This window comes from Ranitomeya imitator, chromosome 2 (genome assembly GCF_032444005.1).
Source record: "Ranitomeya imitator isolate aRanImi1 chromosome 2, aRanImi1.pri, whole genome shotgun sequence".
NCBI lineage: Eukaryota > Metazoa > Chordata > Amphibia > Anura > Dendrobatidae > Ranitomeya > Ranitomeya imitator.
Genome location: NC_091283.1, coordinates 70125692 through 70197780, shown reverse-complemented (window position 1 = coordinate 70197780; position 72089 = coordinate 70125692).

The following is a 72089-nucleotide window of genomic DNA, read 5'->3' as shown; positions in this document are numbered from 1 at the left end:
GAGCGCCATTTGACTTTTTGAATGAAAAATTATTTCCATCGTTAGCGGACACCATGTCGCGTTTGGATAGCTCCTGTGTGCCTAAACATTGGCGCTCCCCCACAAGTGACCCCATTTTGGAAACTAGACCCCCCAAGGAACTTATTTAGATGCCTAGTGAGCACTTTAAACCCTCAGGTGCTTCACAAATTGATCTGTAAAAATGAAAAAGTAATTTTTTTTCACAAAAAAATTATTTTCGCCTCAATTTTTTCATTTTCACATGGGCAGTAGGATAAAATGGATCATAAAATTTGTTGGGCAATTTCTCCCGAGTACGCCGATACCTCATATGTGGGGGTAAACCACTGTTTGGGCACTCGGCAGGGCTCGGAAGGGAAGGCGCGCCATTTGACTTTTTGAATGGAAAATTAGCTCCAATTGTTAGCGGACACCATGTCGCGTTTGGAGAGCCCCTGTGTGCCTAAACATTGGAGCTCCCCCACAAGTGACCCCATTTTGGAAACTAGACCCCCCAAGGAACTTATCTAGATGCATATTGAGCACTTTAAACCCCCAGGTGCTTCACAGAAGTTTATAACGCAGAGCCATGAAAATAAAAAATAATTTTTCTTTCCTCAAAAATGATTTTTTAGCCTGGAATTTCCTATTTTGCCAAGGATAATAGGAGAAATTGGACCCCAAATATTGTTGTCCAGTTTGTCCTGAGTATGATGATACCCCATATGTGGGGGTAAACCACTGTTTGGGCGCACGGCAGGGCTCGGAAGGGATGGCACGCCATTTGGCTTTTTAAATGGAAAATTAGCTCCAATCATTAGCGGACACCATGTCACGTTTGGAGAGCCCCTGTGTGCCTAAACATTGAAGATCCCCCAGAAATAACACCATTTTAGAAACTAGACCCTCAAAGGAACTAATCTAGATGTGTGGTGAGGACTTTGAACCCCCAAGTGCTTCACAGAAGTTTATAACGCAGAGCTATGAAAATAAAAAAAAAAAAATTATTTTCTCAAAAATGATCTTTTAGCCTGCAATTTTTTATTTTCCCAAGGGTAACAGGAGAAATTTGACCCCAAAAGTTGTTGTCCAGTTTCTCCTGAGTACGCTGATGCCCCATATGTGGGGGTAAATCACTGTTTGGGCACATGCCGGGGCTCGGAAGTGAAGTAGTGATGTTTTGAAATGCAGACTTTGATGGAATGCTCTGTGGGCGTCACGTTGCGTTTGCAGAGCCCCTGATGTGGCTTAACAGTAGAAACCCCCCACAAGTGACCCCATTTTGGAAACTAGACCCCCAAAGGAACTTATCTAGATGTGTGGTGAGCACTTTGAACCCCCAAGTGCTTCATAGAAGTTTATAATGCAGAGCCGTGAAAATAATAAATACGTTTTCTTTCCTCAAAAATAATTATTTAGCCCAGAATTTTTTAATTTTCCCAAGGGTAACAGAAGAAATTTGACCCCAATATTTGTTGTCCAGTTTCTCCTGAGTACGGTGATACCCCATATGTGGGGGTAAACTACTGTTTGGGCACATGCCGGGGCTTGGAATTGAAGTAGTGACGTTTTGAAATGCAGACTTTGATGGAATGCTCTGTGGGCGTCACGTTGCGTTTGCAGAGCCCCTGATGTGCCCAAACAGTAGAAACCCCCCACAAGTGACCCCATTTTGGAAACTAGACCCCCAAAGGAACTTATCTAGATGTGTGGTGAGCACTTTGAACCCCCAAGTGCTTCATAGAAGTTTATATTGCAGAGCCGTGAAAATAATAAATACGTTTTCTTTCCTCAAAAATAATTATTTAGCCCAGAATGTTTTATTTTCCCAAGGGTTACAGGAGAAATTGGACCCCAAAAGTTGTTGTCCAGTTTCTCCTGAGTACGCTGATACCCCATATGTGGGGGTAAACCACTGTTTGAGCACACGTCGGGGCTCAGAAGGGAAGTAGTGACTTTTGAAATGCAGACTTTGATGGAATGGTCTGCGGGTGTCACGTTGCGTTTGCAGAGCCCCTGATGTGCCTAAACAGTAGAAACCCCCCACAAGTGACCCCATTTTAGAAACTAGACCCCCCAAGGAACTTATCTAGATATGTGGTGAGCACTTTGAACCCCCAAGTGCTTCACAGACGTTTACAACGCAGAGCCGTGAAAATAAAAAATCATTTTTCTTTCCTCAAAAATTATGTTTTAGCAAGCATTTTTTTAGATTCACAAGGGTAACAGGAGAAATTGGACCCCAGTAATTGTTGCGCAGTTTGTCCTGAGTATGCTGGTACCCCATATGTGGGGGTAAACCACTGTTTGGGCACACGTCAGGGCTCGGAAGTGAGGGAGCACCATTTGACTTTTTGAATACGAGATTGGCTGGAATCAATGGTGGCGCCATGTTGCGTTTGGAGACCCCTGATGTGCCTAAACAGTGGAAACCCCTCAATTCTACCTCCAACACTAACCCCAACACACCCCTAACCCTAATCCCAACTGTAGCCATAACCCTAATCACAACCCTAACCCCAACACACCCCTAACCACAACACTAACCCCAACACACCCCTAACCCTAACCACAACCCTAATTCCAACCCTAACCCTAAGGCTATGTGCCCACGTTGCGGATTCGTGTGAGATATTTCCGCACCATTTTTGAAAAATCTGCGGGTAAAAGGCACTGCGTTTAACCTGCGGATTTTCCGCGGATTTCCAGTGTTTTTTGTGCGGATTTCACCTGCTGATTCCTATTGAGGAACAGGTGTAAAACGCTGGGGAATCCACACAAAGAATTGACATGCTGCGGAAAATACAACGCAGCGTTTCCGCGCGGTATTTTCCGCACCATGGGCACAGCGGATTTGGTTTTTCATATGTTTACATGGTACTGTAAACCTGATGAAACACTGCTGCGAATCCGCAGCGGCCAATCCGCAGCCAAATCCGCACCGTGTGCACATAGCCTAATTCTAAAGGTATGTGCACACGCTGCAGAAAACGCTGCGGATCCGCAGCAGTTTCCCATGAGTTTACAGTTCAATGTAAACCTACGGGAAACAAAAATCGCTGTACACATGCTGCGGAAAAACTGCACGGAAACGCAGCGGTTTACATTCCGCAGCATGTCACTTCTTTGTGCGGATTCCGCAGCGGTTTTACAACTGCTCCAATAGAAAATCGCAATTGTAAAACCGCAGTGAAATGCGCAGAAAAAAACGCGGTAAATCCGCCATAAATCCGCAGCGGTTTAGCACTGCGGATTTATCAAATCCGCAGCGGAAAAATCCGCAGAGGACCAGAATACGTGTGCACATACCGAAACCCTAACCCTACCCCTACCCCTAACCCTAACCCTACCCCTACCCCTAACCCTAACCCTACCCCTAACCCTACCCCTAACCCTACCCCTAACCCTACCCCTAACCCTAACCCTATTCTAACATTAGTGGAAAAAAAAAATTTCTTTATTTTTTTATTGTCCCTACCTATGGGGGTGACAAAGGGGGGGATCATTTATTATTTTTTTTATTTTGATCACTGAGATAGATTACATCTCAGTGATCAAAATGCACTTTGGAACGAATCTGCCGGCCGGCAGATTCGGCGGGCGCACTGCGCATGCGCCCGCCATTTTGGAAGATGGCGGCGCCCGGGAGAAGACGGACGGGACCACGGCTGGATCGGTAAGTATAATAGGGGGGGGGGATCGGAGCACGGGGGGGGAATCGGAGCGCGTGAGGGGTGGAACGGAGCACGGGGGGCGTGGAACGGAGCACGGGGGCGTGGAACGGAGCACGGGGGGGCTGGAATGGAGCACGGGGGGGTGGAACGGAGCACGGGGGGGTGGATCGGAGTTCAGGGGGGGTGATTGGAGCACGGGGGGGTGATTGGAGCACGGGGGGAGCGGACACGAGCACGGGGGGGAGCGGAGCACAGGACGGAGGGGAGCCGGAGCAGTGTACCGGCCAGATCGGGGGGCTGGGGGGGCGATCGGTGGGGTGGGGTGGGGGCACACTAGTATTTCCAGCCATGGCCGATGATATTTCAGCATCGGCCATGGCTGGATTGTAATATTTCACCCGTTATAATGGGTGAAATATTACAAATCGCTCTGATTGGCAGTTTCACTTTCAACAGCCAATCAGAGCGATCGTAGCCACGAGGGGGTGAAGCCACCCCCCCTGGGCTAAACTACCACTCCCCCTGTCCCTGCAGATCGGGTGAAATGGGAGTTAACCCTTTCACCCGATCTGCAGGGACGCGATCTTTCCATGACGCCGCATAGGCGTCATGGGTCGGAATGGCACCGACTTTCATGACGCCTACGTGGCGTCATGGGTCGGGAAGGGGTTAATGAGTGGTACCACGTGACCACTGAATAACACAGGAAGAGCTACTGGAGACCATCTGAGAAGCAGGGGCGTGCAGAGACCGCGCCAGGAGAGAGTGAGTATGATGTGACAGCCGCCACACCTGCCGCTCCCCCTCCCCTGCCGAGAGGGGCACTTTCAGCCTAAAAAGGGCTGGAAGTCTCGGCTTATACTCGAGTATAGGAAAAAGGTTTTGGCGTGCACTCAGCCTGACTAGAGCGAGGTGCCGGTGTAATGGACCAAAGGCCCTAATATACTGAAATATTCAAATTCACCGCACTCTCTTTAGAAAATTATGCAAAAGTTGTGCCAATTTATTAGAATGTACTGGGAGCATAACAGAATATTACAGTATAAGCGATTAACAACGTTTCGGATCAACCAGAGCCTTTGTCACGTATTCGCTGTGAAAAAAAGAAATATGCAAAACAAAAAATAAAATAAATAACATGAATAAAATAACAACAAAATAACATATAGTACATGTGATCGGTTGTCCTAAACGTCAAGCAGGAGGAGGGAGAAGCCCACCAACAAACATACAAGGACGTCCGCAGAATTGATGACCAAGGGATCATGTGTCTGGGTAAAGTATAGAAGGTCTTGTGTATCCTGTGGGTAGGGATGATACAATAAGTGCCAACATAGAAGGATGTAGACATAACTGGAGGACGTAAGTTGCAGGATACCACTTATAAGAAGAATATAAGAATAACATTGCATGAGGTTACGTCCATATAACAGTGGCACCAGAAATTACCTTTATCCAGGTATAAGACAGTGTATAAATGAGGAAGAAATCCCAGCGGTAAGATGTAAATTCTGTAGAAAACAGTGATAGAGAATTAGCTGGTGTAAAGTAAGGAAACAGTGCCCCTCTGAACTAATTAGGTACCTTAGATAATGCACTCAGAATACTAAGTGAGGCTCCCTTCAAGTAGTGTGGACCTAAAACCTAGTTAATGATAAACTTACCTGGAGCAGCCAGTGCCAGGCAGCAGCTGCCAAGGCAAACAGGATCATGGGGTGCATTAAAAGAGGTCTGGATACACATGATGAGAGCATTATACTGCCTCTGTACAAATCCCTAGTTAGACCGCACATGGAGTACTGTGTCCAGTTTTGGGCACCGGTGCTCAGGAAGGATATAATGGAACTAGAGAGAGTACAAAGGAGGGCAACAAAATTAATAAAGGGGATGGGAGAACTACAATACCCAGATAGATTAGCGAAATTAGGATTATTTAGTCTAGAAAAAAGACGACTGAGGGGCGATCTAATAACCATGTATAAGTATATAAGGGGACAATACAAATATCTCGCTGAGGATCTGTTTATACCAAGGAAGGTGACGGGCACAAGGGGGCATTCTTTGCGTCTGGAGGAGAGAAGGTTTTTCCACCAACATAGAAGAGGATTCTTTACTGTTAGGGCAGTGAGAATCTGGAATTGCTTGCCTGAGGAGGTGGTGATGGCGAACTCAGTCGAGGGGTTCAAGAGAGGCCTGGATGTCTTCCTGGAGCAGAACAATATTGTATCATACAATTATTAGGTTCTGTAGAAGGACGTAGATCTGGGTATTTATTATGATGGAATATAGGCTGAACTGGATGGACAAATGTCTTTTTTCGGCCTTACTAACTATGTTACTATGTTACTATGTTAATAAAAGCAAACAGCATCCATGTAATATATCTATGGGTGTCTTTTAAGCGCCGGGAGAAGAGGTAAGGAACTGTTGTCAGATGTTTACCTGCAGTGTCGGGGTCAAGAGCGGCGCTCCCGCGCTGTGCTCAGTAGCAGCGTGTGTCAGGTCTGTGGCAGGGACGGCGTGTGTCTGTTAAGACACCGCCGTACCGGAAGTGGATGGCGCAGACCGGAAGTGACGTGTCGCTACTATGTGGGGCCTCAGTGCGCATATGCAGCCACTGTTGTGGCAACCCTGTAACTAAGTGCTGCTTGTAGCTCAGGAGAAAGGGACTGTAGGATGCAATTACAAGCAATATGGGGATGTATAGTGATCCGGAGGCTGAGTAGTAGTATTATGGAACTCGGTAACAGACACCACTTGGGGATATTAAGGACTAAATATAGTATATAATATATATAACAAATAAAAACGGATAAAGGCAGCAATGATTGATAATATGGGGCAAAAACAAGATGAGGTGGGGGGCTGAGCATAACTCACCTATACTAGATCTAATAGATGCTGTGTAGTCATGTATTAACGGGTCTGAAAAGAAAGGTACAATCATTAGAAATTATGGTGTATCAGAGAATCTACTTCCTGATCTACCAGAGAAATAAACGTTTCTGTAGCATGATAGGTCCTAGGAGGGCAGAAGTTGCTACGATTACGGAGACCAAGGGTAGTGATAGATAACGCCGATGGCGTATCATCACTCCTTGAAGGCATTGGAGTACGCATATTGTCCATATTAAGTCCAAAGTGGGTCTTCAACCTAATTGTCCGGTAGAAATTCTCTAAGTCTTTCTTCAGCTGCAGAGCGTCCCAATTACTTGTGACTCTAATTTTGTCATATATTTAATCAAATGCCCATGTGGCCTCCTGTACATAGGAGAAACCACACAACACATTAGGGATAGAATTGCCAGCCACAAATCTACCATTAGATGTGAAAAGAATTGGCTACCGCTACCAGAGCATTTCTCCAAATCCAGACATACTGTGGCACAGCTCAAATTCCAAGTAATTGAGCATGTCCCTCGCCCCAGAAGAGGGGGCGATCATATTAGACTTCTCAAAGCACGTGAAACCCACTGGATATATAAACTTGACACATTGGCCCCCAAAGGGCTCAATAGGGAGATTGATTGGTTAATATGAGACTTGTTATAATTTCTAATGATTGTACCTTTCTTTTCAGACCCGTTAATACATGACTACACAGCATCTATTAGATCTAGTATAGGTGAGTTATGCTCAGCCCCCCACCTCATCTTGTTTTTGCCCCATATTATCAATCATTGCTGCCTTTATCCGTTTTTATTTGTTATATATATTATATACTATATTTAGTCCTTAATATCCCCAAGTGGTGTCTGTTACCGAGTTCCATAATACTACTACTCAGCCTCCGGATCACTATACATCCCCATATTGCTTGTAATTGCATCCTACAGTCCCTTTCTCCTGAGCTACAAGCAGCACTTAGTTACAGGGTTGCCACAACAGTGGCTGCATATGCGCACTGAGGCCCCACATAGTAGCGACACGTCACTTCCGGTCTGCGCCATCCACTTCCGGTACGGCGGTGTCTTAACAGACACACGCCGTCCCTGCCACAGACCTGACACACGCTGCTACTGAGCACAGCGCGGGAGCGCCGCTCTTGACCCCGACACTGCAGGTAAACATCTGACAACAGTTCCTTACCTCTTCTCCCGGCGCTTAATAGACACCCATAGATATATTACATGGATGCTGTTTGCTTTTATTAGGTCCACACTACTTGAAGGGAGCCTCACTTAGTATTCTGAGTGCATTATCTAAGGTACCTAATTAGTTCAGAGGGGCACTGTTTCCTTACTTTACACCAGCTAATTCTCTATCACTGTTTTCTACAGAATTTACATCTTACCGCTGGGATTTCTTCCTCATTTATACACTGTCTTATACCTGGATAAAGGTAATTTCTGGTGCCACTGTTATATGGACGTAACCTCATGCAATGTTATTCTTATATTCTTCTTATATGTGGTATCCTGCAACTTACTTCCTCCAGTTATGTCTACATCCTTCTATGTTGGCACTTATTGTATCATCCCTACCCACAGGATACACAAGACCTTCTATACTTTACCCAGACACATGATCCCTTGGTCATCAATTCTGCGGACGTCCTTGTATGTTTGTTGGTGGGCTTCTCTTTCCTCCTGCTTGACGTTTAGGACAACCGATCACATGTACTATATGTTATTTTGTTGTTATTTTATACTCGAGTATATACGGTACTGACAACTGTTGCACTGTTGCACTATATTTATTACTTGCCACCGGTGCGCTAGGTTCTTTGTCATCCTATTGTTTTCTTGTATGTTTTTTATTGTTGTTAATTTATAAAATATGTTTAATTTTTTCCATTACACTCCGTTGTCCTGATATTATTCCAAGATGTATTATTAAATTGTACTTTATTTATGGCGCAATCCCTTTAATAATGAATGTAGAGGCAGTGCCCATGATCAACCTATACTCCATTCAAGAGCTCCTTTTCTTGGGATCGGTGGTGGCCCCAGCTGCGGACCTCAACAATTGGTAAGTTTTTCCTTATCCAACGGGTATAGCTTTCAAGCTTGAAAACAGCCCTTCAAAGCAGCATAATAATGTAGATATTACAATCACTTTATAAAATCATTGTTTTGATTGTTATATTGGTTTTATTATTAGTTACATATATTTGTGAGATTAAAGCCGATATTTTACATGAGATTAAAGGCTGTAATGAACAAAGCATTATAACATAGTCTTTATTTGGATGGTAAAACAAAAGTTAAAAACCTAAATGTTTCTAAGCATGAGACTTGGATTATTTCACACGCAAGAACATAAAAACAGTCAGCAGGGTTGCCAGTGATGCATAATAAGGAATAATGAATAATAAGTCATTAGCGGGTCATGTGTTCATATCATGGGAATGTAACAATACTGCACATTGTGCAAACTGGATAACGAGAAAGAACACAGGTCTTGCATAACTTTTCAGAGCAAGAAGCCACATCAACCACCCTTCATCTTAACTTAATTTACAAGATATGAATTTAAAGAGAGATTAACATATTCTCCACGGCAGTAAAATGACTCACAATAACCTATTCCACAAGAAAAAGGATGATGCTTAGTATAATTGTTCTATAGCAGATGTCCTTAGGCTACGATTACATGCAGTGGAAATGCTGTTGATTTTTTCTCTGTCTGGAAGAGAGTTCAGTAGCACCAAAGTATATGATCTTTACACAAATCTCATCCAAGCAGTGCAAAAAAAAAATCTTCTCATAAATTCAAATCATATGTAGATTTTAAATCAGCAGCATAATAATCATTTATTGGTTATGTATTTAATGCAGATTTTTTTCCCCTGAAAAGTAAAAATCCACAATCGATCTGTTACTCACCTGTCCTGGCTCCAGCACCGGTCCATGAGTCTCTCCATTACATTAGCTGTCTCTCTCTCCTCTCATGCACTTTGCTAATATTTTATTTTTACTTCATTTAAACACAGTTCTACTGGAAGATCTTCAATTTTTCTTGCTTTACAAGAAAACATCTTTTTGTCATATCTAAAGATAAAACAAATGGACTTCTTCATGCGAGAAGATATGACAGAGAAAAGAACAAGAAGGCAGGAAAAGAACATCTAAAGTACTCAATTTTAACTCTTTCAATCTTTCAATCATGTATTGGTTCCTTTGCTGTTAGGCACGTACACTGAACAAAGAGTTCTTATAATTAGGAGTGTTCCATCCAAGAGGCAAGGTTTTAAGGCTTGTTCACTTGCTGCATCAACCCCCTCCCCCCCCAGAAGCGTTTTACAGTATCAGCAAAGTGAAAGACATTTTTTAAATCTCATACATACTCTTAAGTAAAAAGGCATAAAAAATGCAAGCAAAAATGTGTAACAAAATGCACTTTTTATGCAGCATTTGTGGATATTCCCTTAGGTAGTAATATACAGTGCCTTGCGAAAGTATTCAGCCCCCCTTGAATTTTCAATCTTTTCCCATATATCATGCTTCAAACATAAAGATACCAAATGTAAATTTTTGGTGAAGAATCAACAACAAGTGGAACACAATTGTGAAGGTGAATGAAATTTATTGGTTATTTTAAATTATTTTGGAAATTCAAAAACTGAAAAGTAGTGTGTGCAATATTATTCGGCCCTTTTAACTTAATACTTTGTTGCGCCACCTTTTGCTGCGATTACAGATGCAAGTCGCTTGGGGTATGTCTCTATCAGTTTTGCACATCGAGAGACTGAAATTCTTGCCCATTCTTCCTTGGCAAACAGCTCGAGCTCAGTGAGGTTTGATGGAAATCGTTTGTGAATAGCAGTTTTCAGCTCTTTCCACAGATTCTCGATTGGATTGAGGTCTGGACTGTGACTTGGCCATTCTTACACCTGGATACGTTTATTTGTGAACCATTCCAATGTAGATTTTGCTTTATGTTTGGGATCATTGTCTTATTGGAAGATAAATCTCATTCCCAGTCTCAGGTCTTTTGCAGACTCCAACAGGTTTTCTTCAAGAATGGTCCTGTATTTGGCTCCATCCTTCCCATCAATTTTATCCATCTTCCCTGTCCCTGCTGAAGAAAAGCAGGCCCAAACCAGGATGCTGCCACCACCATGTTTGACAGTGGGGATGGTGTGTTCAGGGTGATGAGCTGTGTTGCCTTTACGCCAAGCATATCGTTTGGCATTGTTGCCAAAAAGTTTGATTTTGGTTTCATCTGACCAGTGCTCCTTCTTCCACATGTTTGGTGTGTCTTGTTTGTGGCTTGTTGCAAACTTTAAACAACACTTTTTATGGATATCTTTGAGAAATGGTTTTCTTCTTGCCACTCTTCCATGAAGCCAGATTTTTGAAGTGTACGACTGATTGTTGTCCTATGGACAGACAGCTCCACCTCAGGTGTAGATCTCTGCAGTTCATCCAGAGTGATCATGGGCCTCTTGGCTGCATCTCTGATCAGTCTTCTCCTTGTTTGAGATGAAAGTTTATTTGGTACTCGCATGAATAGTACGGTATTCAGGCCATTCATTACTCGGCGAGTAATTAGGTATTCACCTCAGTATATTTGAGTGAGCCGCCCAACATGTTTGGCGCTTTATTTGCAGCCAATGAACATGCTGGGCAGGCTTGACAATCACAATAATGTCGGCGCCATCTTTGGTGTGGTATTACTGTGATTGGCTGGCTTTGCAGTGTCATAAGGACTATTCAAAGGCTGCTGGTGCCATCATGCGCACATTGCAGCCAGAAGCAGCATAGAGAGAGTGTAGTTTCAGCATAAAGATAGAGTGAAAGGATCATAGGGAGAGTGATAGGAGGTTATAGTGAGCATTGTTTATTCCAAATAGCTCTTTTAAGAGCTGAAGATTATGAAGAGATTATTACTTGTTTGTTAGGTGGGGATTTAAGTAGGGAGAGATTTATAGGAGGGAGGGTGAAAGGCATTCGCCTGGGTGTTCTTATCATTGCAAGTACATGCTGCAGATCTCTGCTATTTTACACTGTGTTGTTCAATAGTTAGTATTAGGAACGGACTGTGGGATTAGGGTGAAATAGGGAGGGTTTCATCCACTACCAAAATATAAAAATAAGCTATTTGTAGAGGGACCAGCATATACAAAACCATTTTTTGGGACCTACATAATATTCCTGTGTAGCAGTGTATAATTTATTTATTTTTACAGCAAAATAACATTCCTCAGTGGCAGCATATAGTAACATCCATTTCAAAATCTAATTACTAAATAATATTCCTCGTCTATTGCTTAAAATACCTAATGTTTGACTAGCAGTTGTGCGAATGGAGCAATCTGGGTAGAGATAATCATATGTGACAATTTAGCAGGGGCAATAATCTTCATTACTCTGCATTTGGAGTGTGTCAGCAAGACAATTGAAAAAAAAATCATAATTTTCAATTGGTTTAAAAAATAGCGTTTCTTTATCTAGCAATTGTGTGACTGGCGCAAAGCCTGCAGAGATACACAAATGTTACTATTTACCTGTAATTTACGTCAATTTGCTGTTGCTAGGTATAATCAAGCTCCGATCTCCAAAAAAACAGCCATACTGGAGTACTGTGTCCAGTTTTGGGCACCGGTGCTCAGGAAGGATATAATGGAACTAGAGAGAGTACAAAGGAGGGCAACAAAATTAATAAAGGGGATGGGAGAACTACAATACCCAGATAGATTAGCGAAATTAGGATTATTTAGTCTAGAAAAAAGACGACTGAGGGGCGATCTAATAACCATGTATAAGTATATAAGGGGACAATACAAATATCTCGCTGAGGATCTGTTTATACCAAGGAAGGTGACGGGCACAAGGGGGCATTCTTTGCGTCTGGAGGAGAGAAGGTTTTTCCACCAACATAGAAGAGGATTCTTTACTGTTAGGGCAGTGAGAATCTGGAATTGCTTGCCTGAGGAGGTGGTGATGGCGAACTCAGTCGAGGGGTTCAAGAGAGGCCTGGATGTCTTCCTGGAGCAGAACAATATTGTATCATACAATTAGGTTCTGTAGAAGGACGTAGATCTGGGGATTTATTATGATGGAATATAGGCTGAACTGGATGGACAAATGTCTTTTTTCGGCCTTACTAACTATGTTACTATGTTACTATGTTACTGTGAATTTGTACATAAGACATTTGTAAGGGTACTCGAGAAAAACAGCCAGTATTTTTTCGTTTTATAAGCATAACGCATTCAAGATGAGAAAGGGTGACCTTAAGGGTCATGTATAAGGTTGTACCCGCCAACACCATGTGACCGATCCAAAGGTAACTGTATCTTGTTTTAGGTTCCTGTCAAAATTTGGTCAGCATGCTACACCACTAACGACCCAGACAAGTGCGAGGATGTTGTGGGTTGAATGATAGACAAAGGCTCCAGTGTGTTGAAAAGCAGCACCACAAAGTCTTCCACACGGTCCAGTTTCAGTAGCCAATAGGCTGGGCCTCTGAATTGCTCAACCTGGTCGTTCTTCCTCCCACCATCAAGAGTCCCAAGAGTCATATGACCCCAATGCTGACCACTCTGTGGAACTGTTTACTTTCCCTTGTAATTTGTCAGGCCTCTCAACGTGCACTATTAAAAAGGGTCATGAGGAGGTGGAGTGCAGTGATGCCCAAATATTTGAACCAGGAGAAAGGCACATTGGAGAAGGTCAATTGATGTCTTAAGAGGTGGAGGATAATCATGAGGCACAGTTGACATCAGGTCAGCCTCAAATTGCATCTCAGAAGGAGGATCAGATTGAGGAATTGGAAGCCGGCATGGTCGATAATGAGGCCACTGATCCAACATGGCACAGTGGCACAGCAGTGCAGAGAGGATAGATCCGTAGCAAGAAAACAGGCAAGAAGAGGTAGTGGTTTCCCCAAAGGTAGAACTCGGTCATATGCCGCAAAAGACATGGATGTGCTACTAAGAGAAGAAACCAGTATAGTTATCTGTTTTAAGTTGAACGTGAACTCTGTCTCTATTTGTGCAACAACACCCGCAGCAGAACTTCGGCCACTCAGATGGGTGTTAAGATCAGGTGGCCTTGGAGCAGCATGAAATGACCTTCGCTGGAGCAGTGGTAACTTTACTGACCGCAAACCCTGATCCTATCACCGCAACTAGAAGTAGCCGTGGGGTGTGCCTAACCAGACCTAGACACCTCGACACAGCCGAAGAACTAAATATCCCTAAAGATGGAAATAGGAAAACTCTCTTGCCTCAGAGTAGACCCCCAAAGGATAGGTAGCCCCCCACAAATAATGACTGTGAGTAGGAGAGGAAAAGACACACACAGACAGAAAACAGGGATAAGCAAAGGAGGCCACTTCTACCTAGATAGGAAAGGATAGTCCAGGATACTATGTGGTCAGCATAAAACACTACAAAATATCCACAGCAGAAAAATACAAAAACTCCACCACCTAACTAAAGATGTGGAGAGTATATATGCGACTCCAGCGAATCCAACTAGACTGAGAAAAACATCAGGCACAGTCTAGCAGGAACAAAATAGAAACAAAATCAGCACAGAAAATAAACACACAGCAGTGTGCCTAAAAAATGAAGCCAAACACTTATCTTTGCTGAATTGGCAGCAAGCAGGAGAGGCCAGGCAGAGGACCAACACTTCCAAAGGAACATTGACTACTGGCAAGGACTAATGAGTCCTGCACAGCTAAATACCCCAGTCAGAATTGCAATTAGCAGAAACACCTGTCCAAGACTGCTGCTCAGGAATAACTGCATTACCATCAACAACCACCGGAGGGAGCTCAAGAGCAGAATTCACAACAGTACCCCCCATGAGGAGGGGTCACCGAACGCTCACCAGAGCCCCCAGGCCGGTCAGGATGAGCAAGATGAAAGGCACGAACCAAATCAGCGGCATGGCCATCAGAGGCCAAAACCCAAGAATTATCCTCCTGGCCATAACCCTTCCATTTGACAAGGTACTGAAGCTTCCGCCTCGAAAAACGAGAATCCAAAATCTTCTCAACCACATATTCCAACTCCCCATCGACCAACACAGGGGCCGGAGGATCAACAGAGGGAACAACTGGCTCCACATATTTCCGCAACAAAGATCTATGGAAGACATTATGGATAGCAAAAGAGGCCGGAAGTGCCAGACGAAAAGACACCGGATTAATAATCTCAGAAATCCTATAAGGACCAATAAACCAAGGCTTAAACTTAGGAGAAGAAACCTTCATAGGAACATGACGGGAAGATAACCAAACCAGATCCCCAACCCAAAGCCAGGAACCAACACAGCGACGTCGGTTAGCAAAACGTTGAGCCTCCTCCTGAGACAACACCAAATTGTCCACCACCTGAACCCAAATCTGCTGCAACCTGTCAACCACAGAATCCACACCAGGAAAGTCAGAAGATTCAACCTGCCCAGAAGAAAAACGAGGATGAAAACCAAAATTACAAAAAAAAGGCAAAACCAAAGTAGCCGAACTAGCCCGATTATTAAGGGCAAACTCGGCCAATGGCAAAAAAGCCACCCAATCATCCTGATCAGCAGACACAAAGCATCTCAAATAAGTCTCCAAAGTCTGATTAGTACGCTCGGTCTGGCCATTTGTCTGAGGATGAAATGCAGAAGAAAAAGACAAATCAATGCCCAGCCTAGCACAAAAGGCCCACCAAAACCTAGAAACAAACTGGGAACCTCTGTCGGACACAATATTCTCAGGAATACCATGCAAACGGACCACATGCTGAAAAAACAACGGAACCAAATCAGAAGAAGAAGGCAATTTAGGCAAAGGCACCAAATGAACCATTTTAGAGAATCGGTCACAAACAACCCAGATAACCGACATCCTCTGGGAAACAGGAAGATCGGAAATAAAATCCATAGAAATATGCGTCCAGGGCCTCTCAGGGACCGGCAATGGTAAAAGCAACCCACTAGCACGGGAGCAACAAGGCTTGGCCCGCGCATAAGTCCCACAGGACTGCACAAAAGACCGCACATCACGCGATAAAGAAGGCCACCAAAATGACCTACCAACCAAGTCTCTGGTACCAAAAATGCCAGGATGACCAGCCAACACAGAACAGTGAACCTCAGAAATCACTCTACTAGTCCATTTGTCAGGAACAAACAGCTTCCCCACAGGACAACGATCAGGTTTGTCAGCCTGAAATTTCTGAAGAACCCGTCGTAAATCAGGAGAAACGGCAGAAAGGACCACCCCTTCCTTCAAAATACCAACTGGTTCCAAGACCTCAGGAGAATCAGGCAAAAAACTCCTAGAGAGGGCATCAGCCTTAATATTCTTAGAACCCGGAAGGTACGAGACCACAAAATCACAATGAGAAAAAAACAAGGACCATCGAGCCTGTCTAGGATTCAACCGTTTGGCAGACTCGAGGTAAATCAGATTCTTATGATCGGTCAAGACCACAATACGATGCTTAGCTCCCTCAAGCCAATGTCACCACTCCTCAAACGCCCACTTCATAGCCAACAACTCCCAATTGCCGACATCATAATTGCGTTCAGCAGGCGAAAACTTACGGGAAAAGAAGGCACACGGTTTCATTAAGGAACCAACAGGATCCCTCTGAGACAAAACAGCCCCTGTTCCAATCTCAGAAGTGTCAACCTCAACCTGAAACGGAAGAGAAACATCCGGTTGACGCAACACAGGAGCAGAAGTAAAACGATGCTTAAGTTCCTGAAAGGCAGAGACAGCCGCAGAGGACCAATTTGCCACATCAGCGCCCTTCTTTGTCAAATCAGTCAAGGGTTTAACCACGCTAGAAAAATTAGCAATGAAACGGCGATAAAAATTAGCAAAACCTTAAAATTTCGGAAGGCTCTTCACGGATGTGGGCTGAATCCAATCATGAATGGCCTGAACCTTAACCGGATCCATCTCTATAGACGAGGGAGAAAAAATAAAGCTCAAAAAGGAAACCTTCTGCACCCCAAAAAGACACTTAGACCCTTTCACAAACAAGGCATTGTCACGAAGGATCTGAAATACCATCCTGACCTGCTGCACATGAGACTCCCGATCATCGGAAAAAATCAAAATATAGTCCAAATATACAATCAGGAATTTATCAAGATAATCCCGGAAGATATCATGCATGAAGGACTGAAAAACAGATGGAGCATTAGAGAGTCCGAATGGCATCACTAGGTATTCAAAATGGCCCTCGGGCGTGTTAAACGCGGTTTTCCATTCATCACCCTGCTTAATACAAACAAGATTATAAGCCCCCCGAAGGTCAATCGCAGTAAACAAACTAGCTCCCTTAATCCTAGCAAACAAATCGGAAAGCAAAGGTAAAGGATATTGAAACTTGACCGTGATCTTATTCAAGAGGCGATAATCAATACAGGGTCTTAAGGAACCATCTTTTTTAGCAACAAAAAAAACCCCGCTCCCAACGGTGAAGAAGATGGCCGAATATGCCCTTTCTCCAAAGACTCCTTAATATAGCTCCGCATGGCGGTATGTTCAGGTACAGACAGGTTGAAAAGTCGGCCCTTAGGAAACTTACAGCCTGGAATCAAGTCAATAGCACAATCGCAGTCCCTGTGTGGTGGAAGGAAACTGGACTTGGGCTCATCGAATACATCCTGAAAATCAGACAAAAACTCCGTAATTTCAGAAGAGGGAGAAGGGGCGATAGACATCAGAGGAACCTCATTATGAACCCCCTGACAACCCCAACTAGTCACAGACATGGACTTCCAATCCAAAACAGGATTATGTACCTGCAACCACGGAAAACCTAGCACGATAGCATCATGCAAGTTATGCAACACCAGAAATCGACAAACTTCCTGATGGGCTGGCGCCATGCGCATGGTCACCTGTGTCCAAAACTGGGGCGTATTTTTAGCCAAGGGTGTAGCATCAATGCCCCTTTAAGGAATAGGGTTCTGCAAAGGCTGCAAGGGAAAACCACAACGCCTGGCAAAGTCAAAGTCCATTAAGTTCAAGGCGGCGCCTGAATCCACAAACGCCATGACAGAAAATGATGACAATGAACAGATCAAGGTCACAGATAACAGAAATTTAGGTTGTACAGTACAGATTGTAAATGAACTGGCGATCCTCTTGGTCCGCTTAGGGCAGACAGAAATGACATGGGAAGCGTCGCCACAATTATAACAAAACCTTTTGAGACGTCTGAAACCTTGTTGTTCTGCTTTAGACAGAATCCTATCACACTGCGTAGGCTCAGGAATTTGCTCTGAGGATAACGCCATAGCGCGCACAGTTCTGAGCTCCCGCAAGCGCCGATCAATCTGAATGGCCAGAGACATAGAATCACTCAGATTGGAGGGTGTGGGAAACCCCACCATAACATCTTTAACGGATTCAGAAAGATCCTTTCTGAAAACTGCCGCCAAAGCATCATTATTCCATTTAGTCAATACAGACCATTTTCTGAATTTATGACAATACAATTCTGCCGCCTCTTGACCCTGAGACAGGGCCAACAAGGTCTTCTCAGCTTGATCCACCAAATTAGGTTCATCATACAGTAATCCTAACGCCTGAAAGAAGGAGTCTATATTGAGCAAAGCAGGATCCCCAGATTTCAGGGAAAATGCCCAATCCTGTGGATCACCACGCAGCAGGGAAATGATGATTTTAACTTCTTGAATGGAATCACCGGAGGATCGAGGTTTCAATGCAAAAAACAGTTTACAGTTGTTTTTAAAACTCAAAAATTTGGACCTGTCACCAAAAAACAAATCAGGAGTAGGTATCTTCGGTTCTAAAGCAGGAGTCTGAACAATGTAATCAGAAATACTCTGTACTCTAGCAGCAAGCTGGTCTACACGAGAAACTAATTCCTGAACATTCATGCTAGCACAAGGCTCTTCAGCCACCCAGAGATAAAGAGGGAGGAGAAGACAAAACAGACTGGAGAAAAAAAATGGCTCAAGATCTTTCCTCCCTTCTTCTGAGATGCAATTAACTCATTGTCGGCCAGTAGTACTGTTATGATCAGGTGGCCTTGGAGCAGCATGAAATGACCTTCGCTGGAGCAGTGGTAACTTTACTGACCGCAAACCCTGATCCTATCACCGCAACTAGAAGTAGCCGTGGGGTGTGCCTAACCAGACCTAGACTGTTATGACCAGGTGGTTAGGAGCACCCGGAATGACCTGATAGTTAAAACTCACACAGGACAAGCTCTGGGATGTGGGAGCTCTGCTGACCGCAATTCCTAATCCTATCACACACACTAGAAATAGCCGTGGAGCGCTCCTGATGCTCCCTAGGTGCCTCGTCACAGCCTAAGAGCTAGCTAGCCCTAGAGATAGGAAATAAAGCCTACCTTGCCTCAGAGAAATTCCCCAAAGGAAAAGGCAGCCCCCCACATATATTGACTGTGAGTAAAGATGAAAGTCACAAACGCAGAAATGAAACAGGTTTCAGCAAAGGGAGGCCAGACTTACTAAATAGACAGAGGATAGGAAAGGTAGCTTTGCGATCAGCACAAAAAACTACAAAAGACCACGCAGAGTGTGCAAAAAGACCTCCGCACCGACTAACGGTGCGGAGATGCCACTCTGCATCCCAGAGCTACCAGCTAGCAAGACAAAATCATGATATCCAGCTGGACAAGAAAACAATGAACGAATTAGATACTATCAGGAACTTAGCTTCTGCTGGAGTAGACAGGTCACCAGAAAGATCCAAGAGCGAACTGAACCAATGCAGAAACATTGACAGCATGCATGGAGTAACGATCTAAGTGGAGTTAAATAGAGCAGCCAACCAAAGGATAAACCACGTCACCTGTGTAAGGAACCTCAGAAGCAGCAGCTCCACTCACAGCCAGCAGAGGGAGCCCACGGACAGAACTCACCGAAGTACCATTCACGACCACAGGAGGGAGCTCGACAACAGAATTCACAACACTAGACACCTCGACACAGCCGGAGAACTAAATATCCCTAAAGATGGAAATAGGAAAACTCTCTTGCCTCAGATTAGACCCCCAAAGGATAGGTAGCCCCCCACAAATAATGACTGTGAGTAGGAGAGGAAAAGACACACGCAGACAGAAAACAGGGATAAGCAAAGGAGGCCACTTCTACCTAGATAGGAAAAGATAGTACAGGATACTATGCGGTCAGCATAAAACACTACAAAATATCCACAGCAGAAAAATACAAAAACTCCACCACCTAACTAAAGATGTGGAGAGTATATCTGCGACTCCAGCGAATCCAACTAGACTGAGAAAAACATCAGGCACAGTCTAGCAGGAACAAAATAGAAACAAAATCAGCACAGAAAATAAACACACAGCAGTGTGTCTAAAAAATGAAGCCAAACACTTATCTTTGCTGAATTGGCAGCAAGCAGGAGAGGCCAGGCAGAGGACCAACACTTCCAAAGGAACATTGACTACTGGCAAGGACTAATGAGTCCTGCACAGCTAAATACCCCAGTCAGAATTGCAATTAGCAGAAACACCTGTCCAAGACTGCTGCTCAGGAATAACTGCATTACCATCAACAACCACCGGAGGGAGCCCAAGAGCAGAATTCACAACAGATGGGACCCTAACTGTGCAGATGATGTAACTGAAGGTACGCTAAAAAGGGGACACTGTTTTCATGTGGTGGTAGGACAGGGCGCGGATATGCAGATATTCTCAGCCACGACTACAGCCCTTGCCCTCCCTCACAGACACATGGACAAGTTCTTGTGGACAGGGACAATACTTTTCCATGATGGCACACTGGGTTAACCTGGTGCAGTCGGTGACACATTCAGAGGCTGGGACATACACATCTTACCCACACCAAGAATACTAGGCCCAACGTCCATCGGGGTTTCAGTCTCCTTGTATTCCAATGTCTCTCCTCCTCCTCATCCTCAGTGAAATTAGTCTCCCTATTATTTCCCAGCTGGGAAATCTGCAGCACTGCATTGGTGAAGTGGCAGCATGCTCTACTGAAGCTCATCTGTTTAGGTGATAAAGCTAACAACACAGGCGAGCTGTTGAAAGCGATAAAAGAACAGACAGATCAGTGGCTCTCCCATTTGAACCTATAACCAGGGCTTGTTGTGCGCGATAATGGGAGTAACTTGGTGGCAGCTTTAAAGCTCGTCAAGCTGGTACACGTTCCATGCATTGCCCAGGTGCTGAACATTCTGTATTCTATAGTCTTTAGCCTTTTTATAATGATTAGTATCCAAGAAGTATAATTTCTCCTTGTGGAGATTGACATGCAAAGCATGCCGAGATGAGGAGACTTAAAGCCGCAATGCTCCTCTGGGTAATATGCTAATTATGCTAATAATATGGAGCATATTAATGCATTTAAGTTCCAAAATGTCCAAGTTCACACCCAAAAAATGACATCAGGCTACCAGATACACGCTTAAAGAGACTGTGAGGACAACACAATAAAAGAAAATTATAATAATATAATATATAGAGATTGAAAGTAGAAATGTGACCATTGCACAATGTACTAAGGTTTCCAAAAATTACTCCAAGGGGTCTGTATCATACACGCTAAAAGAAGCCGTGATGGGTACCTTAAACTACATTTAGCAGTTGTTACAAGAGGTAGAGATATACAGTAGAGTACAAGTTTCACCATTGCACAAAGTACAAAACAATACCCATGTGGGATATACATAGATTAACACTGAGTACTTGTTGTAGAAGCAGGAGGATGAGGATTTGATTTCCTGAACAAAATGGTTTTGGATGGTAAGGGATGGACGTTAAGACAACATCCAAAAAAAACAATTGGTCTGCAGTTACATATTGTTGCTGTCATCCATAGGGCTTACAAAGTCAGAGGAAATCCAGCCCTTGCTCAATTTTAGAAGAGTCAGCCTGTCTGCATTTTCCATTGACAGCCATGTGCGCCTATCCATTATGATTGCACCTGCCGAACTAAAACCCGCTCAGACAACATACTCATGGCAGGGCATGGCAGCACCCCCAAGGCGTACAAGGAGAGGTCGGTTTAAGTGTGCAGTTGCGCCCTTGGAGTAATTTTTGGAAACCTTAGTACATTGTGCAATGGTCACATTTCTACTTTCAATCTCTATATATTATATTATTATAATTTTCTTTTATTGTGTTGTCCTCACAGTCTCTTTAAGCGTGTATCTGGTAGCCTGATGTCATTTTTTGGGTGTGAACTTGGACATTTTGGAACTTAAATGCATTAATATGCTCCATATTATTAGCATAATTAGCATATTACCCAGAGGAGCATTGCGGCTTTAAGTCTCCTCATCTCGGCATGCTTTGCATGTCAATCTCCACAAGGAGAAATTATACTTCTTGGATACTAATCATTATAAAAAGGCTAAAGACTATAGAATACAGAATGTACCCTGTAAGGGGAACTACGGTGCTATCCTGATCAGTAAATAGAATAATGACAAATATTACAGATATATTGTCTGTGACCCAGTCCTACATCAGAAACTCAAGTGCTCTGCTATCAAATCCCAATAATAATTATGTAACATAAATCTAATAAAGCTTGATAGCCTATAAAGAGCCCATAGTAAGGACTTGGGTACTGCAAGAAATGGAAGATGCAGAAAAAAGAGGGTGACCCAATGGTAACTGATATACAAAGTACGTATTATAACTTCAAAATGTAAAAATAACTGCTGAATTACAAAGTATCTGGATCATATTACCTCATACCACAGGGACCACACATGGAGCAGGATAGTCCAGACGTTACCCCTAACCCTCATTTGCCAGGGAGACAAATGGAAGATGGCTTTTAAGACCCGCAATGGCCATTACGAGTATCGCATTATGCTGTTTGGACTCTGTAATGCCCCAACAGTCTTCCAAGAATTTTTAAATGACATCTTCCAGGACCTCCTCTTCATGTGTGTGGTAGTTTACCTAGATGACATCTCTCAATCTGCCAACACACAGGAGGGACGTTCACCAGGTTCTGCAGGGGTGAAGGAGGAACTGTCTGGATGCCAAATATGAAAAATGTGTCTTCGAGCAGACCTCTCTTCCACTTCTGGGGTACATCGTCTCCAAGACCAGCCTGAAAATGGATCCTGTGAAGGTATCCACCATCTTGACGGTCTAAAAGCTATCTAGCAGTTTCTTGGGTTTGCGAATTACGACTGCAAATTCATTCCGCATTTCTCCTCTTGAACGGCTCCTATTTCTGACCTGACCAGCAAGGGAGCCAATCCTAAAGTGTGGTCTCCAGAAGCATAAAACTCTTTGTGTCTCTGAAACAGGCCTTCTCTTCTGCTCCTGTGTTGCATCATCCAAACAATAACAAGCAGCTCTTTCTGGAGATGGATGCTTCCTTCTCAAGGGCTAGGGTCGTTCTGACTCAGAGGTCTTCATCCGGTCGCATGGTGACCTGCTGCTTCTTTTCCAAGATTTTCTCGGCTCTTGAACACAATTACTCGATAGCGGATCGAGAACTGCTAGTGATTAAACTGGCTCTGGAGGAGTGGCGGTACTTGCTTGAAGGAGTGATGCTGCCTGTGGTTATATTATTATTATTTATTATTATAGCGCCATTTATTCCATGGAGCTTTACATGTGAGGAGGGGTATACATAATAAAAACAGGTACAATAATCTTAAACAATAAAGTCACGACTAGTACAGTAGGAGAGAGGATACTACCAGCGAGGGGCTCACAATCTACAAGGGATGGGTGAGAATACGCCACAAGAACCTTGCCTATCTGCAATCCACACAGTGATTTAACCCTCGACAAGCAATGTGGTCTTTGTTCTTCACCCGCTTTAAATGTAACTCTCCTTTTTGGCCAGCTGGTAAAAACATCAAGGAGGACGCTCTCTCCTGGGTCTTCCTGGCATACGACCAGGAGGAGGAGCTTCAACATATCGTTGAAGTCTCCAAAATTATTAAGGTCGCTCATTTGGATTTGTCTTGGCTCCCTTCCAGAAATACTTACGTTACTGAGTCTGATAGGAAGCGAGTTCTTCTGTGGGGTCACTCATCTAAGTTGGGTGGACATTCCGGCACAAGAAAGCGGCTCTTCTCATTTCCTGATATTATTGGTGGCCGACCCTGTGTAAGGATAGTGCTGATTTCATCTCTGCTTGTACCTCTTCCCCTGTAAGAAACGCAGACTCACACACCGCCACTGCCCCTGCCCCTGTAGCGCACTTCCTGATCCAGCTGCTGATGCCTGTGGTCCGCACACTGTGCTTAGACGTGTGCATGGTCCCGTCCTTGTAAAGGGACAGCACACGCAATTCTAAAGTTTTTTCAGCCAATGGCTTATATAAAGCACCTCCACCTAATGGGAGGTGCCTATACAACGTTGTACTTTTGTTCATAACACTCTTGTTAGTTCTCTGGTCCCAGTGCTCGTATTCCTGTATCCCTGTGTATCAGTGTTGACCGGCTGCCTGTCTATCAGCCGTGTCTACCTGCCTTAAAAATCATGGAGGTCATACAAAATACTAGATGTAGTAGTTTTTTTTATGTGAGGTGTACTCATTTTTGTATCAACTAATTGAGTATAACTGAAGATTTGTTAATGAAAGTTATATTATAAACCTTACTTTATGTTATGGGGTAAAAAATGTTTTAGGAAACTCAGTCTTGGATATTGTTTTTGTGTTCAGTGACATATTGATTGGAGTATAGTCATTTATGGAGACATGTAAGAAGACTGTCCTCTGGATTTCAAATTTTGTTTGTCCAGCTCTGTGTCTCCTATATTTCTCTTTAGAGTATTCAACCAGTTTACTTTAACAAATCATCCCATCTAAAATGTTTTCTCAAGATGTACATAACATATTGGCAAAATATGGCTTAAGCTTAGTTTGATGCCATCATTCTGTCTCATTTTGCTGTTTTTATATTTTAATAAAATGAAGTAGAGATGGGAACTGTGCGATTATCCTGAATTGTAGCGTCCCTAATCCCTCATTAAATGTATCAGGACAATGTCACTTTACATAGAACTTCTCTTCTACTTCATAATTATCTAAGATTAGCATCACATTATGACATTTCTATGCAGCTCTATTGAGGAGTAACATCCAAAAAGTATTTAATGTTTTTATAGCCTAGAGATTACATTACCTTTACGGGAAGTGTATTGAGATGTCTATTGTTCATTTTCTCAGTTAGGCTACGTTCACATGACTGTATTTTCAATCTCAGTACTGTCCGTGAAAAAAAAACTTGACAGCACCAGGACCAGTGTTATTCTACAGGGCTGCTCAAATGACCTTTTTGTCCATTTGAAAAAAATTGAAGCATGCACTAGTGCATTTTGATTAGTTTTGCATATACAAGCTTTTATGGATACATTGAAATTCTTTAACATAGGAAACTGTTTTTGGTCTTATAAATTTTAATAACTGATAACTTATAAAAACTAATGCTGTACAGATTGCATACTGTGAAGAATATGGGGGGATTTAAGTCATGCCCATCAACTGTGTCATATAATACTACAATCCTCCATCAACATGTGTAGCTGTAACAGGACAGGTGGCCCAGCCTTTTCAGTTTCAAATAAGAAAGCTGGGCTCTGGCTCAGCTGATGGTCAAGCCTCAACAGGCTGTGTGTGACAGATCTCACACCCTGAGCCAGCTAAGCTCAGCTCAAGGGTTTGCTTGCAATATAGAGTCATGCTGAATCAAAGCTGCCAAGTAAAGCTTCTGGAACGCTATAGAAACATACTTCATAAGGAGAATATGGACTTATTGTATGTCCTAGCCACACACCGGTTACATTTTCAAAATTTCTGAAACAGGCAGAACGCCTTCCACGGTCTCAATCCATTCTAGCACCCCAGGGTGGGGAGAAATGTGGAATAGGTAGTAGAAGCCAGGTAGAAAAGGTGTGTTTAGACTCACTGCATAGCAGGGGCCCGGCCAGATCTGATAGCGTAAAAATCGCTTCCCTAGGACTGTCCATGAAGGAGTTATGACCCATCTTAGGTTTTGGAGTTTTAAGATACAAGAGACAAGGGGAGAGTGACTCCAAAGAGTTCAATGATCATATAAAGCATGGCCTAGTGCTTTTTTCTCTGGGGACGTTGCAACGATATATTGTGTGAGGAAAATTCAAAGAACTAACTCTTATATTCTGCATACTCTACCTTCCACTATTGTATTTTCATATCTGACAAAATGGGGTTTGCTCTGCACGTCCTATACTAAGGTTGGTTTTTCATGGATGTTTCTATTTTTACCACTTTAAAGGGAACCTGTCACCTGATTTTGGCGGGCCCTGTGTTTGGTCCGATGGGCGGTGTTCTCTGTTGTTTCATTGACCCCTTCCTTTCCCGCTGGCCGCACTATTTTCTTGAATGTGAGTTGTTTTCCTCCGTAATACACGCATGCGCAAGGCAATCTTGCCTTGCGCACGCGCAGTATGCTTTGCCCAACTGCGGGCAAAGCCGAAAAGCATTAGTGCGCATGCGCCGTTGCACTATGTCCCGGAACACAGCAAAATACTTCCGGGAGATTCATCTTTAATGGGCAGTTAACAATTTCCCATTCTAACCCAGGCACGGTATGTGTAAAGAGCTCCATGGAGTAACCTGTAGTGTCGCCTGACGCATCCTTCACTTTTGGTTTGGGTGAAGGACACAAGGAAACGTCTTGTTCCTGACCGGGAGCATCCACTGATGATTCGCGCTTATATATTTGGAACTTTCTGAAGAGGAGGCAAAAGAGCTAGAGGCTGAGTCAGCAATGAAAGCCAAAAGTTTTTCCTGCTGCTCCGGCTTTAAAAGCCGTTTTCCTACTCCCAGAAAAGGGAGCCTTCGAGGCCCTGTGTAGCCAGACGATGACGCTGGCTCAACACCTCCAGCCTTAGGTGCTATTGTGCTTTTGCCACTACCACCAGATGCACCACCACCACCATCAGTACCAGCTGGCAACCACCGCCCACGGCCTCTTCCACGAGACTTCCTCATTTTTTGGAAAATCTAACCAAAATAACAACCGTTATATGGTACTGTAAAACAAGGTAGAAGGTGTATATAAACTTGTTGAGAATTTGAAACTCCCTTTTTTGGGGGGGAGACTGACCCAAAACTCAGGCCCAGTGTATAAAACAACGCAGTCTAAGTGGCAGAAAGTGGCTGGCTGACATGCACCAAACTAACAGGACTGCAGTAGATCCACTTTCTGAGAATTTGAAACTCCCTTTTTTGGGTGGAGACTGACCCAAAACTCAGGCCCAGTGTATAAAACAACGCAATCTAAGTGGCGGAAAGTGGCTGGCTGACATACACCAAACTAACAGGACTGCAGTAGATCCACTTTGTGATAATCAGAAACTCCCCTTTTTTGGGGGGAGACTGAGCCAAAAATCAGGCCCAGTGTATAAAACAATGCAATCTAAGTGGCAGAAAGTGGCTGGCTGACATACACCAAACTAACAGGACTGCAGTAGATCCACTATGTGAGAATTTGAAACTCCCTTTTTTGGCGGGAGACTGAACCAAAACTCAGGCACAGTGTATAAAACAACACAATCTAAGTGGCAGAAAGTGGCTGGAAGATATATGAAACAATACAAGGACTGTAGTACAATTTCAATCTCCCTACAATGATCTCAGGACAAGTATGGCAGCAATAAAAAGGACTGCTGCACACAAAAGTGTGGACAAATAAACAAGATAACTGTGCAGAAAGGAGCAACAGGATTTTTGCTTTTAAAAAAGCAGTTGGTTTGCACAGTGGCGTGCAAACAGCAATGCAGCTATCAGGGAGCCTTATAAGGCAGCCTAATAAGCTACAGAGCTGATGCACAAAAATATAAACTCCACTGTCCCTGCAAACAAAAGGTGGTGTTGGACAGTGGAAATCGCTACAGAACAAGCAGTGTCGGGGTTAATCTTCCCTCCCTAACTATATCCCTTCTTCTGATGAAGCTGCAGCAACCTCTCCCTATGCTACGATCTGCAGAAGGAAGATGGCGGTCGGTGTGCACGCCCCTTTATAGCCCCTGTGACGCCACAGAAAGCAAGCCAATCACTGTCATGCTCTTCTCTAAGATGGTGGGGACTGAGACCTATGTCATCACGCTGCCCACACTCTGCGTCCTCCTTCATTGGCTGAAAAATGGCGCTGAAAGCGCCATATGAAACGCGACCTAGGCGCGAAGATTGCCGACCTCATGGCCGATCCCACACCAGGATCGGGTCGGGTTTCATGAAACCCGACTTTGACGAAAGTCGGCGATTTTTTTATTTGTCCGATCCGTTTCGCTCAACCCTACAGAGGACCTTTGAGTTCACATCAATAAATCATACCATTGCAATACAATAATCTCAGTGGCCAGGGAAATATAAAGTTAAAAAAGCAGAGTATATGTCTGGCCACTGAGCTCCTTGCACTTCACTGGTATGATTTATTCAGGTGAGCTCAAAGGTCCTTTGATATAAAACATTTTGACCGAGAACAGCCCCTGCCAGCAGCATCCATAGAGGAATTTTAGGAAAAGAAAATGTTATGTGTCTCACTGTCAGTGTTTCTGCCTTTGATATTGCAGGTCTTGAGTTTGGCTCCTTGTAGTGACAAGCTACAAAAATAGTTTGAAAAGTAATTAAATCCACGGAGCAGAGCAGTGTTCCCAGGGAAAACTTATCTGCTGGGTGAATGCTGCGGCTGTGTGGGTTCATCTGGATTGTGTCCTTGCAGGAAAATATGACACGTGCCAACTGTGGTATGTATTCATATGGTTCATGCTCAATATCACAGTTTATACATTCAGTATATTACAATGCCAACTGAATTATTAGGTATTAATCATAATTTATGTATGATATACTATATTCCATATCAGTGTACAGAAAGAATACTCTTAATTGGTGTCTCTATAGGGATCATAATTAGATTTTTTTTATTCTTTACAGTGTGCCTACCTCTAGATTTCACAATATACTGTAAGCTGTATACAAGAACAATAATACTAGAGCAGAAAACATAGTAATGCAGCCATATAATTGGGAACGCCTCTAAGGTATAATGTCTAGACTGGTCCAATAAATTCAGGACACTCCATACATGCAATGAAACAACAGGAAAAACTGGAGTAATAGTCCAAACAATGTCACAGTTTATTAATACAAAAATGCATAAGTCAATACAATTACTATAAAATCCACTGCAAAAGTACAGACTAGGTGACAAAAGAGGGCATAGTAAGAGCTAAAACACCAGCTCATCAATTTAATGTGAAGTGAATATGGTAAGCATATACGGTACTAGAAAGTACGTTCATATAATATTAAACAGTTTACCTATAATAAAGTGCCCATATATCTAGCAGTCCCAAAAATTACGGCTTAATGTTGTGGGCTTCTTTGGGGGGCTGCCATAATGTGATTTATACAATGTGATTTATACAATGTGATTTATACAATGTGATTTTCTGGATTTTATTTTTGATATTCTATCTCTTAATGTTAAAATTAAAAAACCTTTAAAATGATAGACTGTTAATGTCTTTGTCAGTTCAAACTCAGCAAGGAATCAAATACTAATTTCCCCCACAGCATTTATGTATAAATATATATTGTTTCATCGTTTACCGTAAAAAAAATTGGGAAAATGGGCTGATGCAAAAGTTTGGACACTCTGCATAGTTAATACCCAGTAGAACCCCCTTTCGATTGTATCACACCTTGTTAAAGCTTTTTGTAGCCAGACAAGAGTCTTTCAATTTTCATCCATTCTTCCTTGGAAAATTCTTCCAGGTCTGTGAGATTCCTGTGTTATACTGTATACACTGCTATTTTGAGGTCTAAACACAGATTTTCAATGATGTTCAGATTAGTGGACTGTGAGATCCATTGTAAAACCTTCAGCTTGCACCTTTTGAGGTTGTCTATTGTGGATTTTGATGTGTGTTTAGGATCATTATCCAATTGTAGAAGCCATCCTCTTTTCATCTTCATATTTTTTTACAGATGTTGTTGTTTGCATAAATAATTTGTTGAAATTTCATTCAATCCATTCTTCCCTCTAACTGTAAAATGTTCCCCATGCCATTGAGTGCAAAACAACCCCAAAGCCTGATTGATCCACCCCTATGCTTAATAGTTGGCAAGATGTTCTTTTCCTGAAATTCTGTGCTCTTTTTTCTCCACACATACTTTTGATTATTGTGGCCAAAGAGTTCTATTTGCACCTCATTGGTCCACAGGACTTGTTTCCAAAATTCATCAGGATTGTTTAGATGTTCTTTTGCGTACGTCTGATGCTGAATTTTATGATGAGGATGCAGGAGAGGTTTTCTTCTGATGACTTTTCCATGAAGACCGTATTTCTGCAGGTGCCTATGAAAAATAGAAAAATGTACCACAAATCAAGAGTCTGCTTAATCTTTCTGAAGGTCTTTTGCAGTCATGCAGGGGTTCTGATTTGCCTCTCTAGCAAGCCTACTAGAAGCTCGCACTCAAATTTTGCCTGGTCTTCCAGACCTTATCTTGATCTCCAGTTTTCCTGATAACTGCAATTTCTTAATTACATTTCTAATTGAGGAAAGGGCAACATGAAAATGCTCTGCTATCTTCTTATAGCTTTCTCCTGCTTTGTGGGCCTCCTGCATTTTCATTTTCAGAGTGAAGGCAGCTACCTAGAAGAACCCATGGCTGCTGTTTTTTGGCACAAGGATAGAGGAGACTTTCATAAAGCTGGGAAATTTCCATCACCTGGCCCTTCCTAATGATGATAGAGAACACGCCAAAATCACAACAGGCTAATTAAGGTCTGAATCCTTACTCAAAGTTATTTGAGCACCTCCACATCGGACATGGGAAAGTTGCTTTTCAATTGGAGGAGACTGATGGACTCTGCCGCAATTAGATTTTTAAATCTCCCCAATAGTATATAGTCACACACCTTTCCAGAATATTCTCTCATTGAGAAAACCAATTAAGCAATTAACCACATGTCACACTGCCAATGTAGTAGTGTACAGCATAAAAATTATTATCCATATATTAACATATAAATCGTATTAGTATGCTAGAAAAGTAATTTAATTGAAAACCATTCATGAGTTAAACCTAAATTGCATTTCATAGCGTGCCCAGATATCGACAGTATTATCATAAACAGCAGCCACCATAGATCCTTAGAAATGTGTACGGGCTGTACAAAAGCTTCCTAGTAATATAATCCCAATACCATGCTGGGTTAATTACTGTACAACAGTAATAATTACTGCCTATACTAACATTTTACCCTAATACACTGTCATAGCTGTACAGGTTGTATTGATAACAATAACAACCGGCCGCAACACAGCAGTAGCCGATAGGAAGCCTTCAATATAAAATGGCAGTATACAGAGTTTATATAGTTTTACATAGTTTATATACTTTTTAAGAGAGCACTAAGGGGGCATTAATCATTACTAAAGGAGCACTATTTGCTTTAGGGGTGTACTGCAGGTGCATTATTTGTTTTACAGAGGCATTCATTACTTTTTAAGGGTCCATTAACCCCTTAACGACAAGAGGTATTTTTGGTTTTGCATTTTGATTTTTTGCTCCTATTCTTCCCAGAGCCATAACTTTTTAATTTTTTAGTCAAAATGGCCATGTTAGGGCTTGTTTTTTGCAGGACGAGTTGTACTTTTGAACGGCACCATTGGTTTTACCATGCCATGTACTAGAAAACGGGAAAAAAAAATTCCAAGTGCGGTGAAATTGCAAAAAAGTGCAATCCCACACTTGATTTATTTTTTTGGCTTTTCTGCTAGGTTCGTGCTAAAAGAGACTGGCCATTATGATTCTGCAGGTCATTACAAGTACATAGATACCAAACATGTCTAGGTTCTTTTTTATCTAAGTGGTAAAAAAAAATTCCAAACTTTGCTAAAAAAAATGTGCGCCATTTTCCAATACCCGCAGCGTCTCCATTTTCCGTGCTGAGCTGTTGTATTTAATACCATTTTGGTGAAGATACGATCTTTTGATCGCCCGTTATTGCATTTTAATGCAATGTGGCGGCGATCAAAAAAACTTAATTCTGGTGTTTTTACTTTTTTTCTCACTACGTCGTTTAGCGATCAGGTTAATCCATTTTTTATATTGATAGATCAGGCAATTCTGAATGCGACGATACCTATGTTTATGTTTGATTTTTTATTGTCTTATTTTGAATAGGGCAAAAGGGGGGTGATTTGAACTTTTATATTTTTTTCATTTTTTTAATATTTTTAAAAACTTTTTAAAAACTTTTGGCATGCTTCAATAACCTCCATGGGAGACTAGAAGCTGCCACAACCCGATCGGCTTTGCTACATAGAGGCGATGTTCAGATCGCCTCTATATAGCAGAATTTCTGACTTGCTATGAGAGCCACCCAGGAGACCTCTGGTTATCATGCCAATGAACTGATGACCCACGATCACATGACGGGGGTCACCGGTGGGTAGATTTCCAGCCCCATGGGCGGAAGCGCGAGTTAAATGCTGCTGACAGCACCATTGAAAGGGTTAATAGCCGCAGGTGGATCGCGATTCCACACGCAGCTATTCCGGGAACATGTCAGCTGTTCAAAACAGCTGATATGTAGCGGGAAAGATGTTGGCTCACCCCCGGAGCCGCATCAAAGGGAGGGAGTCCGACTATTATGCCCAATGTTGGAAAGGGGTTAATACTCTCCAAAGTCGTTCATGGGGGAATTATTACTGGGGAAATGGGGTCACTCATTGCCTTGCCTGGTAGCTAGCAAATCACACTCCTTACAGACTCCATTTACTTAGCCTATAGCTTTTCCTCTTGATCCATCCCCTCTGTGAGACCCCTCTGGCCACCCCTCCACCCCTCCGTCCTTGAAAAAATTAAAAATGTGATGGCTACAATACAATAGGCAAAAGCCGCTGCAGAAGATATCAAAATTACATTTTTATTCATAAATAAAAAAAAAACAAGAAAACCCCAGCTACTATCTCATCTTAGTGAATGCAAATAGAAAATTCTTATGTTGACTGCATATGAAAGAAATTCAAGAGTGCCGTGCTATTTATCTAAGGATTACGTGACAGCTTCGGCTTTTTTATTTACTTTATGAGCTTGAGATAAATATCTTCACTTTGCCATTAACCAAGTGCAAAACCTTCACGCTCCATGCTTCAAAACTCCCCAACGTACCAGTAATAAATACTTCATATTACTAAAATGATATTCATCTGAAAGCAAAACAGGCAGAAAAGCTCTAAGTGCCTGAATATGCTACGTTGCTGGATGAGTCACTTATCAGTAACAGCGAGTTTAATATTCACGCAAAGTTCAAAGTGACTTGTTGCTACAGTTGTCCTCTAAGTAGCAGAACAGTCTAATAACATAATTAGAATATAGCCTTTTGTATTATTACAGATTTTGTTTTGTATGTTTTATGGCTTATTTGTATTTTTGTGATTTTGTTGGTTTAAAAGTTTTTTTTTTTACTAATGGGGGAGGGGATTCTCATATTTATAAATTATGAACTAGATGCAACGGTATTACATTTTTAAACAAACTAACATATACTAATACCTAAAACTTTAATCTTTATTAAATAATATATAAAAGATAAAAATACACAAAGGCCCAAGGCCTGCAAATACGTTGATTTTATGCTCTTCAATGTACAGTATACCCCTACATGGCACTAGCGGACCCTTTTGAACCCTTCCTGTCAGCTCAGCGGAGGTTGGCACCCTAGCTTGTACGCAAAATGGCGCCCCGGCTCACCGACGGCTAACCCTAGATGCACCCTGGTATTCCCTATGTAGGTATGGAGTGCAGCCAGTCATTAACAGATAACCCCAAAAAAACCAAGAAAATAGTGCCGTGGTGATTGGAAAGAAAAAAGGGGGTAAATAAGGTGAACCTGATGAGGATGTGTTCTCCGAAAAGGAGGCTGAGGTTTTACCACACCGCCCATTCGATTGTGCCATTGATCTTGTTCCTGGTGCCAAATTGGCCAAAGCACGTCTGTACAATCTCTCCGGCCCTGAGCGGGCTGCCCTGAAGGAGTACCGTATTTTCCGACCATAAGACGCACTTTTTTCCTTCAAATTTGGGAGGAAAGTGTGGGTGCGTCTTACGGTCAGAATGTAGCATGAGGGGAGGGGGGCAGTGGCTAGTGGGATTGCATTGTTATCCCACTTGCAGGAGGCAGAAAAATGTCCCAGCTGCCCTGAATCCAGCACTGGGGAAACCAGTGGTGCCGATGATTAAAGTGCAGTGAATATTCATTAGCTGCTGCCCCACCCACCTGTCAGCTGAGCAGTGAGGGGGAGCAGCCATTGAATACTCCTTCACTGAACCACACATGGTTTCCCCAGCGCTGGATTCCTGCAGCAGCTGGGGATATCTGTGTGACCTGTGGAGAAGGGGGCAGCAGCAGGGGCCAGGGGAGACAAGATCGCTGCTCACCTGCCCGCTGTGCTGGATGCTGAGGTATAAGGACCTGTGTGATGTCATGAAGTGGGCGAGCTGGAGCATCACATGGCAGCACTGAGCCCTCCCTCTTCTTATGTCATCTCATCACAGGTCCTTCAGACACCGCACTAGAATCTGCAGGCTTCCTCTTATGACCTGTGGAGAGGCAACAAGAGGGAGGACTCTGTGTGTGCAGTCATGGGATGCTCCAGCTTTTCACCTCACCACAGTGGCTGGCTGGCACAATTAAAAGGTTAGTCTTTACAACACACAATAAAGCACTCTGCCACTCCTGTGTTGAACTATAACTCCCAGCATGCCATAGGATCTGCAGGACATGCTGGGAGATAAAGTTCTCCCAATTGGATCTTAAAGCAGCACTCCAGTGTCAATTTTTCAGTTCTGGAGTGGTGCTTTAAATGTAAGCCCTGTGCCCCCATTCTTATACTCACCCCTGCAGCGTCTTCCTATAGTACTTTACAGACACCACACTGGTCCCCCAGCGCCATCTTCTACCCGCAGCTTCCAATATAATAACATACTATTATATATAATAACACCACATATAATAGTATGTTATTCAAATTTACCACATTTCTTTTTTTTGGTTCAAATATTTTTTTCCCGATTTTCCATTTCTAAAACCTGGGTGCATGTTATAGTCCGAAAAATACAGTATATCTCTTAAAGCCTCCATAAAGGGCATATTTGGCCATGTGTCTCTCAAGTTGCGGCAGGGTTCTTTTTTGTAAAAAAATAGATTGTGGTTTACGCCCATGCCTCGATTTTTGAGAACTGAATAAGATCACTGTAAGAAACACTTCTCCTCTCCCACTTATACCTGATTTGTACAATCAATTGTCGGGGACCAGGTGGTTTTCTAAGTTGGACCTCAAGGGAGCATACAATCTCCGTATGCGGGAGGGGGATAAGTGGAAAACTGCGTTTCTCACCTCTGAGGGTCTGTTTGTGAATTTGGTCATGCCGTTTGGTTTGACTAATGCACCAGCGGTATTCCAGAATATCATTAACCATGTTTTTTCTGACTTTATTGGACGCTTTGTGGTAGTTTATCTTGATGATATACTCATATATTCTTCTGATAGACTAAGTCATATGGGTCATCTTCGTGCGATTCTTCAGAGGCTCAAGGAGAACTCACTCTTTTCCAAACTGGAGAAGTGTTCATGTTTTACTCAAGAATTTTCCTTTCTAGGAGTCATTTTGCCCACTGAGGGGTTTCGTATGGACCCTAGGAAGGTACAGGCCATTGTGGATTGGGTGCAACTCAGAGATCTCAAGGGTCTTCAGAGGTTTCTGGGTTTTACCAATTACTACAGAAAATTCATCAAGGGATTTTCTCAAGTGGTCAAACCCCTCACTGATCTCACTCGAAAGGGGGCTGATCTCAAAAATTGGTCAGCTCCAGCTGTGGCGGCATTTTATTCATTCAAAAAACCTTTCATGACTGCCCCTGTACTGGTTCAAACTGATTTGTTTAAACCATTTATCATAGAGGTGGATGCCTCTGAGGTGGGAGTGGGGGCTGTGTTGTCCCAGGGGCCCACCACATTAACTAACTTAAGACCTTGTGCCTTCTTTTCAAGAAAATTTTCCTTCTGAGAGTAATTATGATGTGGGTAACCAGGAGTTGTTGGCCATTAAATTGGCGTTTGAAGAATGGAGGCATTTTTTGAAGGAGGCTTTCCATCGTATCACTGTCATTACTAATCACAAGAACCTGTCTTACATCGAGTCCGCCAAACGTTTAACTCTGAGACAGGTCAGGTGGTCACTTGTTTTCCTGATTTCAGTTTTCCATCACTTTCAGACCAGGGTCCAAGAATGTGAAGGCAGATGTCTTGTCTCGCAGCCTAGATCCAGTATCATCTCCTGAGTCTCCTTTCTCCATTCTTCAGCATGGGGTGGTGGTGGCTGTGGCGTCCCCGAGATTGGAACAGGAGATTTGTGATGCCCAATCTCTTGCTACATCGTCCATACATGAAAATGAGCTTTTTGTGCCTGTCGAGTATCGGTTAAGGGTGCTTCAGGAGTTCCACGACTCTGCTCTGAGCGGGAATTCTGGAATCTCGGCCACTCGTAAAGCCATCACTAGGCTGTTCTGGTGGCCCTCCTTGACTTAAGTTCTGACATCACTGGGTTTGTGTCATCCTGTGAAATTTGTGCCCGTGCAAAGACCTCCCGCAACCCGACGACCAGGGAATTGGTGCCACTGCCAATTCCCGATAGACCATGGACTCATTTGTCCATGGATTTTATCACCAATCTCCCCCCCTCTAATGGCAAAACCGTGATCTGGGTAGCTGTTGATAGGTTCAGTAAACAAGCACTTTTTGTACCATTAATGGGTCTCCTTAATGCTGAGACTCTATCTAAACTATTCATTGAGCATGTGATCCGGTTGCATGGTGTGCCTGTCAGTGTGGTGTATGATAGAGGGGTGCAATTCGTGGCAAAATTCTGGAGGGCTTTTTGTAAAAGGCTTGGCATCAGTCTGACCTTTTGATCGGCCTACCATCCCGAGACCAACGATCAGACTGAAAGGACCAATCAGTCTCTGGAGCAGATTTTATGGTGTCTTGTCACGTCTAGACAGGATGATTGGTGCTCTGCAATACCTATAGCGGAATTCGCTTTCAATAATTGTGTCAATCAGTCCACTGGTACTTCTCCATTCTTCTGCAACTATGGGTTTCACCCTCATTTTGGTGAGTTTTCCCAGCTGGATTCGGGGTGTCCAGGGGCTGATTCGGCCTTTCTGTGGTTGGGGGTGGTCTGGAGGGAGGTTGACAAACATTGGGGAGGCTCAGGGCAAATATAATTTTTTTTGCAGATGAACCACGTTCTGTGGGGTCGGCTTATCAGGTGGGGGATAAGGTATGGTTATCCACCAAAAATATAAGGCTGAGAATTCCCTCTGCTTAGTTGGGTCTCAAGTTTATTTGTCAATAAAATTTTAGAGGTGATTAATCATGTGGCCTTTTGCCTGCATTTGCCTCCATTGTTGCGGATCCCCAATGTGTTCCATAAGGCACTTCTGAAGCCGTTGGTGCCCTCCTCTGGTGAGTCTCCCTCACACCCACCGACCGGTGGTTCTTGTAAATGCCCAGACCAAGTACGAGGTGGAACTGGTGGTGGATTCTCGTATGCTCCACCGTTCATTTCAGTACTTGGTCCATTGGAAAGGGTACGGTCCTGAGGATCGGTCATGGGTTCCAGCGCCTTCAGTCCATGCTGATCAGTTGGTCCGGGCCTTTCACACTCATTATCTAGGGAAGCCTGGGGGTCCCGTGGCCCCCCATTGAGAAGGGGGTACTGTCATGGTCCAGTCCAGAGTTTATTTTCTGCTGTCCTCTTTCTGGAATGGTCATGCGGGGGTTAATCTCCTCTGCCTCGTTTTGGAGCTGGGCTATTTCAGTCCCTCACAGCCTGCTGACTTTTTGATTCTCTAGCTTGTACCCCGACCACGTCTTCCATCTTATGTTTTTGGATCCCACGCTCTTGTTTGGCTCTTTGACCCTCGGCTAAGTATTTTGACTATGTGTATTGCTGCTCCTTCTTGTACTTCTGTTCCTGATCGTTTCTGACTTGGTTCGTCTGACCACTCTCTCGTTACCTGTGACACCTGTGCTGTTGCTCTGTGTTGCTACGCTTAGTTTTTAACCTCTCTTCCCTCACCAGCTTCCTCTGGTGGAGGTTTCACTACAACTTTATAGTCTATCTATACAGGTGTTGAATTAAAGGAGTTGTCCAACCCTTGGGGTACAAGTCTACAGTCATTCTATATGAATGCAGACTTGTGAATCTTCAGTTCGCGCGCACTGTGGGATTCACCAGTGCCGGGAGTGGCGGGCACATGACTGCAAATGTATGATTGTCATATATACAGTATGTGGTCATGTACCGACTAGACATGCACTGCCTCACTCGATGCAAATATGTAGAAACAGGCTGGACCCGTCTAGTTGGATGTAGGTGGAAGTTTGCATATCGCATTCTTGTGGTCGAATGCCCCCTGCTCCTGGTCCTGGCACCGGAGAATCATGACAGCGCACAGTGCTCACATTGTGAGGATTCACAAGTCTGCAGTCATAGACAGTGGTTGCAGACTTGCACCCTAAGAACAGACACGCCATTTAAAGTTACCATACATATGATATAGTTATCAGTCACAGGGAAGGAGAAAATTGATCCAGTTTCAGATCCACAGTTCATGGAGATGTGGTTAAAATCATGAAGTCTTTATTCCATAAGAATTAAAAATCAGTAGAAAAATTCAAAAATTACAAAATACGGGAAACAAACATCCTCTATGATGAAGGACTAGTAGGGGGACACAAAAAATGAGGATCCCAGTTGTGTTTTGAACTCAAGTGTGTTCTTTGACTTGGTGTAAATTGCTTCTGTGCAGATCGAGCTACATTGAGGGAGGAGCAGGATTTTTCTTTTTTTCTATTCTCTCATAGTTATCAGCCAAACACATCCAAATATTAGTTTGGCTACAGCCATATATTTTCCAACTCCTCCCAATATGCATTGGCTCAGGCAAGCGTTCATGTGTTCTGAATGGGGAGAGTGGAGTAAGCCACAATCAGACACCTCCGGCAGCTGCTTATCTCCCCTGGAAATAAAAGGATAGGACATTAAAATTCAACATGCCCAATCCTTTTTTTCTGTGAGGCCCAAACCCACATTACATGGCTACCCAGTCTCGATAAAAATGTTGGATTAGTCTGACATTAAAAAAGCACTCCCTCAAAACATTTTTATGAACCAAACCTTGAAATGTATATGTAATGTACTGTAAGTGCATTAATATACACACTGATCACCATCTTCCCTGGTTTCCAGCACCACTCTGGTCCTCTTCTGGGTCATGTGATGGCTATGCCGACTTGCCGGATAACATACTGTGAGCCTGAACTCACTCTTACACTATTAGGTCTACAGGACCTTGTTCTCACACTCCATAGACTTACACTGTAAGTGATTCGGCAAGTGAGAATAGCCATTGTGTGATCCAGAAGGGGATCATTACACTAAGGCCACGTTCACACTAGCAGTATTTGGTCAGTATTTTACATCAGTATTTGGAAGCCAAAACCAGGAGTGGGTGATAAATACAGAAGTGGTGATGTGTTTATACTTTTCCTATGTTCCACTCCGGGTTTTGGCTTACAAATACTGATTTGGGGTCTGGCAAGGTCTGGCAAAGTGTAGCGTGCCACGCGGCCATAAACAGGGAGCACCACGCATTTAGGTAATATGTATTGACTAGTTTCCGTAGCTTAATTTATGTGTTTGGCAATCTTTATTATCAGCAACATTGTATCGCATGTGCCTTGTAAAGCTGATATCTTCGCTATTAAACCTGCATATTTTGATGCCGTCTGGGTGAACAAGCATTGCTGTGGTCTGATGATTTGCTTTTGGGGATACATTTGTGTTGTATCAGCCTTGTAAATGTGATATATTGTCGCTACTAAACCTGCATATTTTGATGCTGGTCTGGGTGAATTAGCATTTATTATTACCAGACACATACAGTTTAGTCAGCATTAACCACTGTTGATTGTTTTCTGAATAAGGGCTTATAGGACTGTTTAGATAGAGATATCATCATTGCTAAAACCTGTATATTGGGTGCTGCTTCTGGTATACTCTACGGATTATTCATAGGTACCAGCATTCTTTGACACTTTTTTTCTGGCAGTGATCAACAAATATTAATAATTAAATGCTTTGTATGAAATCCCAAATAGCTAACTGGGTATAATGATTGAGGAGTTTTCTTAGCATGCTTTATGATTTTCTGGCAGCAATCAGCAAATACCGTGTTTCCCCGATAGTAAGACACCCCCGAAAGTAAGACGTAGTGGGGGTTTTAGCGGGGTCGGCTAATGTAAGACGTACCCCGAAAGTAAGACGTAGTAAATACCGTAGTGTTGAGTAGTGTCGGGGTCGGCCGAAACTCGATGGTTCCCAGGGTCTGAAGGAGAGGAAACTCTCCTTCAGGCCCTGCGATCCGTATTTAATTGTAAAATAAAGAATTAAAATAAAAAATATCGCTATACTTACCCTCTGACGCGCCCTGGTACTAACCGGGAACCTTCCTTCCTTCGAATCAGCGCTTCCAGGACCTGCGGTGACGTCGCGGTGACGTCGCGGCTTCTGATTGGTCACGCGAGCAGTCACATGGGCGGTCGCGCGACCAATCACAAGCCGCGACGTCACCGCGACGTCACCGCAGGTCCTGGAAGCACTGATTCGAAGGAAGGAAGGTTCCCGGTTAGTACCAGGGCGCGTAAGAGGGTAAGTATAGCGATATTTTTTATTTTAATTCTTTATTTTACACTTAAATATGGAACGCAGGGCCTGAAGGAGAGTTTCCTCTCCTTCAGATCCTGGGAACCATCCAGGGATACCTTCCAATACTTGTGTCCCATTGACTTGTATTGGTATCGGTATCGGCGATATCCGATATTTTTCGGGTATCGGCCGATACTATCCGATACCGATACTTTCAAGTATCGGACGGTATCGCTCAACACTAGTACGGTAGTAAACTGTACGTTGGAAAAAAAACGCAGCGTTTTTTTTTTTCCAATGTAAGACATACCCCGAAAGTAAGACATAGTGGGACTTTTGAGTGGTAAAAGAATGTAAGACACTGTCTTACTTTCGGGGAAACACGGTATTAACAATTGAATGCTTTGCATGAAACCCCAAATAGCTAACTGGGTATAATGATGGAGGTGTTTTTCTTAGCATGCTTTATGATTTTTTGGTACAATACTGTCCTTTACCCTATATATCCCCATTAATGAACTAATACCATTTTGCTGCTATCTGAAAACTGACAAAATTGTAATTTTCCTTAATTTTCGTGGTTGCTAGCGCTTACCTGTCACTATTGTGATTCTTGTGGTTCGGAGGCACTATTTTAATTATATGTATCATGTCTGTGTCAATAAAGTTATAACTTTTTAATCAAAAATAACAACACTTCTTTGATTCAGCGCAGTTTAATAACTGTACCGTTGGTCAGTATGTTTATATATTTACAAATACTGATGTAAAATACTGACCAAATACTGAACATGTGAACGTGGCCTTACACTACACTACGCAGACATTTACAGGTTTAGCCAATGAAGAGTTTTATGGGAGTGCTTCCTTAACTTAATGTGTGGTCAGTTTTTAACAGTAACTCAGAACTCCTGTTGGTATGGGATGGAGGCAACTCTAGAATTTGTCAGAATCAACCTACAATTCCCCAGAAAATGGAAAATGTCTGCTGTGCTGCTTTCCATGTGTCCCCACTAATGGATAAATGAATTTCTTTTATTGATAATCTAAAGCGATACAGCGCAGTAGCCAAAGAAAGAGCTGGTACAGTCCCAAAATGCATGGGATAATAGAAACCTCTCCTTTGATGAGGATACTTGGAAAACTGAAGAAATGAAGGATTATCCAGCTTCACATACGTAAAATCTTACTTTACTGGTAATTATATAAACTCATGATTATAAACACCGACGCGTATCGGGTGCATAAAGCAACCTTAATGACATCATGATTTAGAGTGCTTTGAGCACCAGAAATGTGTCGGTGTTTCTAACATGAAGTTTTCTCTGGATGTTATCATGATTTTATATACTTGCCGATAATGGAAGATTTTAAGTCTGTGAAGCTGGATAATCCTTCGTTTCTTCATTGTTGCTGCCCCTCGACATAGATTTCGTGCTCCAGAATGCATTGGGACTACTCGTGTCGAGCTGGATTTCTTGGCTTCATACTGGACAATGCTAGATCAGTGGTAGATTTGGGTCTTAAGTAATTTCTATTTCTTAATTTTCGAACACTCCCTTTGTTAGGGATAATTTTTGTATATTTTGTATAATTTTATTATGATATCCCCCCCTTTAAAAAATAAAAATGTAAAACTGCATAGAATGCACTTCAACAATGACAAAACTGCTGCTGTGTTTATCCTGTGTATAAACAACTATAAGAAAATATAAAATATGTCTCACCACGTAAAGTACCAGTAAGATAAAGCTGTGCCCACTGTCCTGAACTCAGGCTTTATTGTGCTATTTTGCTAAAAGCAGCCGTACATTAAAGCAAAGGCTTTTTGTGCCGACTCTCCCGCATGATAACATGCTTTTACCGGTGGGAAGCAGCGCAGAGGAACACAATGCAAGAGAAGAAAAGTTGAATAAATGCTCTGCACGTCGCTATCCTATTGTAAATGCATTGTTATACGACAGACAGAGATAGAATAGATATATGTGGTAGGATAATTGTAAGATTTAATGTAACATTTTATTTAATTTGCTTGGTAGGGATGCTACTTTTATGTTTGCGGAACTGAAAAAATAATAAACAAAAATTGACTGTGATTCTTTTCCTTACTTTTTCCTTTTTGGAGGACAGAAATTCATATCTATCAGAAGGATGAAACATGAAATCCCCTTTTATTACAGATGACCGACTGACAATGCATACTTTATTGTTATACACTCCTTTAAAGGGAATGTCAGTAGGATCAACTCTTCTAAGCCGTGTATTTGGGCATGTAAGTCATAGAAGCTGAATAAAATTCTACCTTCACATCTGTGATCTGAAGTCTTATTCCAGAGAAAACCACAGTTTTCTAAATATGTAAATTAATCTACCTGAAGAACTTCCCATAAATGAAAGGGGGTGTTACCAGATCAGGAGAGCAGAATGTCCCTGAATCTTTGCTTCCAGGGAAAGAGATGATAATACAACTAATCAGGGCTGTCACCAGGAATTTCAGGGTCCCATAATGGCAACATTTTTGGGCCCCCCTTGAGACTCCATCCAGGCTCCACCCAGCTCCTCCTCCACCCCTTGAATCATTCCACAGCCCCACCGCCCTTCCACTCTTGGAAAAACTTCACTTCTGCACCAATCACACATTAACAGTTCCCAAACACTATATTACATACATAGCCATCAGTTTTTGTTTTGGCCCAAAAATTTTTTTAACAAATTCCACCAAGACAAGGTAGACTTTTTTTTGCTGGGCCCTACTCTACTCTACTCTGACCTATTAAACATTTCTTAAAATATTCAATACTCTTTTTAGGTACATTTTTATTTACTTTTCTTTCAGGGAATGTGTCACATATATTTTTTAAAGTGACCATTAATACCACATACAAGGGACAAAAATTGGCACATCATGACCAGACTGCATATTACCACAACATAGTGACCGAATAATACCCCATTCAAGGGACAAATGCCACGACGCCATGACCAGATCACATAATACCACCACATAGTGACCGAATATTACAATACTGATCAATAATAAAAAACATAATTCTAATATTACCATTAGTGCCATTATACACAGGAGCTCTGTACATACTATACAGAGTATAGTATCGGTGTACAGGTAATACACTAACTCACCAGTGACATTATACACAGGATCTCTGTATTTAGTATACAGGTAATACAGTGATCACCAGTGACATTATACAAAGGAGGTCTGTACGTAGTATATAGTGTCAGTGAACAGGTAGTACAGGGATCACTTGTAACATTATACACAGGAGCTCTGTATTTAGTATACAGGTAATACAGTGATCACCAGTGAGATTATACAAAGGAGGTCTGTACGTAGTATACAGTGTATAGCATAAGTGTACAGGTAACACGCCAACTCACCAGTGACATCTCTAGTTGAAGATATTCATCTTCGCTTTTCTTCTTCATCCAGCGCAGACCACCATCACTTCTTCCAGCCAGGACTCGTCTCTGCAGAAAATAACACACAGTTATATAGAACACATTCCCCAATTTTTCCCCAACATCTACATTGTGCAAGATGGAGAAAAAGGCGACATAGTGTCGCCTGCACAGTAACAGGTACCCACCCACTGAAAACCGTATCCTCAAAAATAAAATACATCACAGCAGTAATAACATTCCTTAATTTGCCCATATAGTAATAATGTCCCACATCCTGGCACATTCCTGTAATAACATCCCCCATCCTGGCTTCATGTGTCTCATTCCTGGCTCCATATGTTCTCCAATCCTGGCCCCATGTGTCTCCATCATGCCCCCATATGTCCTCCCATCCTGGCCTCATGTATTCTCTCATCCTGGCCCCAGGTGTCTCCATCTTGCCCCAGGTGTCTCCATCCTTCCCCAGGTGTCTCCATTCTGCTCCAGGTGTCTCCAGCCTGCCCCATAATATCTCCCATCCTGCCCCATGTGTCTCTATCCTGCTCCATGTGTTGAGGATATTCATCTTCACTTCTCTCCTTCATCCAGCACAGACCGTATCACTTCTTCCATCCAGGACTTGCATCTGCAGAAAATAACATACAGGTATCTAGAACACAGTCCCCAAATTCTACATTGCGCCAGATTGACAAAATAAGCAACATAGTGTCGCCCCACACAGAAACAGGACCCCCCACTGAAAACAGTGTCCTCAAAAATAAAATACATCACAGCTAAAAAAATATTCCTTAATTAGCCCCCATAGTAATAATGTCACACATACTAGCACCTTCCTGTAATAACATCCCCCATCTTGGCCGCATGTGTCTCATTCCTGGTCCCATATGTTCTCCCTTTCTGGTCCCATTTGTCTCCATCCTGCACCCATATGTCATCCCATCCTAACCACATGTGTCTCCATCCTGGTCCCATGTGTCTCCATCATGCCCCCATATGTCCTAGCATCCTGGCCCCATGTGTCCTCCCATCCTGAGCCTATGTGTAATCCCATCCTGCCCCCATATGTCCTCCCACCCTAACCACATGTGTCTCCATCATGCCCCCATATGTCCCCCATCTTGCCCCCATGTGTCCTCCCATCCTGCCCCCATGTGTCCTCCCATCCTGCCCCCATATGTCCTCCCATCCTGGTCCAAAGTGTTCTCCCATCCTGCACCCATGTGTCCTCCCATCCTGCCCCCCAGGGGTTTCCATCCTGCCCCAGGTGTCTCCAGCCTGCTCCATATGATTTCCTATCCTGCCCCACATGTCTCCATCCTGCACCATGTGTCTCCATACTTCCCCAGGTGTGTCCATCTGGCCCCATATGATCTTCCATCCTGCCCAATGTGTCTCCATCCTGCCCCATATGATCTCCCATCTTGCCCCATGTGTCTCCATTCTGCCCATATGATCTCCCATCGCCATCCTGCCCACATATAGCGACTTTCAGCACAAAAATAAAAAAAATAGTTTCTTCTTACCTGGCTACGGTCCTCTTCCTCATCCATTTGAGGAGCGGACGTGCCAGTATATAGCAGCGATATAATGTGCTGGCGACATGCGCGCTGATGTCAGCTACCAGCCTCTGATTGGCTGACGGCTTTTAACTGCCAGTAGCTTCCTGCACGGCAATAGATTTGAACTGAATGTGGGTCTGAGGATGCACATTCAGTTGCTAAGCCGGCAAAATCCTGTCACTGGGTGCAGTGTGAGCATAAAAATGGATATTTTGAGTCCATATTGAAAAATACAGAATGCATTCAGACCATGACAGAGTAGCATTGCTGGTCATACATTGAGGCTATGTGCACACGTTCAGGTTTTTTCACGTTTTTTTCGCAGTAAAAACACTATAAAAACTCATTAAAAATGCATACATTATGCATCCTATTATTTAGAATGCATTCTGCATGTTTTGTGCACATGATGCGTTTTTTCCGCGAAAAAACGCATCACAGTAAAAAAAGCAGCATGTTCGTTAATTTTGCGGATTTTCTGCGTTTTTCCCGCTATTCTATGCATTTGGGAAAAAACACACAAAAAACGCACCAAAACGCGTCAAAAACGCATGAAAAACGCGAAGAAAACGCATACGGATTTCTGGCAGAAATGTCCAGTTTTTGTCAGGAAAATTTCTGCAAGAAATCCTGACCTGTGCACATACCCTTAGGGTATGTGCACAGGTCAGGATTTCTTGCAGAAATTTTCCTGACAAAAAACGGACATTTCTGCCAGAACTCCGCATGCGTTTTTACCGCGATTTTACTGCGTTTTCACGAGTTTTTGATGCGTTTTTGGTGCGTTTTTTGTGCGTTTTTTCCCAAATGCATAGAATTGCGAGAAAAACGCAGAAAATCCGCAAAAATAATGAACATGCTCATTTTTTTACCGCGATGCTTTTTTTTTGCGGAAAAAAATGCATCCATGTGCACAAAACATGCAGAATGCATTCTACATGATAGAATGCATAATGTATGCGTTTTTAATGAGTTTTTATAGCGTTTTTAGCACGAAAAAACACGAAAAAAACACAAAGAAAACTGAACGTGTGCACATGGCCTTACAGGCAGACAATGCTCATAGTGACACAATCTTGAGAACTCTTTATTTATTGTCTGAAACCCTTTACCTCACAAACAGTTCTATGTCTCTCTGTTTGTTGTTTGTTATTGTAAATCATGTAAGTTTATTTAACCTCTGTCTGTTGTGGGCTTATCTAATCCTTGAGAACTTTTGATTTGTCTTGGTTTATTGCCCATTGTCTGATGTTTGCCTGGTATCTCTGATTCATCTTAAGGTACCGTCACATTTAGCGACGCTGCAGCGATCTAGACAACGATCCCGTTCGCTGCAGCGTCGCTGTGTGGTCGCTGGAGAGCTGTCACACAGACAGCTCTCCAGCGACCAACGATCCCAAAGTCCCCGGGTAACCAGGGTAAACATCGGGTTACTAAGCACAGGGCCGCGCTTAGTAACCTGATGTTTACCCTGGTTACCAGTGCTAATGTAAAAAAAAACAAACACTACATACTTACATTCCGGTGTCTGTCCCCCGGCGCTGTGCTTTCCTGCACTGACTGTGAGCGCCGGCTGGCCGTAAAGCACAGCGGTGACATCACCGCTGTAATCTGCTTTACGGCTGGCCAGCGCTGACAGTGCAGGGAAGCAGAATGCCGAGGGACGCGACAGACACCGGAATGTAAGTATGAAGTGTTTGTTTTTTTTTACATTTACACTGGTAACCAGGGTAAACATTGGGTTACTAAGCGCGGCCATGCGCTTAGTAACCCGATGTTTACCCTGGTTACCAGTGAAGACATCGCTGAATCGGCGTCACACACGCCGATTCAGCGATGTCTGCGGGAGATCCAGCGACGAAATAAAGTTCTGGACTTTCTGCTCTGACCAACGATGTTACAGCAGGATCCAGATCGCTGCTGCGTGTCAAACACAACGATATCGCTATCCAGGACGCTGCAACGTCACGGATCGCTAGCGATATCATTGTGAAGTTGGTCAGTGTGAAGGTACCTTTATCCCGAAAGCTGCCCACTAGAGGGCATAGACTGAATCAGAGTTACTACATAGTGTAAATCACTATATAAGGCCAAAGAAACATGACTAAGACAGAACCAGAACATTGGGTACCTGTATTTTTACATGTACAGCGTTGTGATACCTGCATAAGTGGGGATGCCCATGCAGTGTTGTGAATTTCCCAGGGGTTCTCTGTCTTGGTGCTTGCTTCTCTGATATTCCAGACTGATGATGTTTACAAAGCTCCTTGGTGATGATGTGAGTATATGTACTTTATCTCTATATGTACTTAATCTTTATATGTATTTAATCTTTATATGTACTTTAACCTTTGTATGTTAAAATTTTCAAAAATGTACACAATCATACTATTCCTTTAATTTTGTACTTTGAAATAAAATTGTGGTATATTGCAAGTAGTAGCCTTCTTTAAGGCCGTATCCGAACCTTTTTGTTAAAAACTTGGCAATATACTGGGGCCCGGTGAGCAGAAACAAAAAGAGGGTGGTGGCCTGCTCTAGGCCCCCCTCCTTGCTTCTCCTCACTGGGCCCCATACACCAGCAACCGAAGTAATGCCCTTATGACGGCACTTCAACTAATTACTAAATCTTCCAGGAAGGGATAACTTTATGATTAATTTACTTTTGATGACTCTCTCTAATGAAATAGGAGTTTTAAAAGTAGACAACTGCTTTAAAGAGAATTTATCCCAGATTTTACAATACAAAATTTAAAGAATTATTAAATAAATATTTAAAATCATTTATCAAATTAATCCTTTAAAGCTAAGACTGGTGTACTTACAATGAAAATCCATCTCAGAATGACTGTCCTATTTGAACTCAGTTTCCTTTTATCTATCCTGATTGACAGCTCCTAAGTACTCCTGCTCCCTGTAGCTGCTGAATCTCTGCCCACCTAGGCTCAATGACAGGCTCTTAAGTGTTCCTCCTCCCTCACAATGTTCAGCACAAGCTGCAAGTGTCAGTCAGGCTGGGTGAGTGGAGATTGAATACACTTGGATTCATGAGCCCTCTCACTCTTTAAGCACACCAGCTTCATCAGGTCCATTGAATTTATGCAATATTGTATGCAGTATATGCATTGTGACATATCCACGTTAAATATTACCTATATCATTATTACTGTAGCATGACGAAGAGACGCATAGAGACAATCCTAATATAGAAGACAGTCATATTATGATTTCCTACTTTGGGTAGAATAAATATTATGACATAGTAATTAATTAGTATAAAATTGCTTTGACTGGGTATAAACTCTTTCGCAAACCCAACCCCAAACATCTAGAGCAGACTATCACATTACGTCAATCTCCATTTTAATTAAGGATCAGATTAAAACTTTTTGGACAGCCATGCTATGCAAATAGTGAGTGCTTAACGGCAGCACATGCCATGGCTTTTTTTAGTCGCGAAGTGTCGACTACATTTTTGAGCCTATGCCAGAATACACAGGAGAGTAGAAGCTGGACAGATGCCAAAACCCTATATCCAGTTTAGAAATGACACCATGCCTGGTATAATTGGAAGTTTTTCTATTTGACGTTATGGATTTCAATGAAGCAGGAACCTAAATTAGAGCTTCATAGATGGAGAGGGCATCTCCATCTCCATGGCCATAAAAAGAACACTCGGTGGCCTGCGTTTACTTTTTACCTTTATCGTATTCTTTGCCTTAATCAGCGTTATGATAGAACAGCAGCTTTAATTGATGAATAGTTTCAAAAACTTCATATTCTGCTATTAATAATAAATCGATGATGCAAAATATCCCACCGCCCCACGAAGGTTGCCAACCAGGACAATCCATAAAAATAGGGCACTTTTTTGAGCTGTCTGTAAAAAAAAATATTTTAGGCGTCTGTGATTGTTTTGAGGCTGAACAAACTTATACAAATTATTTTGACTGTAATTATCATCATTTTACAGTGAATGCAGCTGATGTCTCCTATCAGAATTATGGGCTGTAGACATGTATCACTGATAATCATAATGATTTATCATGGTTTTCCAATACGACCGTAAAAAATATTGTCTGTCCGCGATTTTTAAATACCTAAGCTGTCCAGAAAAAATAAAAAGTCAATTTGGATTCCTTGCCCACTACACTTATCCAAGTAGTCCAATATTTGCCATTAGTATTTTAGTGCATTAGATTTGATATTAGCTGGCCTGCAGACTAATGGGAATCAGTCAGTGGGGCTGAGCTACTGGTCATATGTGACCACCAGCATTGACACGTGGATGTTTTTACAAGAATGTAAATAGGAAGGAGTGCCAAAGATGGTGTGCAACAGTGATATCCAAACATAGGTCATTTTGACTCTGAGAAATGTATTATTTAATTATATGACAACTCTGTTCCCATATTACTCACTCAACTTGCTAGCTCACCTGCTAGTTTATTATGGAACAGCATGAACCATAGCAGGGTTCAGTAAAATAAACATGGCCTTTCTGGCAAAACAAGAGAGAAATCACAACAAAGCCAGTGGCGTAACTACCGCGGTCGCAGCGGTCACCATTGCGACGGGGCCCGGCAGGTCAGGGGCCCTCCGCCCGGCAGGTTAGAAGCACCGGCCGACACCATGTTGCAGTGCAGGAGGAGATCCCTCCTGCACGGCAACAGTCCGAGGCGTATCTAGGGGGAGGGGGCAGCCGGGGTAAGAGAGAGTTAGGAACTTCGAAGCAGCTCCAGTCAGCACTGTGAGACTGTGACAGCGTCTCCTGCTCTGAGCCCCGGGACTGAAGGGGAGAGCGGGGGAGCGGCAGGACATGACAGCGGTGTGCAAGCAGGAGAAGCTGAGGAGCTGCAGGTTAATATCAGCCTCCCCTTTACCAGAGAGGAGTGTGAGATGTGTATATGAGCTGGTGTGTTTGTGTATGATATCTATAGTGTGTGTGTGTTATATATGGTGTGTGTGTGTGTGTGTGTGATATCTGTAGTGCGTGTGTTATATATGTAGTGTGTGTGTGTGATATCTGTAGTGTGTGTGAGGCAGGGGTGTAACTACCACAGTCTGGCAAGTCAGGGCCCGACAGGTCAGAGGCACCCGACTCCCCCCGTCGCAGCCGCCGCAGTGAACTATACCGGCGTTTATGATGCCGGTGCAGTTCAAAGCAATGATGGAGGAGAGAGAGTCAGCTGATGCTCCCTCTCCCATCATTCCCCTCTGCCTCTGACACTGTGGGTGCGTGATGACATCACTTCATCGCGCACCCACTGTGTGTGGGGCCCAAGCAGTGCAGCATCTGCACAGGTCATGGTGGCCGCCATATTGGCAAAGCCTGTGGCGGCTGCTGCGACCGGGAACAGGCAGTTCCAGGGCTAGTGGGGGGCACGTGGACCAAGCCAGCGGCTCAGCCATATGGAGAATCCGGGGATGAACATGGAGGTGTACGGGACCGGCAGAAGTGAGGTGTGTCTGCTGCCCGTTTGTCGCCATCTCTGCCCCCAGCATCCCTGGCCCCCTGTGACACCAGCCCCGTTTCCTCCCTGCTGTCCCGTGCCCCATGTCCTAGTAGGTCCCCAAGTTCAGGTCATTGTGCTCCTCCGGGCCCCCCGTACACACCTTGTTCCTCCTCCTCTGGTCTCCCAATGCTCCTCATCTCCCATGCCCTGAGTCCTCCTGCACCCCCCATGCATTCCCTGCCCCTTGTCCCCATGTGACTCGTCTGCCCTGCTCTCAAGTCTCCCCTGTCCCCTTTCTCACCGTGTGTTCTCCATCTACTCTGTCCTTGTAATCCCTGTGCCCCCTTCTTCCCTCCCATTTCTCCCCCCCATCTTCCTCTGTCCCCTTGCAGCCCTTGCGTCCCTATCTACTCTGCCCTCGGAGTCCCCTTGTGTCCTCTTGTGCCTGTCTCCCTTGCACCCTAGTCCCCGTGTGTCCCACTGTGCCCTTCTCCCCTTCCTCTTAGTTCCTATGAGTCCCCTTGTGCATCTATCCCTTGTCCCCGTGTGTAGCCTTGTGTCAGTGTCCCTTGGCCACTAGTCCCTGTGTGTCCCCTTGCGCCTGTCTCCTTTGTCTCCTTATGCTTGTGTCCCTTGTCCCCGTGTGCCAGTCTCCCTTGCCCATTAGTCCCTGTGTGTCCCCTTGTCAGTCTCCCTGGCCAACTAGTCCCTGTGTGTCCCCTTGTGCCAGTCTCCCTTGTCCCCTTGTGCCAGTCTCCCTTGTCCCCTTGTGTCAGTCTCCCTTGCCCACTAGTCCCCTTGTAACCTCCCCTGCCTCCTAGCCCCATGTGTCCCCTTGTGCCTGTCTTCCTTGCTTCCTAGCCCCCCTATGTTACCATTGTGCCTGTCTCCCCTACCCCCCTTGTGTCCTTGTCCCTTGCCCCCTAGTCACCATTTCCTCATGTCTTTCTCACTGCCCCTGTATGGAGGGGCTGCATTACACTATGAGGGGGGCTGCATTATATTCTATGGGGGTTACATTGTATTGTATAGCAGTGCTGCAGTATACTCTGTGGGGTGGCTGTATTATACTATATGTGGGCTGCATTATACTGAATCGAGGACTATGGGGAATATATTATACTATATGAAGAACTATGGTCCATCATACTATGGGAAGTGAATTGTACAACATGGATGACGATGGCGGTGCATTATACTATATGGAGCACTATGAGGAGTGTATTATACTATATGGAGGACTGAGCAGTGTATTTTAATATATGGAGGACTATGTGGAGTGTATAATACTAAATGGAGGACTGAGGAGTGTATTATACTATATGGAGGACTATGAGGGGTGTATTATACTATATGGAGGACTGAGCAGTGTATTATACTATATGGAGCACTACGAAGAGTGTATTATGCTATATGGAGCACTATGAGGAGTGTATTTTAATATACGGAGGAGTGTATTATACTATATGGAGGACTGAGAAGTGTACAATACTATATGGGGGACTATGGGGAGTGTATTATACTATAAGGAGTACTATGGGGGTGCATTATACTTCTCATATGGATCCCCAAGACTTCTATGTTAGCCCCTGATGAGTATAATGGTTTATTTTCTTTTATACATTACATAACAATGGCAGTACGGGGGACAAATATATGCCAGGATGGGGCACTGGATAGTTATGCAACTGAGGTCACACTATACAACTTTGCAATAAAGCTATAGTGTGCAAAAGTAATAGGGAAAATGTGAATTTGGGTGGAAAATATTTTGGCATGGTGGGGGGGCCCCATTTGAAAGTTCGCATCGGGGCCCATAACTTTGTAGTTACGCCACTGAACAAAGCCCTTATATCTGAGCGATTTGCCCAATCAGACCAGCATATGTCTTCAGCTCCTCCTGGAGCCACGTCTTGAGACTTTCCTCTCCAAGCCACAACACACAGAGAAAAAAAAAAACAATGGCTCAATATTTAAAGGGACACTGTCACCCCCTCCAGCCGTTATAAACTAAAAGAGCCACCTTGTGCAGCAGTAATGCTGCATTCTAACAAGGTGGCTATTTTAGTTTTTGCTTCTGTTATTCCCTCAATAAAGCGTTTTATTATTTTCCCCGAATACCTATCTTTAGTCAGGGAGGCGGGTCTGAAGCCCCCTCTTTGAAGCACCCAACTGCCGTCAGTCATCTCTTCTGGGGCGCTGGTCGCCGCCCGTTCAGCGCTGTTTACGTCTGAAATCCGGTGCTTGCGCTGTGCGTGCCTGCCAGGGGCAGGCGCATTGAGTAGTGGTCGTCATAGCTCAGATGCCGGGTTCCTGACGGCACCTGTGCGGGCAGTGCCGCCACCCTGTTGCTGAATCCCTGCCCCACACTGTGCATAATGCATAACACACTGCAGGGCGGGGATTCAGCAACAGGATGGCCGCACTGCCCGCACAGGCGCCGTCAGGAACCCGGCATCTGAGCTATGACGGCCACTACTCAATGCGCCTGCCCCTGGCAGGCACGCACAGCGCAGGCGCCGGATTTCAGACGTAAACAGCGCTGAAGGGGCGGCGACCAGCGCCCCAGAAGAGATGACTGATGGCAGTTGGGCGCTTCAAAGAGGGGGCTTCAGACCTGCCTCCCTGCATAAGATAGGTATTTGGGGAAAACTATAAAATGCTTTACTGAGGGAATAACAGAAGCAAAAACTAAAAAAGCCACCTTGATAGAATGCAGCATTACTGCTGCATAAGGTGGCTCTTTTAGTTTATAACGGCTGGAGGGGTTGACAGTGTCCCTTTAACTTCCCAGCCGCACCCTTGAGGTGGAGATATAGTGAGTAAGCGTTCCATCCATCTTTGACCAACTCACCTCAAAAACATGGTCCCTTCTCATGGCTGATTAACCTCTCCAGCACACAGCATGCTGGAGAGAAACTTGTGCGTTTCTAGATCATGGAAGAAAGCAATCTTCATGACATATATCTCCCCTCACATACAGTGTCAGTGACCCTGTCACAACAGGTAAACACAAAATGTAGTTTTTAAATTAGGGTCTTTTTTATTAAGTGAAAAAGAAATTAAAACCTACAGGGAAGTGTCTGAAAAAGTGATTGCACCATAAATCTAATAACTGGTTGGGCCACACTTAGCAGCAACTGGAATCAAGCGTTTGCGATAACTGTCAATCAGTCTTCTACAATTCTCTGGAGGAATTTTGGCCTACTCATGTTTCCAGAATTGTTGTAATTCAGCCACATTGAAGCATTTCCGAGAATGAACCGCATCTCCATCAGATTAAGGTCAGGGCTTTGATTAGGTCACTCCAGAGTCTTAATTTTGTTTTGCTTAAGCCATTCAGAGGTAGACTTGCTGGTGTGTTTTGGATCATTGTCCTGATGCATATCCACAGTGCACTTCAGCTTGAAGTCACGAACAGATGGCCGGACATTCTCTTTCAGGATTTTTTGATAGACAGCAGAATTCATGGTTCTATTTACCACATCAAGTCTTCCAGGTCCAGAAACAGCAAACTACCACACTACCACCACCATATTTTACTGTTGGTATAGTGTTCCTTATCTGAAATGCTGTGCTATTCTAGGTCAGATGTAATGGGACATACACCTTCCTTAAAAGTTCAAACTTTTGTCTGGTCAGTCCACTGGAGTATTCTCCCCAAAGTCTTGGAGATCATCAAGATGTTTTCTGGCAGCACTGAGACAAGACTTTATGTTCTTTTTGCTCAGTGTGGTTTTTGTCTTGGAACTCTATCATGCAGTTTATGTTTGCCCAGTCTCTTTCTTATAGTGGAGTCATGAGCACTGACCTTAACTGAGGCAAGTGAGGCCTGCAATTCATTGGATGTTATTGTGGGACATTTTGTGATGTCTTGGATGAGTCGTCGCTGTGCTCTTGGGGTAATTTTGGTCAGTCAGCCACTCCTGAGAAGCTTGATTACTGTTCCAAGTTTTCACCATTTGTGTATAATGGCTCTCACTGTGGTTCACTGGAGTGCCAAAGCTTTAGAAATGGCTGCATAACCTTTTCCAGACTGATAGATCTCAATTACTTTGCTTCTCATTCATTTGTTCCCGAACTTCTTTGAATCACCGCATGATATCTAGCTTTTGAGGATCTCTTGGTCTACTCAACTTTGTCAGGCAGATCCTGTTTAAGTAATTTCTTGATTGAGAACAGGTGTGGCAGTAATTGGGCCTGAGTGTGGCTAGGGAATTTGAACTCAGCTTCCCAAAGATGTGATAAGCCACAATTATTTTTTTGTTTTAAGGCAGGGGGCAATCACTTTTCCACACAGGGCCCTGTAGGTTTGGATTTTTTTCCTTTTATAATAAAGACCTTCACTAAAAAACTGCATTTTGTGATTACTTGTGTTATATTTGCCTAATAATTACATTTTCTTGGTGATATGAAACATTTAAGTGTAACAAACATGCAAAACAATAGAAGATCAGGAAGGGGGCAAACACTTTTTCATACCACTGTATATATGCTTTAATATCTCATCACCCACCTTCTGAGCATCTGCTCTGTTCAGCCTCTTATTTATTTTACTCATTTACATAGCGGCATTAATTCTCCAACGCTTTGCCAGCATCAGCATCTATATTCCCTATGAGCCTGTGTTTGGAGTGTTGAGGGAAACTGGAGAACCTATAAGAAACCCATGCAATTACAGGGAAAACATACAAACTACAGTGCTAACCACTGAGCCACCATGCTGCCACTTCTTAATTCGTGGGCTTTCAGCGATGAGTAGGTCTCTATCATCATGTGCCATGTCATCATGGTATGAGGTTACATCACAGTTCTACCCATTGTCTACTCGTAACTTTGGCTCAGGAGTAAAGATAGATTGCTGCTAGAGGATGAAGATAAGAAGAAGTCAAATGGAGCTGAGGACTGGGCAATGGGTAGCAGTTGCCATAAAAGTGATTGGTGAGGTGAGTAATACTTTTGTTAACTATTTTTTCCTAATCTTCGAACAAACCCGCTCAGTTTTACCCCTTATCCTTCCATTGTTACTTATTTCTCCTGGATTCAGCACTGATCACTGTTTCATCGGTGTGTTACTGCTGGATCTCTTTGCATGACGTGTTGCCATGGCAACTTGGTGCTTTTTCCTGACTATACTCTCCTGGAATATATAGTCCGGCTAGGTGACATGCCTCCTGAGTTTTCAGGTAGTTGACATATTACAATTAATGACCATGTATAGAATTCTGTGGCATATTTTTCCCTAAAAAAAGTTGCAAATTTTGTTGCATGTCGTTTTGAACAAAAAATTGTAACTCATTGCTTTTTTATGTTGTTCTTGTCACTTAGCTGTGAAAATAAACAGTATGGAGGCTCCATCTATGGTCACTTTGCAGCTCTAAATAAGGCTGATAGGCTACGTTCACATTAGCGTTTCCCGACTCAGCGTCGGGAATTGCAGCGGCGACGCATGCGTCATGCGGCCCTATATTTAACATGGGGGACGCATGGACATGCGTTGTGCTGCGTTGTGCGACGCATGCGGTTTTTTTGCCGCAAGCGTCGGGCAAAGAAAACGCAACAAGTTACATTTTTTGGCGTCGAAATTTTGGCAAAAAATGACGCATGCGTCGCAAAACGCAGCGTTTTTGCGTGCGTTTTGGTGCGTTTTTATTTGCGTTGTGCGTTGTGCGCCGCTGCATGAACGTAGCCTTACCGACTGCATTTCTGCTGGCTACTCCAACTATTAGGTCCCAGGGGAGCACTAACTTTCATCTTTAATTCCTGTACAGGGATGTGAACTTTTACAGGGGCCCTAGGTTGAGTACTTGGATGGCAGAGCAGGTTGGCAGAAATGTTTGCCAGGTCAGAACCAAGAGGGAAGAGAAAGCAACAGATCTGTAAAGCCGTAGAATAGGTAAAACATGGGCCAAGGTCAGAAAATGGAATCAAATGGACTGAGTAAGAACTGAAAAAAGGACTGGACTAGAACTAGTAAAACTATAACTGGCAACTCCCATCAGTAAGCTTTGGCTGGTAATAGGGTATGGTGCGTCTCCATTGTCCACAGAAGGGATAGCACACAAATCCATTGTGCCACAGTAAATGGCACTACAGGTCTTAGCCACATTAGCCTCTGTGATTGGACAGGGCCTGCACCACCCAGATCTGTTACTTGATGTCTCTTCCCTCAGTAGTGTCTGACCCACAAAGAATGAATACATTAACATTATACGATAATGTGTGCAACCTGTAAAGCGCTGCGGAATATGTTAGCGCTATATAAAAATAAAGATTATTATTATTATATTATTATTGACAGCTGGTGCAAGCAGCAGATGTTGGAGGAGGAGGTCCAGGTTGAGATGTGACAAGCTCTAAGACAGATTTATGAATTGGGACTTTTAAAAAGGTTACAAAAACATCACCATTTTCAGACCATCAGAACAGTGAAATCAAGAAGAAAACATCAATAAAAAGTATTAAAAACATTATGTACAATCTTCCTGAACTTCGAAAGGGGCAAGAATACGATTGATGACATCTTGCTATTTATATTGTATGAAACTCATCCAAATGTACTTGGAAGTCATTTTACTATGTCGGTAACTAAGTTGGCAGTATCTAATATCTAATATGCAACACAACTAAATTTAGAGATGATTTCTAATAGTGTGTCCTGTATTTTATGTCATCACTCACAATGGGCGTATAAGATAAAATGGTCAAGAGGTATTTCTAAATAAGACCCTAATGTGAATACAACCTGTAGCAACAATCAGTATGGATACCAGGATGGCTACCACGAATGACTCCTGTATATGGACTGCCTTCTTATTTAGTGATGTTCCTGGTTTGCAATATAAATGTCTAAATTTGTCATTCAAGAGTCTAGAAAACTCTTTGCTAGGACTCACACGTCCGTTTTTTTTTGCACATGAGTGCTGTCTGTGTTTTTCACGGGTAGCACTTGGAGGTATAATAGTGAATGAGCACTCTACATAAAAATAGCAGTCATGTCCGATATTGATCGAATTGTCGGATCAAAATTGGCAATGCAAGTCCAATGGTCCATGAAAAAAAATCAGACTGCACTTTGAAGATCTATGTGATAAACTGTGCATATAAAGTGCCTGTAGACATTAGACCAAGTGAAAGGGAATCAAAAGCTCAATAAAAAGTGCATAGTGTGCATAAGTTAAAGTGCTATATGCGGATACTGTCAAAAGCCACTTACTTATAAAGATGGAGGAATTTATTCCAGAACCGCCAAGTGCTTGATAATGTGCACGTTATCAAATACTTGGCGATCCTGGAACAAATTCCCCCACTTTAACTTATGCACACTATGCACTTTTAATGGAGCTTTTGATTCCCTTTCACTTGGTCTAATGTCTATAGGCACTTTATATGCACAGTTTATCACATAGATCTTCTAATACGATCACTTTTTGTGGCATGTGCAATACACGTTCTCTCTTTTGATACATATTTAGTCCATAGGGGTATAATATATAATACAAATTGACCTGCCTTATTCAATAATTTGATGTTTTAATATATTTCAAGATACGTGCACATGACATATATTTTATATATACAAATTTATATGATATTTTATTCTTAGTATATTTTAATGGTTTCTCTATTGCTATAAAATATATATATATATATATATATATATATATATGTATATATATATACATATATATATATATATATATATATTTTAAAATATTCCCTGTCATTGGTACTTCTGGTCCAGTTTATGGTTGGAGCACGGTTTTAGCCCTCCTTTTGGCACATGTGGTGACTCTCTGGTATCTTAGTATAATTGGATTATAATTTTTTAAAACGTACCGGAGATTCTTATATATAGTATCTGGGTGTCATTTCTGTATTCAATAAATTATTCACCCATCCCTTGTAGATTGTGAGCCCTCGCGGGCAGGGTCTTCTCTTCTCCTGTACCAGTTGTGACCTGTATTGTTTAAGATTATTGTACTTGTTTTTATTATGTATACCCCTCCTCACATGTAAAGGGCCATGGAATAAATGGCGCTATAATAATAAATAATAATAACTAGATGGGCATTTCATGAAGGAAATACATGGTGCTTGAACAGCGCTGCCAACTTTACAGAAGTGTATCATGTGTCGACTGTAAGAAAGTAAAGTTAGAATAGAAGGTGACTAGCATATTAGGAAGAACAGGCCTCACACAGTGAAACTGCCTGACACACAGCTCTAGTTGCCCCAACAACCAATCAGAGGTCAGCTTTCATTTTACCTCAGCAATTTCAAATATGAAAGCTGACCTCTGGCTGCAATGGACAACCAAAATGGTTTTTCATTAATCAGGCCACTAACATTTGTTATAGAAATCATGGAACCTTGTCACATACATTTCTTATAGCAGTGCACTGGTCCCTATTTACTCAATAAAATTGTACAATTAGTGGACTAGTAAGTCCTTAAGGTCCCTTCACGCTGAATGATACCGCTGACGATTGCAACGCTAGAGGGTTCAAGCACCATAAAAAAATGCATTTATTCCAGAGTCGGGGGTCGAGTGTCAGAGTCGGGTGTCGGGTGTCAGAGTCGGGTGTCGGGTGTCAGGGTCGGGTGTCAGGGTCAGGTGTCAGGTGTCAGAGTCGGGTGTCAGAGTCAGGAGTCGGGTTTCAGAGTCAGCTGTCAGAGTCGGGTGTCAGAGTGTTGGGTATCGGGGTATCTGAGTGGCGGAGTGTTGGGTGTCGGAGTGTCGGAGTGTCAGGTGTCGTGTGTCGGAGTGTCAGGTGTCGGGTGTCGGAGTGTCGGGGTGTCGGAGTGTCGGAGTGTCAGGTGTAATAGTCACATTATTCTGATGTTTGACTTTGATAAATGATCATGTCCGAAAATGGACACCGTACATTTGCATAGCTGCCATCTTTGTAAGGTCAGTGCACCTGCACTGTGGCTTCAATTCATGTCAGTTGGGGGTCATGGAAAGGTCGCCATTGGATTGACTCCAAAAATGCATAGCACACCTGTCCCCACCGAGGGCTTCGAAACGCAGCCTGAACGGGGTCTCTGCGCCGAGCGGTTCAGGCCGCAATAATTGCGGAAAACGCAGAGAAGAATAACTAGATGGGCATTTCCTGAAGGAAATACATGGTGCTTGAACAGTGCTGCTAGCTTTACAGCTTTACAGCAGCACTTACTTATCACACACAGGACGGGGGGCACTTACTTATCACACACAGGATGGGGGGCACTTACTCATCACACACAGGACGGGGGCACTTATTTATCACACACAGGAAGGGGGCACTTACTTTTCACACAGGACCGGGGGTGCACTTAATTTTCACACACAGGATCGGGGGTGCACTTACTTTTCACACACAGGAACAGAGGTGCACTTACTTTTCACACATGGGATCGGGGGTGCATTTACTTTTCAAACACAGGACCGGGGGTGCACTTACTTTTCACACACAGGACCGGGGGTGCACTTACTTTTCACACACAGGACCGGGGGTGCACTTACTTTTCACACACAGGACCGGGGGTGCACTTACTTTTCACACATAGGACCGGGGGTGCACTTACTTTTCACACACAGGATCGGGGGTACACTTACTTTTCACACACGGGACCGGGGGTGCACTTACTTTTCACACAAGGGACCGGGGGTGCACTTACTTTTCACCCACGGGACCGGGGGTGCGCTTACTTTTCACACATTGGACAGAAGGTGCACTTACTTTTCACACACGGGACCGGGGGTGCACTTACTTTTCAAACACAGGACCGGGGGTGCACTTACTTTTCACACACAGGACCGGGGGTGCACTTACTTTTCACACACGGGACCAGGGGGCACTTGCTTTTCAGACACGGGACCGGGGCTGCACTTACTTTTCACACAAGGGACCGGGGATGCGCTTACTTTTCACCCACAGGACCGGGGGTGCACTTACTTTTTACCCACGGGACCGGGGGTGCGCTTACTTTTCACACATTGGAAAGAGGGTGCGCTTACTTTTGACACACGGGACCGGGGGTGCACTTACTTTTCAAACACAGGACCGGGGGTGCACTTACTTTTCACACACAGGACCGGGGGTGCGCTTACTTTTCACACACGGGACCAGGGGGCACTTACTTTTCACACACGGGACCGGGGGTGTACTTACTTTTCACACACGGGACCGGGGCGCACTTACTTTTCACACACGGGACCGGGGGGCACTTACTTTTCACACACAGGACCGGGGGTGCACTTACTTTTCACACACATGATCGGGGGTGCACTTACTTTTCACACACGGGACCGGAGGTGCACTTACCTTTTACACATGGGACCGGAGGTGCACTTACTTTTCACACACGGGACCGGGGGTGCACTTACTTTTCAAACATAGGATCGGGGGTGCACTTACTTTTCACACACAGGACCGGGGGGCACTTACTTTTCACACACGGGACCGGGGGGCACTTACTTTTCACACATAGGACCAGGGGGCACTTACTTTTCACACAAGGGACCGGGGGTGCGCTTACTTTTCACCCACGGGACCGGGGGTGCGCTTACTTTTCACACATTGGACAGAGGGTGCGCTTACTTTTCACACACGGGACCGGGGGTGCACTTACTTTTCACACACAGGACCGGGGGTGCACCTACTTTTCACACACGGGACCAGGGGGCACTTGCTTTTCAGACACGGGACCGGGGGTGCACTTACTTTTCACACAAGGGACCGGGGATGCGCTTACTTTTCACCCACAGGACCGGGGGTGCACTTACTTTTTACCCACGGGACCGGGGGTGCGCTTACTTTTCACACATTGGAAAGAGGGTGCGCTTACTTTTCACACACGGGACCGGGGGTGCACTTACTTTTCAAACACAGGTCCGGGGGTGCACTTACTTTTCACACACAGGACCGGGGGTGCACTTACTTTTCACACACGGGACCAGGGGGCACTTACTTTTCACACACGGGACCGGGGGTGTACTTACTTTTCACACACGGGACCGGGGCGCACTTACTTTTCACACATGGGACCGGGGGGCACTTACTTTTCACACACAGGACCGGGGGTGCACTTACTTTTCACACACAGGACCGGGGGTGCACTTATTTTTCACACACAGGATCGGGGGTGCACTTACTTTTCACACACGGGACCGGAGGTGCACTTACTTTTTACACATGGGACCGGAGGTGCACTTACTTTTCACACACAGGACCGGGGGTGCACTTACTTTTCACACACAGGACCGGGGGGCACTTACTTTTCACACACGGGACCGGGGGGCACTTACTTTTCACACATAGGACCAGGGGGCAGTGTTGGGTGTCGGGGTGTTGGGGTGTCCGGTGTCGGGGTGTCGGAGTGTCGGGGTGTCGGAGTGTTGGGTGTCATAGTCACTTTATTCTGATGTTTGACTTTGATAAATGATCATGTCCTAAAATGGACACCGTACATTTGCATAGCTGCCATCTTTGGAAGGTCAAGTTGGGGGTCATGGAAAGGTCGCCATTAATTCCTATGGGAAAAAATATTTTAACATGCGATTTTTAAAAAAAACTACAAATCGGATCAACTCCAAAAATACATAGCACACCTGTCCCCACCGAGGGCTTCGAAATGCCACCTGAATGGGGTTTCTGCGCCGAGCGGTTCGGGCCGCATTAATTGCGGAAAATGCGGAGAAGAATAAAATATAAGAAATCGGATTATAATATGTTGCTTGAACCTAGAGGGTTCAAGCACCATAATAATAATAATAATAATAATAATACTGTACTGTACTGTTTTATATATTTCTAGCTGCAAAGCAAGTGCTCAAATTTTAAAAGAAGGAACTTGGGGATTTACACTAATGTAGTGACTTTTTTTTAAGGCTATGTGCACACGTTCAGGATTTCTCGCAGAAAATTCCTGAGAAAAACCGGACATTTTCTGCAAGAAATCCGCAAGAAAACCGCATGCGTTTTTGCCGCGGTTTTGCCGCGTTTTTGCCGTGTTTTTGCCGCGGTTTTTTCCGGACACTTCCCAATGCATTTTGTAGTGGGAAATCCGCAAAAATACCGCAAAATTAATGAACATGCTACGTCTTTTACCGCGATGCGTTTTTTTCGCGGAAAAGAACGCATCATGTGCACAAAACATGCGGAATTCATTCTAAATGATGGGATGCTTATTGTATGCATTTTTTTGCGGTTTTATAGCGTTTTTATCAGGAAAAAACGCGAAAAAAAAAAACGCGAAAAAACCGCAACGTGTGCACACAGCCATTGGAATTTAGGAATGATCTTGTCAAATCTGTACAACCCGTGAAAAATCTGGCAGTTGGCCATACAATTTGTTTAGCTCTTAGAATCTTCTTCTTTGCTCTGAGTGTGAAATGTGTGAAATGCAGAACACTTCTAGAAGATTTACACTAATGGAAAGCCCCCGCTCACAGTGATCGTCTTGTATCTATAAGTATTATTGCACTACGCCCTTAGAATGGTATATTCCCAAAGGAATTCTGTTACAAGTGGGAAATCTCTTATAGACACTCGCCAAGAGAAAAGTACTTGACATGCCGCAAAAATGAATAACTAAACAAATAACTAAAAGATTCATTCGACATAAGACAGATTTACAGTGTCGGCGTATTTAATAACCCTTCCTAACGAATAGGAAATCATACATTGTCAGAAAGCAATATATTGCATCTGGCACAATAATCAAGAATATTCCTTTCATGTAATTGTGCAATTTTAAGGTCTCACTATATTTCTGCTCATTTCTTTTCAAGCATTAGGGGGCCTCCATTAATTCAAAGTGGTTTGTGCAATGTGCAGATACCAGGAGTTTTCCAAACATGGAGAAAATTGGTTAAGTTACTAATCAGGTGTAATTTTTAGGCTTACCGTAACTTAGACTAGTTAGTCCTAATATATAACACATTACTCTCAGTGGCTCATGCCGGATGATATAAAAATGTTATGCTTGTGGTAACGTGACCGCCTGCTCTTATTGGCAATACCAATGACGCGCACTGTCAGGCTTCAGAAGTGTGTGGTCACCTAGAGACAATCCTTTTAATGAGAGAACAAATATGAGGTCAAAATGGCCTTTCGACAAGTGTGAAAACTGAAATTAAAAGATATCACTTTTTTAAAATAGATTGTGAAAATGAAACACTGAAAATAAAATCTATCCAGGGAACTAGTTTGATGTGGAGTCGGAAAGGAATTTTTCTCCTAATATGGAGCTACAGTTAGGGCCAGAAATATTTGGACAGTGACACAATTTTGGCGAGTTGGGCTCTGCATGCCACCACATTGGATTTGAAATGAAATCTCTACAACAGAATTCAAGTGCAGATTGTAACGTTTAATTTGAAGGGTTGAACAAAAATATCTGATAGAAAATGTAGGAATTGTACACATTTCTTTACAAACACTCCACATTTTAGGAGGTCAAAAGTAATTGGACAAATAAACATAACCCAAACAAAATATTTTTATTTTCAATATTTTGTTGCAAATCCTTTGGAGGCAATCACTGCCTTAAGTCTGGAACCCATGGACATCACCAAACGCTGGGTTTCCTCCTTCTTAATGCTTTGCCAGGCCTTTACAGCCGCAGCCTTCAGGTCTTGCTTGTTTGTGGGTCTTTCCGTCTTAAGTCTGGATTTGAGCAAGTGAAATGCATGCTCAATTGGGTTTAGAACTGGAGATTGACTTGGCCATTGCAGAATGTTCCACTTTTTGGCACTCATGAACTCCTGGGTAGCTTTGGCTGTATGCTTGGGGTCATTGTCCATCTGTACTATGAAGCGCCGTCCAATCAACTTTGCAGCATTTGGCTGAATCTGGGCTGAAAGTATATCCCGGTACACTTCAGAATTCATCCGGCTACTCTTGTCTGCTCTTATGTCATCAATAAACACAAGTGACCCAGTGCCATTGAAAGCCATGCATGCCCATGCCATCACGTTGCCTCCACCATGTTTTACAGAGGATGTGGTGTGCCTTGGATCATGTGCCGTTCCCTTTCTTCTCCAAACTTTTTTCTTCCCATCATTCTGGTACAGGTTGATCTTTGTCTCATCTGTCCATAGAATACTTTTCCAGAACTGAGCTGGCTTCTTGAGGTGTTTTTCTGCAAATTTAACTCTGGCCTGTCTATTTTTGGTATTGATGAATGGTTTGCATCTAGATGTGAACCCTTTGTATTTACTGTCATGGAGTCTTCTCTTTACTGTTGACTTAGAGACAGATACACCTACTTCACTGAGAGTGTTCTGGACTTCAGTTGATGTTGTGAACGGGTTCTTCTTCACCAAATTAAGTATGCGGCGATCATCCACCACTGTTGTCATCCGTGGACGCCCAGGCCTTTTTGAGTTCCCAAGCTCACCAGTCAATTCCTTTTTTCTCAGAATGTACCCAACTGTTGATTTTGCTACTCCAAGCATGTCTGCTATCTCTCTGATGGATTTTTTTTTTTTTCAGCCTCAGGATGTTCTGCTTCACCTCAATTGAGAGTTCCTTTGACCGCATGTTGTCTGCTCACAGCAACAGCTTCCAAATGCAAACCACACACCTGGAATCCACCCCTGACCTTTTAACTACTTCATTGATTACAGGTTAACGAGGGAGACGCCTTCAGAGTTAATTGCAGCCCTTAGAGTCCATTGTCCAATTACTTTTGGTCCCTTGAAAAAGAGGACGCTATGCATTACAGAGCTATGATTCCTAAACCCTTTCTCCGATTTGGATGTGGAAACTATCATAATGCAGCTGGGAGTGTGCACTTTCAGCCCATATTATATATAATTGTATTTCTGAACATGTTTTTGTAAACAGCTAAAATAACAAAACTTGTGTCACTGTCCAAATATTTCTGGCCCTAACTGTATTTACTTGGGATTTTTGCCATCCTCTGGCTCAACATGTTGAGTTATAGGTTGTCCTCGATGGACTTAAGTCTACCTTAAAAACTATGAAAAGACATTTATCGTAAAAAACTTTTTTTTAAACAGTATTTTATGATAATGCATTCACTTTAAATAATAAACATGGTGCAATTTATGTGCAAATGTTTTTTGGCACAAATTTAGCCATAATTTCAGTACATTGATCTTAGCAAATCTCATCTAATCTTTGTAGCTTCATAGCCACTATCCCCTCTTATTAATTGGCAGAATAAAGTGTTGGCCAGTTCTACTAGATGTCTGACCACTGCATATGGACAGCGCATTTCAAAACACGACGCAATTATTTGTCCAGAAAAGACCACGATCGCGCTGTTCAGTGGACATGCCAACATGACTACCTGAATTATTTTCAACGTGCTTACAGCGGCTGATAAATGTATGGTACTGTCCTTCTTATTGGCTTTGAAGTTTCACTAGCAGGTAGGGATCCAAAGGATAATGTTTCTTCTTGTGGAGAGTGACTTGTCAAGCCTGACATGCCAAGGTGAGGATACTTTTAAGACGCAATGCTCCTCTGTGAAATATGCAAATTGTTTCTTCAGAGAGGAAGAAGACTAGAACTCTAGAAAATACGGCGTGGGGACCCCTCTATTCTTGATAACCAGTCTTGCTGAAGCTGACAGCTGAGGGTTGCAGCCCCAGCTGTGAGTTTTGCCTGACTGGCTGGTTAACAAAAATACAGCCATTTCATTTTTTAAATTATTTATTTACAGTACAGTAGCGGCTGATGAATACTCCCATACTCAGCTCCTGCTCTGGCTATTATTAGCGGCAGCAGATTTCGGATGATGGGAGCAGTTGTGACGCAATATGGATTAGGATACCCAGGAAGCGGCCTGGCAGGCGCAGTCTTCTGACATTTTCTCATCTACTGAGGTTGTTACCACGAATTCAGAATTTTCAGGGCTAACCTCGGATCTGATTGCAGCAGATAAACTTGGGATAAGGCTGTTGTGGAATATTCCAGCCAGGAGGAATATATCAAGTCCAATATAGAACCACGGGGCTTAAGGGTCTCAATCTATCTGGCTTGGGAACCTTCTCCAGCCTTTCGGCTGACATGGGAAAAGGGTCTACTATGATGCTCCAATATTATTATGAATATGCTCTTGGAAAATGACAGGGAGTTGTTCTCCAATACAAAAATAAGGATAAAAGAGTTGGAGGTCAAACTAGCCACATTTGATAATGTTGAGGAGAGCCATAAGATCAAATAGTTAATTAACCTCAAGACATAAGAGATTGAGAGAAGCGACCCAAAACGTGTTTTGTTTACCCTTACATAAGCTTTCTCAGATCAAAGTAAGACACTAAAGATGGCTGCCATTTCCTGTTTCACCACACCATGTGCTGATATCCAAGATGACGCCCACCCTGATGACCTCATGGATCCACCCACAGTGACGCCCACCTTGATGACCTCATGGACCAACCCACCCTGATGACCTCATGGATCCACCCACAGAATTGCTCATTGCCCAACCCACTAATCAATGGAATACATCCGATCACTCCCATTTTAGAGCTAACCAAGCCCCCTTATAGGGGTTATATAAACCTGTGTTCTGACTAAATAAAGGCGCCCTTGGAGCTGAGCCATAGATTGATCAAGGAGAGTTTACATCTGACTGTGTCTGTCTGATGTTATTTCTTTAGTGCGCACCTGATCAATATCTATTAGGCCAGGAGTAGGCAACTGGAGTGAATATTTCTTATTGTTCAACCTAAAAATAACATCACCCAGGTACAACCCATCAAAATCAAACTAAAGGAGATCCTTGATAAATATGACCTAGAGGTCACAGAAAAGAAAAAATCTAAATTTTCAAGGGATCGTTGGGACTTTGATGAACAACGGTCTTTCCACTGGCAGCATCATGGCAACCAGAGATGGATGCCACAGACCCGAAAACCAGCGGAGGGGACACATGAGTTACCTCGAGTGGAGGATCTTATATCGAGTGACTTTTTTTTTTGTCCTCAGCCGAAAACAATCTGGACACAGAAGAGGGTGCAAGCGGCAACAACGTGTTCATACCACCATTTTACAACCAGCACAGGATTCCTTGCAAGTAGTTCCTCCGGTGGCACCAGGTGGATCACCATCTGGGACCCAGGTACAGTGTGAGACATTAAATGTCATTAACCTTTCCGACTACCAGTTGACCCCAATTGAGATCTCGGTCCTTCAGAAAGGGTTAACTTTTTCTCTAGTTCAACCAATGGACACGTTTACTCCAACAAAAGACCTATATCTGTTTTGCAAGAAATTGGTCCTCCAGGCTTTACATAATAAACCCCAGATGATGGATAATCTTGATCGTACAGATCGTCAAGTGCTTCAGGACCTGGTGGACCTACTGCAAGAAAATACAATTGATACAGGTAAGGGGCAGTTTCCTCATAGGAACAAATCCACCACGGCCCCACCTTTTTCTTTGGTACCAGCCATAAGATTATTTTTTGCACTGGTCAAAGAGGATATCTTGCTCCTGTGTATCCACTGTTTACAACATGACAATTTGAGTATGGTGTAGAAAAGGGCGGTCAATAATCTTAAAAACAGTATCAACTTTGTGATGAAGGAAGCGGATAAGGGGGGTAATATGGTGCTCTGGCCACATGAATTATATCTGGAGGAGGTGCATTGGCAATTTAGAGATACTAAGTTCTACCGTAAATTGCCTTCGGACCAGATAGCTTTTTTCTGTTAAATTTAGAGCTTTGCAAGAGAGAGCTTTAAATCTGGGTATTATTAGTAACCAAGAAATGAAGTTTATTTGGGTTGAACACACAATTATATCAACCTTCTATATGTTGCCCAAGGTGCACAGAAACCTTACTAAACCTCCTGGCCACCCCATTGTGGCCAGTATTGGCAGTCTTTGCGGGAAGGCCTCAATTTATGTAGATTATTGTTTACAGCCTCTGGCCAAAAATTTACCCTCCCATATTCAGGATATGTCTGACTTTATCAGGAACTGTCAGGACATGACTTTACCATCGGAAGCGTGGCTGGTGAGATGTGACGTGGAATCCTTGTACTCTAATATTAACCATGAGGATGGCATCACAGCTGTGCTATAACTCTTTGATTTACTATCCAACTCAGACAGAATGCATGACTCATTTGTGATAGATCTACTGGATTTCATACTCAAACAGAATTATTTTCTGTTTGATAGATCTTTTTTTTTGCTTTGATCCATAAAGTTTCCATGGGGGCCCATTGTGCCCCGGCCCTAGCAAAACTATTTTTGGGTTGTGGGAAGCCACCATGGTATATCCTTTGGATTGGTTTAGGGACAAAGTACGGTACTGGCGTCTCTTTATAGACAATGTTTTCCTTGTTTGGATAGGGACACATGAGGAATGTTTGTTGTTTCTTGAATGGCTTAACAATAATTCACATAATATCGTTCTAACACACTCTGTCTCTTTCTTCCGTGACCTTCCCGGACTTGACAGTATCCATAAGTGAGGGGGCTCTCCTTACAGATTTGTACCGCAAACCCACAGCAACCAATAGTTTGCTGAATTTTCTCAGTTTCCACCCACTGCACCCTAGAAAAGGGGTGCCCATTGGACAATTTATAAGAATTAGGAGGAACTGCACAAGAAATGGAGATTTCTGTTGGATCGTCTTAAGCAAAGAAATTATCCTAACAAATGTATCTCAGCTGCGTACCAACGGGCCAAATCTCATACACAAGACTCTTTACTCTCGACCCATGTGGAACCACGGGAATATAAGCCGCATTTCATCACAAGTTTCAATAAGCATTGGCCGTGGCCAACTATCCATTTAGCATCCTCGGATCAGCTTAAGTGCAAGCCTCTGACATCTGTAGCGGCGCATTTCCTCTCCCATAATTTGGGAAAGACCACCAATGTATGGGTGATGGGATAGGAGAAAGGTTTTGGTTCAAACAGGGGCGGCTGCCCCAGGAAGCGTTTGTTACAATCTGAGTCCTGTTGGATCTTTACTCTTGATTCTATTGCTCCCACAGGTCTCAATGTGGAGCTGTTGTTTACGGGTTTCTTAGGCTGATCATGATGGAGGATGTTTTATCATCATCTCAACATTTACTATATTGGAAGAGCGGCTCATCGATAGGATTGATACAGTCTTGGCTGATCTTGGAACGTTTGACCCATTGGATTGACACACTCTTAGACTTAATTTGGAAGACTTGACCCATTTGGGTCATTGTTCTAGTTTGCTATTTGCCATTTTTTATGCATCTCTTGTTTACATCTATGTAACAGCCATTTTGATTTTGGTCTATCCCCCTATTTTGTGTGCTAGCGGTCGGATTCGCTCTTTTTCTCTCCTCTTGTGGGTACAGGTGGATCTGATTTTTCATGCATTAGGGGGCCGGCAGGGACGGTTCAGGGGTCCAGGACTTTTCTCCCCCCCTTTTTTGGCTACGCTCTTGTCCTGGGAAGTTTCATACGCTCCTTCTTCCCTTTTGTTGGTCTTTTATTATTCATCTACTTTGAACATTATCTTGATGTATTTGACATACATATTTATTGGATTTTTACGATATGGTTCTAATAAAGATTTATATATTTTTGTCTAAACTGGTTGGTACCTTTTTTTTTCTTCAGTTTTTCTATGCAGGCTTAACAGCCTGGATCACCTGCGGCTGCTGGTTTCTATATGATGTATTTTGATTTTTGTCTATATTTTCACCTTTTATTTTTAATTCTTCATTTATTATTTATTATATTTTTTTATTTACTTTTTTATTCATTATTTATTTTTTATTAAAAATATATAAAAAAAAATTTAATTCTTGATTTCTGTCCACAGTATCATTTTGTATTTATATATTTTTGCATTTATATCTTTCCTTAATTTTTTGTTCATTTTCTATTTTTTTATTATATATACCGTGTATATATATATATATATATATATATATATATATATATATATATTTATTATTTTTTTCACATATTTTGCTGTTAGTTTTTAGTTTTTCCTTTTATTCTTTATTGTTTATTTTTCATTATTTGTATGTATATAACAATAATAAAAAATAATTGTATTATTTTGAAAAAGATACGAAACCGCGCTTGAGGGGATGAGGACTATAGAGCGTAAGTGAGTGGCCTACCTGTACAATAGTAAAATGCCTAAATGGAGAAAAACAAGAGGGGAAATGAAATATGTGTATATACACCTGAGGGAACAAGGGAGGAAGGGAGGACCAAGTGATGCATTGGAGGGCCCACGTGGGATGGATGGTACGTGTCTGCAACGAAATACAATATATGTGCGATATACAAAAAAAGTCACCAATATAAAATAGATAAAATGAGGTAACTGCTAACCTATATTGTAGATTCCAGCAGGTGAGGACAGGTGGCTGAAAGTAGGTGATGTACCCCTGATGGATTCGATGTGTATTGAACACTGATTGTTGGGCTCCTGAAGGCTACACAAGAAAAAAGGGGGCTATGACTAAAGGTACCTTCACACTAAACGATATCGCTAGCGATCCGTGACGTTGCAGCGTCCTGGCTAGCGATATCGTTCAGTTTGACACGCAGCAGCGATCAGAATCCTGCTGTGATGTCGTTGGTCGGGGCTAGAGGGCCAGAACTTTATTTCGTCGCTGGATCTCCCGCTGACATCGCTGAATCGGCGTGTGTGACACCGATTCAGCGATGTCTTCGCTGGTAACCAGGGTAAACATCACAGGGCCGCGCTTAGTAACCCGATGTTTACCCTGGATACCATCCTAAAAGTAAAAAAAAAAACACTACATACTTACCTACCGCTGTCTGTCCCCGGCGCTCTGCTTCTCTGTACTGGCTGTGAGTGTCGGTCAGCCGGAAAGCAGAGCGGTGACGTCACCGCTCTGCTTTCCGGCCGCTGTGCTATGACGCTATGCATTACAGAGCTATGATTCCTAAACCCTTTCTCCGATTTGGATGTGGAAACTATCATAATGCAGCTGGGAGTGTGCACTTTCAGCCCATATTATATATAATTGTATTTCTGAACATGTTTTTGTAAACAGCTAAAATAACAAAACTTGTGTCACTGTCCAAATATTTCTGGCCCTAACTGTATTTACTTGGGATTTTTGCCATCCTCTGGCTCAACATGTTGAGTTATAGGTTGTCCTCGATGGACTTAAGTCTACCTTAAAAACTATGAAAAGACATTTATCGTAAAAAACTTTTTTTTAAACAGTATTTTATGATAATGCATTCACTTTAAATAATAAACATGGTGCAATTTATGTGCAAATGTTTTTTGGCACAAATTTAGCCATAATTTCAGTACATTG